Here is a 68,206-nt window from a genome sequence, read left to right as displayed (position 1 = left end):
TTTTTATGGCTGAGTAATAGTCCATCGTATATATGTGCCACATCTTCTTTATCCACTCATCTGTTGATGGACACTTAGTTTGTTTCCATGTCTTGGCTATTGTAAATAGTGCTGCTATGAATATTGGGGTGCACGTATCTTTTTGAATTGAGATGGAGCAGAACCCTAAGGTCCTTCCCCCCAGGTCCTCCACCTGCCTTTTGTCTGTGGAAAAACTTTAACCAAAGTAAGTGGAATCAGAGAAGTGAGAAAATGCAGAAGTAAAGGAAAACTGTCAGACAAGACCAAATAATAATAGTTTAGTCATTAAGCAAAGTCAAGGACCTTTAGTTCCTCCTCAAGGGCTATAGATAATATTCTGAGCCGTATCCTGTGAGCTGTCTTGTAGGTACTGAAACCACCACCAGGTGGAAGAAGTTAACTACATGATGACCAGACTGTAGCCACAACATAAGCTGCCACAATTCCAAGAACTCACCTCAAAGAAATGGGAACAAACTGCTCCGGAACTGAAGAATAACTGTAACTGTACCTCAAACAACCGAGACAGTGCTGATCAGACCACTGCATGACCAATCTCAAGATGACCGTCAGAGCGGACTATGCTGTTTCTGCCTGTAGCCCCCTCCCTCTGCCTATAAAAGCTCTTGCCCACTGATTGTCAGTGGTTGGGAGCTGGCCTTTGGACATGAGTCCACCCTCCCCCACGATTGCCGGCCTCTGAAGTAAAGCAAACGTCCCTTTCCACCAACCTTGCCTCTTTATTGGCTTTAGCGTGGTGAGCAGCCAGACCCCAACTTTTGGTAACAGAATTAGAGTTTTAGTCTTTTCCAGATATATGGCCAGGAGTGGGATTGCCGGGTCATGTGGTAGCTCTATTTTTAGTTGTTTAAGGAACCTCCATACTGTTTTGCATAGTGGCTGCACCAATTTACATTCCCACCAACAGTGTAGGAGGGTTCCCTTTTCTCCACACCCTCTCCAGCATTTATGATTTGTAGAATTTTTGATGATGGCCATTCTGACCAGTGTGAGGTGATACCTCATTGTAGTTTTGATTTGCATTTCTCTAATGATTAGTGATGTTGAGCATCTTGTCATATGCCTGTTGGCCATCTGTAAGTCTTCTTTGGAGCAATGTCTATTTAGGTCTTCTGCCTATTTATTGATCGGGTTTTTTGTTTTTTGACACTGAGTTACATGAGTTGTTTGTATATTTTGGAAATTAACCCCTTGTCGGTCTCATTGTTTGCAAATATTTTCTCCCAGTCTGTAGGTTGTCTTTTCATCTTGTTGCTGGTTTCCTTTGCTGTGCAAAAGCTTTTAAGTTTGACTAGGTTCCATTTGTTTAGTTGTGCTTTTATTTCTTTTTTCTTGGGAGACTGATCTAAGAAACTATTGCTACAATTTATGTCAGAGGATGTTTTGCCTATGTTCTCTTCTAGGAGTTTTATGGTGTCATGTCTTATGTTTATGTCTTTAAACCATTTTGAGTTTATTTTTGTATATGGTATGAGGGAATGTTCTAATTTCATTGATTTACATGAGGCTGTCCAGTAAGTAACTTTTTACTATTCGGCCTACCTTCACATTGGTATCCTGATCTTAACCCGTATCTGGGTTCCTCAGTCAAGAGACTTTAAACACCAGAAAATAAACCTCCAGCCCTCTGCTAGTATATGTGGCAAAGGGGCAACTGTCATTGGCATGGAGGGCAAGAAGTGTAGAGATCTAACTGCTTCTTAAACAGATTTTCAGCCAGTCTTCTCTGGTTTTAACCCCATGTTTATTTTTACCTATAGAATTGTCTGGGTCTACCAATTCCCAAGTCTTTAGGGTTCTGCATATGAACTGGATTATTCCTGGCTTTCTACACTAGTTTAGGACTCCTGTCCCTCCAGGCTGCTACATCAGCCATATTCTTCTACCTGCTTTCCAGCATCCAACATGTGTTGCTGTTTCCCACCCCTCTTGATTCTCTTTGTCCTGGTAGATTTATATCCTCCTAAAGTGTCCCTTTATTTCTACCTTACTGTGGTTTCAGAAGGGGTGAAAGAAAAGTATGTGGCCAACCTGCTATTCTTGGTGCAAAGCCTCAATCTAGGTCTTACCATTAACAAAACTAATGTCTTAATGTTTATCTGTCAGATTGAGTCTGTGATCTGAAGTTGTTTAGTTACCTTTCTGAGCCTTCTTTATTTTATTTTTCTTTCTCATTATAACATCCCCAGCATCTAGCCTTCCGTGTATTAGACATATTTCATCAATTTTCACTTCTTTAGCACTTCTTGTGAAAATTATTTTCTCCATTACTAAAGTAAAATGCATACATACATACACAGAAATGTAAAAGAACATTAAGACATAAAACCAAGCAATAGGACATTTGATATACAGAAATGATAACATTCACTGAAAACCTTTAATTATTTAGATGTCCAGCTATATAATTATCTAGCCTTTAATTTGAAAAGGAGCCTGTCTAGAGCAAATTATAGTTGTCAAACCACATTTTAATGATTTCATCAAGTCAGACTATGACACAATGTTTTTCAGAATGTGATAATTACCAGTATTCAAGAACTGTGGAAATTTTTTCCTTTGTACTTTTTGCAGAAGTATTTTTATCTTTCTGCTAGTCTGAGGGCATTTGAAAAGCAAAACATGAAAAATTTAATAGTCAAAATGTTTCAATTATTCAGGGTACATAGTGCCTGGAGTTTGTTGAGAAACATTGTGGTTTTGTTTTGTTTTGTTTTGTTTACCAGTAAGAGGAGGCTAAAAACCCTGACTGTCCCTCATCAAGCTGGTGACTTGGGGGAAATGTCAAATTGATTAGGGAACTTTCTCTGAATACTTTTATCATCATATGGTATGGGAAAAATTAGAAGGGCTAACTTTTAAAATCCAAACATTCTTTTATTCCAACCATCCTCAAAGCAGGTAAATCCACTCCAGGGTGGATTAGTCAGCTTTACTGCAGTAGCAAATGACCCCACAAATCCCAGTGGTTTGCAAATATTTCTGTCTTGACCACATCACGTGTCAGGTGATGGGACAGGTGCTGCAACTCGCTACTTGTGGCTTCTCATCCCCAGATGCAAACCAACAGAGCAGCACCACTTGGGACATCTGTTCAGTGGCAGAGGGAAAGAGAGCTGTCTGAAAAATACGGTGCCTATTCAAATTTTTGTTCAGATTCGACCCATGTCTCATCTCCTCACAAAGCAGGTCACACGGCCACACCCCACATTGATGGGGAGGGGAAGTTACTCGTCAAACAGGAAGTCCCTGCAGGTTGCAAAGTAAAGGGTGGATGTATGATCTTCCTATAAGGAAGGGGAGGCATGAGTCATCGAAAATGATAATCTAATCTCTACAGGTAGAAAAGGAGGGGGGCTAAAATCATTGAAGAAAGAAAATGGGATTAGATCAAAACTGAGCAGTGATTAGAATGGGAAAGTTTACAAATTTAAAATCTTTTTTGTTCTGGAGTTAAACACAATGGTACTTTAAGGAATTTAAGGCTGGATTGCCCACCTTAAACTATGATTTGTGTGTTATCTCTGCAATATAATTTTACTGGGGGCAAGTACTCTTTTTTTAATTAATTAATTTTACTTTATTTATTTTTGGCTGTTTTGGGTCTTCGTTGCTGTGCAGGGGTTTTCTCTAGTTGCAGAGAGAGGTGAGCGAGGGCTACTGTTCGTTGTGGTGAGCAGGCTTCTCATTGCGGTGGCTTCTCTTGTTGCAGAGCACAGGCTCTAGGCTCACGGCTGCAGTAGTTGTGGCACGTGGGCTCTGTAGCTGTGGCACGCGGGCTCTAGAGCGCAGGCTCAGTAGTTGTGGTGCACCGGCTTAGTTGCTCCGCGGCATGTGGGATCTTCCCAGACCAGGGCTCGAACCCCTGTCCCCGGCATTGGCAGGCAGATTCTTAACTACTGCGCCACCAGGGAAGCCCCAGAAAAGTACTTCTTTTAGCAATATACTCTTGGTCTCCTTTCTAATATTGTTTGCTTCAAGAAGTACAAACTAAATTCCATATTAATTCAGGGAGAATTAGAAATGACTGAGGTGAGAAGGCAGTAGATAAAAATAATCTTGATGAAAAAGAAAAATGCAGTGTATCTGCAGCTTCCTTTGGAGAACAGTAACTTACCTAGTGCCTACCCAAACAGAAACTGTGGATTCTCTGGGTTCTGACTTAAAAAGGCTGAATAATTCAGTTGCCAAAGCAGTGGTGTTTCAGAAACCTCAGGAATTACAGGATGCTAGGGAGAAAAATAAACTTCTCCTTCCTCCTGAGTCTCTTAAATTCAACGCTTCCAAGAGATGCAGTTTTTAGTATAAGGCTTGGTCCTAAGTGGAATGAGTAAACTAACAGTTTAGAGGACAATGAAGTTTTCAAACAAGAATCTCTTAGGAGGATTTCTCCTCACACACTCTGATAATGTGGTCAGGTGTCTCTTTCTCTGACTGAGGCAGAAACCAAGGCTCATAGCACTTCAATGACGGTGCTTTCTTAAGTTCACCAGCTCATTAGTGCCTGGTCAAACATCCAAACACCTGAGGCAGAAGGACACAATGATGCTGAACTAGTCACCAAGCATCTAATGAAAATAATGACTCGTCCCCGGAGATCTGGTTGTGACAAGTCAGGGGTGTGCAAGATGTGCTAGACAACTGGGCACCATGAAGAGGAAAAAGAGAAGTGGAAAGAGGACGCTGGGCTTCCTCTCTTAGGGAACACTAACCAGCCCTGGCGTTAAATGTTTAATGATCAGAGGCCTAGTGGGAGTTCAAGTGCAAAGAATTATTAAAATGAGTTATGGGGGCTTCCCTGGTGGCACAGTGGTTGAGAGTCCGCCTGCCGATGCAGGGGACATGGGTTCGTGCCCCGGTCCGGGAAGATCCCACATGCCGCGGAGTGGCTGAGCCCGTGAGCCATGGCCGCTGAGCCTGCGCGTCCGGAGCCTGTGCTCCGCAACGCAAGAGGCCACAACAGTGAGAGGCCCGAGTACCGCAAAAAAGGAAAAAAAAAAAAAAAGAGTTATGGGAGGAATTTATTTAATGAAAATAGGCATAAATAAGAGATATTTGCATTTTTTCACTGAGAAAGACAAACTCCATCTGGTCTGCAGAAATGTTTGCTGTTGTTATACTTTGGGTTTATGGCCAGTAATGAGTATACTGGTAAAGTCTATTGACACATGCCTGCTTTTTTCATCAGCCTTGAAATCGGGGTGCTAGAGAACAGTGGCAAGCAGTTCACTTTTCTTGGTTAAACTCAGAAATGTTAGTTTGTTTTAGAGAAAAAGTTTGTGTAGGTGCTATATTTGTATCTTATAATATTACTATACCCATCTTTCCTTTTTCTTCATAAGTGTAGGGAGACCCAGTGATTTATTCTTCAACAAACACTGAACATCTCTTATGATGTTCTAGGTGCTGGGGACTCAGTCGGAAAAAAAGAATTTACATTATAACACGGTCGACAGACACTGTTAAAAATCAAATTTATAATATCATGGAAGGTAGTGATAAACACTTTGAAGAATAATAAAGTAAGATGAGAGAGGGGTGCAGATCCCATTTTAGGAGAAGAAAGATATGTCTTTGACAGCTTATACTGGTTCATGAGAGCTGACTAGCAAATTTTTAGGAATTTTCCTAGCCAGATGTTAAACACAGCCATTGTTAACATTTAAATTTTATACACTTCCAGGTAAATACATTATAATTAAAAGAACGTAATAAATACTCAAAACTCACCATTTTCTATTTATTTTACTACTTGTTACTACTATCTATGCTCTTTAAGTTATTTACGCCTATTCCATCTGTGCATTGGAAACATTACATAATGATGTGCAACTCCGCATCTCCTCTCAACTCTTTGTTCAGTGACATCATGTTGGTAGCTTGGAAACGGCCACGGTGAGCGTAATTACACCACAGAAATTGGCAAATACTACAAACCAGGGCTTTTTACCCCGGAAAGCTAGTTGTTAAACATTTACCAGCACTTTACAGAAGAGAGTTTCTAATGAGGTGATAATTGAGCAGAAAGCTGAATGAAATGGGGATATTTGTCATTGGGGAATCTGGGGGAAAGCAGTGCAGGCAAAGGCTCCAGGTCAGCTCTTGTTTGACACATTTTCAAGATCAGCACAGAGAACGGCATGGCTGATTGAAGTGAGTGAGAAAAGTAGCAGGAGATCAAGGCAGGGGGATAGATTACGTAGAACTTGGAAGCCCCTGGTAAAAGATACAGTTTTAATTCTAAGTACATTATGAAGCTATGGGAGGATTGAAAACAGGAGAGGGATGTCATCTGATTACTATTACAAAGAAAACTCACTCTACTGTATGGAGGAGAACAGACTGTTTTAGCAGGTGGTGCTTCTAAATTTCAACTGAGTAATAGCTAAGAATCATTCCTTGCTCGTTAGAAATACATCAGAATCATTGATATTTGCAACCATCCTAACATTTAATCACAGGTAACACTGAGTGTGTGGTAGTGCCCATGAGCGTTCCTCCCTATCCAACTTTCTCCTCCTTTCTGGGCACGTAGATAGTCTACACTTCCCAGTACTCTGGCACTTCGGTGGGTACATATGATGAGTTCTAGCTAATAAAGTATGAGTAGGAGTGATACGTACCACTCCCAGGCAGAAGCATTTCAGAGGCACGAGTGATTCCCACACTATTCCGTGGTGACTGTGGAGGCCACATCTTGGGATGGAGGAGCCATCATTCTGATCCCTGAGTGACTATGTGGGGTATAGCATCCCCTGACTCACCCCGAACATGAGCATGACCAAGAAACAAAAAGCTTTGTTTCACTAAGTCCTGAGATTTAGGGATTAATTTATTACTTCTGTTTAGCCTAGGCTATCCTGACTAATGTAGCTTGTCAAGCTAGTAAAATTTTCATGATAACAGCTAACGTTTATTGAGTGCTTACTTCATGCCAGACACTAGGCTAAGCATTTTATGTGTAGTTCCTCATGTAAGCCCTACATCACCCCTATGAGCTGGACACTATGATTGCTTCCATTTTAGAAATAAGGAGACTGAGGCCAAGAGAGGTTAAGTGACTTGCCCAGGGCCCCCAGAGAACAAAGGGTAGAGCCAAGATCCAGTCCTGACTCCAGAGCCTCCCCTTTTCCTTCATGAGGGAGGAATAAACGGCCTCCTGACTTCAGTCATTTCTTCATGCATTTACTGGGCACTTACAGTGCTAGGCTCTGGGTAGGCAAAGAGAAACAAAACACCATTCCTGTCCTCAAGGAGACTAGTGAGGGAGACACTATGAAGAGAAAATTATAATGTGATGAATTTACAAGCAACACGAGAGACAGAGGAACATGTTAACAGACACCACAGAAACACAATCGGCAAAATCCAGACTGTTGAGAAACCCTATGGGACAGAGAACTGGTAGAATTGCTGACAAGGTGTCTGGGGAAGTTGGGAAGGTTTCCAAGGAAAAATGGGACATCCGTGTGTGAAACAGTTCTCAGGCAGCAGGAGAGCATGCACAAACAAATTAAATTATTTTAAGCATCACCTAATGTTATCAATGCCAGAAATGGTTAATATTTGTTTTTCATCAAGACCCAGCCGCTCTCAAATGGAAACAGGTTCCCAGAGTTCATGGAACTTCCTTCTATAGAAATGTGTAGAAATGGACTGAGTGGAGCTGGAGGTTGAACACTGGATTAGAAAATCAGGAGAGCAGGCACAAGAATCCTGGCTTTGCCCGTGACCAGCTGTGTATCTCGAAGAGGGGCTTGGAAATTTTCTGTCTCTGTTCCCTCATCTATAAAACGAGGTCCAAATTGTTCCCCGAGAACTCTTTCTGCTCCAACATTCTACTATTCTACATGGGCTTCTTCAGACATGAAATGTTAATTTGGGGATCATGTGTGAGAATCACCTGATTCAGGTCACTGTAGCATCATTGTCAGAACCGAAAAGACCTCCAGTTCAGGCATCTTCGTTACAGGAGACCCTGGAAAAGTCTCCTGCACATAGAGACTGCGTGACACAACCTCAGAGGACTTTTTCTGCTTCCCATGGGAAGCAGAAGGGAGTAACAGAGTAAGGCCATTGTGCCTTGTTTTTAGCACAGTACCTGAGCTCTTGGCGACCTTCATAAGTTAAGGGAGGAGGATTTACTTACAACTTCTCAACTTCCTTGTGAAAAGTTCTTCTAGGCTTGAAAAATCCTACCTGCTGGGCTTCCCTGGTGGCTCAGTGGCTAAGAATCCGCCTACCAATGCAGGGGACAAGGGTTCGAGCCCTGGTCCAGGAAGATCCCACATGCCGCGGAGCAACTAAGCCCATGTGCCACAACTACTGAGCCTGCGCTCCAGAGCCCACGTGCCACAACTACTGCAGCCATGAGCCTGGAGCCCGTGCTCTGCAACAAGAGAAGCCACCGCAATGAGACGCCTGCGCACCACAATGAAGAGTAGCCCCCGCTCGCCGCAACTAGAGAAAGCCCGCGTGCAGCAATGAAGCCGATGCAGCCAAAAACAAATTCTACCTGCTTTCTTTCCTTGAATATTGAGCACTGAGAAACCTGCCCCTTGGTGTCCCAAAAGGAAGTTAAATAGTTCTGACAGGATGTCTCCATGGGCCCATAATCTCTGTGCTGAGGAATGTAATGAAAAGTGTCAGAAGATCCTCTTGCCTCCCCATTCCCCACACCTTTGGAACTGCAGCAGAGACTCAGCTGCAACCACCCCCATGGTGGAGGGCGTGATTAGAGCTCTGAGGCCGAGGACCCCCCTCCCTCCCTCCCCACCCCACCCTGCTGTGGCAGAAGGCTGGAAGCTGCACAGCCCCACCTGGGAGAGCTCTGGTATTTGGGAGGGAAGCAAGTGCAAGTGAGACCTGTGTGGAAAGGGAATGTCGCCTGCCATTCCAGTAAACAACAAATGTTGCCCACCATCAAGCCGTTAGCCGTTGTCTCCCCCCAATCCCCCCGAAAGTGCACCCTGAGGGGCATGCAGAATGGAGAAAACCTGGAAACCCTCTGTGCTTTGAATACTGGCCCTAGATAGTTAAGATGTGTATCTAAGGGATAATTTCAGTGAGCTCAGACTTTTGCATCTTCCCACACAAGCGTTAAAATCATTACCTTGAGATGTCTGTTTTTTGTGATTAGCAGTAATCTTTTGACGTTCAACTACATGTTTTTTTTCCAGCAAACTCCTCCATATCCTGGTTCCCCGCCATCGTCTAGTCGGAGCAGTTCCTCAGAGCTCTCTCAGTCTGTCTCTGGGCTACAGTCCTCAGTAAGGTCCCTGAATAAAACTTAACTCACAACTTTAGGTTGTGCGTTTTTCTTCAGTCGACACCTGTCTGGTCTCAGACTCTTTGTGTCCACAATTTCTGTCCTAGGATGTTGAAAAGAAGGTTGGTCTGGTGCAGAGAAAGGAGACAGCCCAAGTGTGGCAGACCTACAACAAGCCGAGAGATGGGGAGACTGAAGCTGCCTATCCTTCTTCTCTTCTACTTCCCTGTGCTCTGGTTTCTTGTAGCTTTCATTTGGGGGAAGCACCACATTTAGAGGGTCTCTATCTGGAAAGCATTTTCCAGGCTGCCTCCCCCCAACATTAACTGCATCCTTCCATCCTGTCTCCTCACAAGCTTCAAGTGCTGAGGGAAGCTTCCGCCACCAGGACAGCCCACTAACATGCACCCTCATGGAATCTCCTTGCTTTCCTTCCAGCATTCTTATCAGTTTGTAATTACATATTAACTCATGTGATTATATGATCATATTGTATGATATGCCTCTCATTAGACTTAGCTCTCATAGATCCTGGATACATATTGGTTTCTTTTTAAAACTGAAAGAGAATAAATAAATGAATATGAAAAAGAAACAGAATACAAAGAAAATGCACAATTCATAGGTGCAGCCCAGTGAATGATTACAAAGTGAACACACCTGAGCAACTACTGCCCAGGTCAAGAAAAAGGATGGGCCCAGCATCCCAGAAGGCACCCTCTTCCTGCCCAAAGTAACCATTCTCCTGATGCCCATAGATTAGTTTTGCCTCCTTTAAAAGTTTTAACTCTTAAGACTTCAGAAATAATTTTAAATTTACCCTTTAGCATGTACGGTTCTATGAGGCTTGATAAATGTGTATTGTGTTTATCATAACCTCAGCCAAGACACAGAACAGTTCCATCATTCCCCAAATTCCCTTGTGCCCTTTGTAGGCAACCCTTGTCCCCACCCACAGTTCTTAGAAACCATTGATCTGCTTTCTTTCCCTATATTTTTACCTATTCTAGAATTTCATATATATGGAATGAGCCAATATGTCACTCATTCAATATAATGTTTGTGAGGCTCATCTATCATGTGTACAATAGTTCATTTTCACAGCTGTATGAATACACCACAATTTTTCTACATCATTGTATGAATATAATATAATGTATTTATCCACTGTATTGTTGATGTACATTTGGGTTGTTTCCAGTTTGGGGCTATTACAAATAATGCTGCTAGAGACATTCTTACGCATACCTTTTCATGCTCACTGCATGCATCTCCTTTATGGCTTAGTGGTCCTAAGGTCATGAAGATGAACTCCTTAGTTTCTAGAAGTTTCATTGCACCTTTCACACTTATCTACAATTAGCCTGGAATGCATATTTATATGAGGTGTGATGTGAGGTAGGGGCTCAAGTTTCTTTTTTCTTCTTCTTACATAGATATCCAGTTGACCTAGCACCATTAATTGAAAGTAAGTCCTTACCACTCGCTCTGCGGCGCCACCTCTGAAATAAATGAACTGTCCATACACGTGTAAATTTGTTTCTGGACTCTCCATTCTGTTTTATCATCTATTTGTCATAATCCTCCCACTTTTTCTTCTTTTTCAAGATTTTTCTCGGTTATTCTTGACTCTCAGAATTTCTACATAACTTTCAGGCTCCTTTCTGGGCTTACCCGTGCTTGGATCCCAGCTCCTGACCCGGTGCCTGGCGCACAGTAGGAACTGAATGAATAGCTGTTGTATGAATGGGGGTGACCTCGGGATCTTTCAGCACGCCCACTTCCACCTCACGCTTCTATCCTGCTGCCCCCAGAGGCGCAACTGTACACTGCAAGGAGGCTGCTCCCCGGCGGAGCACGTCATTTTCCTCCCGACACGGGTGGATCCCGAGCCGGTTCTCTCCGCCCCGCCCCCGCCCCGCCCCTCCCCGCCCCGCCGGAAGGACGATCTCGCCACCTCTTGAACTTGGTGGTGGCAGCGCAGGGATGGCGGCGGGGACAGGTGCTCCGGGAGGCGGCGGCCCCGGCATGGACGCCCGGCTGGACCAGGAGACGGCCCGGTGGCTGCGATGGGACAAGGTGAAGGGTGCCGGGGGGCTGGGAGCGCCCGGAGGAGGTGCAGGACCCCCTGCCCGCTCCCCGGGCGCCGCGCTGCCTTTCCTGCGGCGAGTGCCGGTGCAGGCGCTTCCTTCCTTCCCTCCCTTCCGCCCCGCGGGGCCGCGCTGGTCCCGCCGGAAGACCGAAGAGGAGGACGCGGCGGCGGCAAGGCCTCGTCGGTGTGGCTGGTTTGTGGCACATTTGAAGTTTGTCCAGGAAAGGTTGTCCCGGGACAAAATCAGCCATCCGGCGGGCGGGGACTGCAAGTTAGGGAGCGGGGCAGCGAGCGGGGTTGGTCTGAATGCGGCGGGGCTCAGGGGTATTGCCTAATTGAGGCGAGCGCGCGTTCCTGCCACTCAGACCGCGGGCTCGTCCGCTGCAGTCCGCAGTGCATCCGCCACCCACCCCTATTTGTTCCCGCCTGTTCCTCAAACTCCCGGGTACTTGGCAGAGCAGCATTCCCAGGCGCTGAGTTGCAAACGTGGATCCTTTCGGTTGGACCCGCTTGGCTTCAGGCGTTTTTCTCAGGTCTCAGACTTTGCTGAGAAGAAGAAGGGGGAACCCCTTGGACACAGCACCCTAGCTTTTCACTCTCTTAGGTGTTGGAGCAAACAGAGAAGCAGGGACCGAGCTCCGGACATCACTCCCTGTCTCCTTTCTAACCTGAGTCTCTCGTTTCCTACTTGTTACGTCGTGCACGCTGTTTGTATTCCCGGAAAGTTCGTCTCAGCTCTCTTCTGCTGAACTTGTTTCTCATGTCGTTACTTATGTTTCAGGTCTGAACTTAAATGTGGCTTATGTAGAGAGGGCTTCCCTGGCTTCCAAGGGTAAATTATTTCTCTCTAATACTCTCCCTAAACAGACTGTTCTTTTTCCTCATAGCTCTTAGCGATTGGCCAAAAGCAAAAACATTTGCTTGTGGGTTTATTTGTTACTGGGCCCCAGCAAATCATATAGCCGGTGCTGCGCACTCATTCACGAACTTCCATGGTCCATAGTCCTGCACAGTGCATTCCTGTGCACTGAAATAGTAGAGACCTGAAATATTTGAGTCAGTGAGGAAGATTACAAGCCCTTTCTGCAGGGACCAGGCCTTCCTCTTCACCCTCGGGCCCCCCACTTCACATGAAATGCCAGCACATCCTGTTTCTGATGCTACTGGCAACTCCTTGGGTGGTTTTTCTTTGTAATTCTTGTGAATTCTTTAGCGGAGGGAAAGGTCTCCATTTCTGATAACTCACTACCTGGCAGTGAGTAGAAATCTTTTGAAGCCATAGTTGGTAATGAATTAGTTTCATAAAACTTTCCCTTTGAAGAAATAAAAACCCAGTTTCCACAAAATGTTGTATCTTTGTATACAGAGAGAGTACCTCACTGGATAGAGGTGAGGGGCTGTTGTCCTTTTCATCTTTTTGCTACCACTCCTCTTGTTCTTTCCTCTCTCAATTTTTCCTTTGGCTTGAAACAGGCACCCAGAGGGAACTTCCTGCCAGCTAAAAGCATTGCAGCCCTGTAGTCTGATTGCCCCAAGGGTGGCGGGGCACCAGCAGGTACCCTCTGAGCATTTCCACTGTGCCTCCATCCTGTTCCTCTGGGTGCTGACAAATGTGTCACTGCCACGTATGACTCTGATCTCTGCTGACCTTTTTATTCTTATCTTTCTGCCTCCTTTGGTTTCTCTCAAGCTATTAGGTCTTTTATAGATATCAAAGGCCAGTTAGGATTTTCCAAATCTACACTGTGAATGAAAGAATCACTGGATATTGGGTGTGACCTTGAAGTCTGTTTTCTCATTCACTCAGCAAAGTATTTATTGAACCTCTTTTACGTTGCAGATCTGAGCCCTAACTTGCAGGCACCTAACAATCTGATAGGTCAGACTGTGCTCTGTGGTCAGTGGCTATTGCTTTTAACCAAAAAGGTGGGCTTTTACTTGTTTCCTTTAGAATCTGGAACAATCTGAAAATGTGGGCTTAATTCCAAAAGGTAGCATTTTATTGCAGTAGCATTTCAAAGTTTAATTATGTGGCCCTGTTTTGCCTGCATGGTCATCCACTGAGGTGATTACTGTAAGATAGAATATAAAGTACTTACTCTCTGTTACCCTGAATCCTTAATTTAAAAGTTTGATATGGAATTAATGTAATTGTCATTTTTCTGCATGCTTAACATTTTATGCAACTATTGCACCAAAAAAGGGCAATTTAAAATGAACTTAAATGATTCATGTGTCTGTTTGAAGCAGTTAATGTAATATGAAAGGTACTAAGTTAATGCCTACACATACAGTTTAAGCAGGACACTTAATCTCTGAGGCTTCCCCATCTATAAAATGGGGTTTTTGTTATTTGCCTGCCTCTTAGAGTCATTGCAAGATTCAAATTTGACCAGGTATGTGAAAGTATTGTACAACTTATAAAACACTACCAAAGTAAGGTGTTGATTTAAATTATATACGCCATCACTCTGGGAAAATTTGAAGACATTAGGGAAGAAAATGAACATTTGATTATTACTAGGTGCCAGATAGAAAAAGGTGTTTTACATGAATTTAATGTAAACCACTTCAAAACCACCTTGTAAGGAAGGTTATAGACTGTTCCCATTTTAGAGATGAGGAAACTGAGAATTCAAGAAGCTAAATAATCTGCCCAACAGTATAGAGTTGGTGAGTGGTGGTGTTGCTGGGATTCCATTCTGAGTGTTAGATCCCAAAACCTGTATGTTCATTCCATTTCTCCAAAAGTGCTTACCTTTGTAGGAAAGAAAATAATACTTACATTATAAAGGAAAAACGATTTCCTTTTACTCACAATACTTCTGACACCAAATGTGTGAGTTTTTCACACCGTGCTAGTTTCCATTTCTCTGTGGACACCAACTGGGTGTCCAACAATTTAACTCAGTACAGAGTTAGCACAGACCCTCCAGCTTCAGTGCTTAGTCCCACAATATTGCCCCCACTTCAGATACCTGCAAAAGTCCCAGGTTGTCACCTCTCCTTCTGACCAACCAGTGATAAACCAGGGGTCTCGTGACCCCCTTCTTGGGTTTGGTAATTGGAGGACAGCTCACAGAACTCAGGAAGGCACTTTACTTACTATTACCAATTTTATTATGAAGGACACAACTCAAGAACAGCCAGTTGGAAGAGATCCATAGGGCAAGGTATGGTGGGAAGGAGTGCAGAGCTTCAGTGCCCCTACATAGGCATGATTGATTAAATGATCAGTGATTGAACTTAATCTCCAGCACCTCCCCTTCTTGGAAGTCAGGAGGTGGGGCTGAAAGTTCCAACCATCTAATCACTTGGTTGGTTCCCAAGAGTCACATCAGTAGAATAAACTCAGGTATGGATGAAACGGGTTTGTTATGAATAACAAAAGATGTTCCTTTCATCCTAATCATTCAGGAAATTTCAAGGGTTTTATGACCTCTTTGCCAGAAACTAGGAACAAAAACTAAATAAAAACATTATATCACAATACATGCATTATAATTTTTAAAGGACCAACTTCATATTTCAGATTTTAAAAGCATCAGAAAATTGAAAAGCCTCTACGTGTATATGTATGCATGTATATACGCTTTTCAAATACATACATATACATATATTATAATATATATGTATTTTTTTCTCCTATAGGTTAGAGTTATCGTGAGGTTTTTCTTATATTTCTGATTTTTCGTTACGTTATTCACCTGGTATGTACATTTCTGTTTTGCAGAATCCCTTAACTTTGGAGTCAGTGAAACAACTAATTGCAGAAGGTAATAAAGAAGAACTGCAAAAATGTTTTGGGGCTCGAATGGAGTTTGGGACAGCTGGCCTCCGAGGTGCTATGGGAGCAGGAATTTCTTGTATGAATGACTTGACCATCATCCAGACTACACAGGTGCCACATTTTTATATTTCTTAGTTATTCTTAACAGATTCCCAGTGCTAAAAGATAAACTGAAGCGTATTAAAAAGTTTAAGAGTTTATTTGAGCAAAAATCTATTTGAATCAGGCAATTCCAAACTGGTTAGGAACTGCTGGGGAGAAAAAATTTTTCCTTTACGCTTACAGATTCTTTGGCTGGTATTAATTAAAGTGGCATAAGACAGCTTAACAGGAGAAAACAAATTTAATTACATACATATGGGAGCCTCATAAAGACAATGAGACACAAGGGCAGATTTAGCAGTTGAGGCTTCAAAGTGGAGAATGACAATAGAAGGACTTTTCAAATATATATGTATATTTATATATACAGACATATATGCATATATGTGAGTGTATATATATGGGATTTTTTTGTTTTTTTGTTTTCTTTTGCGGTACACGGGCCTCTCACTGTTGTGGCCTCTCCCGTTGTGGAGCACAGGCTCCGGACGCGCAGGCTCAGCGGCCATGGCCCACGGGCCTAGCCGCTCCGCGGCATGTGGGATCTTCCCAGACCGGGGCACGAACCCGTGTCCCCTGCATCAGCAGGAGGACTCTTAACCACTGCGCCACCAGGGAAGCCCTATATATGTTTTTATAGCTATATTTTTCACAGGGCAGTAAAAGAGCAGATGTTTGCTAGTTAATGTTTACCTGCCATACAGATAGCTCTTTCAGATTAAAAGTTATCTCTGATAATAGTTACCTTTCGGACTTCCCTGGTGGCGCAGTGGTTAAGAATCCGCCTGCCAATGCAGGGGACATGGGTTCAATCCCTGGCCCGGGAAGATCCCACATGCCGCAGAGCAACCAAGCCCGTGCACCACAACTACTGAGCCTGTACTCTAGAGCCTGTGAGCCACAACTATGGAGCCTTCATGCCACAACTACTGAAGCCCGCATGCCCTAGAGCCTGCACGCCTCAACTACTGAGCCCTTGTGCTGCAACTACTGAAGCTTGTGCGCTCTAGGGCCCGTGTGCCACAACTACTGAGCCTGCATGCTGCAACTACTGAAGCCCATGTGCCTAGAGCCTGTGCTCTGCAACAAGAGGAGCCACCACAATGAGAAGCCCGCGCACCGCAGCAAAGAGTAGCCCCTGCTTGCCACAACTAGAGAAAGCCCATGTGCAGCAACGAAGACCCAACGCAGCCAAAAATAAAAATTAACTTTAAAAAAAAAAAGTTCCCTTTCTGGGTCAGGCTCCATATCTAAATTCTTCTAGGTAGTTAAGGAAGAGGTGAAAGTTTTTCTTCAATCTGTTGGGTCTTGACTGGCCTCATTTCAAAATGATCCACATGCCAGAGTGACATGTTTTGGGGTCACATATTCTGCTCCCCCTCAGAGCGCTCCACTAACAAGAACTAGGGGAAAGACTTATAGAGAAGAGGCAGAAGCAAAGCAAGGAAATTAATAGATTGGCTACAGCTCAAGTGGGTGCCGCATTTGGGAAAGCCTTACTGGCTGTTTGTGATTGGCTGTCCTTAAGTTGCGATTTCTTAACCTTGAGGTTTTTACAGGGTTAGGTTTTGGCTTGCTTAGTAGGCTCCTAAGGCATTAAAGCCATCTCAGTCCAATGGCCTCCTTGTTTAATTAATTTGACTCCAGGCTCCTTTTGTATTTGACAGACCTAATTTGTTTTAATTACGGATGAGTCTTGTGGGTTTGCCTAGGCACAGGGATATCACACGTTTACTCCATAAAGTTAGGCTTGCACAGTCAGCTGAAGCGGTACCTTTTCAAACTCATACAGCAGTTCATTCATCCGTTCATGTATTCGTTCAGCAGAGCTTTATTGGGTGCCAGGCATCAGGGATATAATAATGACTGAAAGAGACATGGAGCTTTCATTCCAGTGCCAGTCCACCAACTAAGCTGACCGACTCCTGTGTTCTTGTAATGTCTGTTATGGTTGTACAGAAGCAAGCATTGAAAAGCTTTTCTAACTGCCAGAATAACCACGAGTTATTCGTTCTATTTAGTTTTAATTTCCAGCATAGGTGGAAATTATTGCCGAGTTCGCTTGCCTTCATTTGTGAATTTGACACGGAGAGTCCAGACCCAACTTTTAGGAATAAAGATGAAGCCTTTGATAAAACAGCTGATGCCGAGTGTCGAGAGTTCTGTTTATGAGGGAAATGAAGTGGAACAGATTGTTCTGTTTCTTCAACTGCTTAGACTTGTTAAAATTGAAGGTCACTTTAATTCCAGGAAAGAAGACGTTGGGAAAATTGACTACTGGTGATTACGTGTACTTTACGTGTACCTCCCAACATAAAGGCAGAGTTGGGCATGTTCTGGCAAAACCCTAAGAAGGAACTCTTGCATAAGGGTACAGAGTTGCCATGGGAACACACTACTGTTAAGCAGTAGGGCTCCCTAGATCTTTTTGGAGGAAAGGCTTAGAATAAAGTGAGCCTGGGAATCCTGTTCTGGTTTATGGATAACATGGGATCATGTTGATGGATAAGGTTGCCCTCTGCTCTGGTCACTAGGGCATACAACAAATCACGCAAAACATAGTAGTCTTAAACAACAACATTTATTTTGCTCACAGATCTGTAATGTGGGTGGAGCTCAGTGGGGACAGCTCATCTCTGCTGCATTTGGCATCACGTGGGCCAGCTTGGAGCCTGGAGTCATCTGAAAACTCCGTGCTTGCTGGTCTCTGGTGGTGCGAACTCTCGTCCTGTTGGTGCCCCCAAACTCACCTGGTTGTATTTAAGAAGTAGATGCCTGTGAGTCAAGAACAACCCACTAGGAAACAGGATAGAGACTAGAGGGAAATTTTTGTATTGTTTGCCTCATTTACAGAGGTTATAGTTTCCATTTAGGTTACTTAACTAAGCCATTACACATCGGTGATAGAGAACCCATTGTCTTCTGAATTAGCCACTCTGTCTTTGGATCGTTCTCATTAGAGACTGGTTTCTTTATTTTGAACCAAATCCATCTTTCTGTAGCTTTTACATATTGGTCATAGTTTGACCTTTTGAAGGTATATAAAGTTTGTTTCTTATGCTCTATGATAATATTTCCATCCCTCAGTGAGTCTCTTCTCAGGAAAAAACATGCCCCCTTCCCTTAGCCATGCTCTCAGGTCCTCAGCCTCAGCAGGCCCCAGAGTTTTTTAGAGCAGTTTGGAGATGGTAGGGATTTTAGACTAAGGCTGAATGTTTTTTTGCCCCCCTTGAACACTGGGGCCACACACAGGGGTCAACCTGGGCCAGGGAGAGAGCACTGTCACTGTTGTAAGCCTTAGAGTGTGAGCATCTGCGTACCCTCAGGGGACCCCACAAAACCAGTACACGTGTTCTTATTACCTCATATCCCTCAGCCTCAGAAGATATGCCCAATGCAATATTTTTGCACAAGAAAAACTGAAGGCTTTCTAAACTGGCATCACTCTGGCAACAAAGCTGTGAAGTATTGCCCTACCAAAAATAAGAGTTACAATTACTTTTTATAAGACTTCCTTCAATCAAAGTGAAATAAGTAGTATGAACCATCATTATAACCCAATCAACTAGAGTTCTTTTTGTTCTGTAATAAAACCTATTTTGTCGAGTAATCTAAACCTCTTGAATTCAAAGTTCACTGTTTTCTGATCTTCTATATTTCAGACTGATGTGATGTTATTGCACCCATTAAGATGCAGGAATTGTGTGTTCCACCATTTCTAGGCAGGTGGGAATAGCCCAAACTCTGCACAATTTTAATTTGTATAATGGTGGACTGATAGAGCCTCCTTAAGACCTACCTGCTTGAAAACAATATCACAAGCAGAACAAGTTTAGATCAGTTAACTGTAGAAATCTTAACTGTCGAATTTCTTTTACCTACTGATGTACAGGGCAGGTGGAAATGTCTGAAACACTTCCCTGTCCTCAGACATTTTAGGCTAGTGTAAAATGAATACAGGCTTTGAAGAAAAATGACAGTAAAAATGATGCTCATAACAGCAAACACACAGTGCTTCCTTGGTGTCGGATTCTCAGCACTTGGCGTGTTTTAACTCATTTAGCCCTCATACAGCCCTTTGAAGTAGGTACTATTGTTATTCCCATTTTACAGAAGAGGAAACTGAGGCACTGAGAGATTAAGGAACTTGTCATTTGCTTGTAGGTGGGGGTAGAGTACAAGCCCACAGAGTCTGTGTGCTTTTAACCCAGCACTGAACCACCTCTAACCAGGCCCAGGTACAAATCTAGGCTCTGCTATTCGTGTGTCTGAAACTGGGCAAGTCACCGAGCCTCTCTGAGTTCTAGCTTTTCCATCTGTAAAATGAGGCTTCTTGGCCAAGTTGACCTGGGATTAGTGATAATAAATACTAAATGTCCAACACATTACCTGATACATACAGATAGAAAATAAATACAGCTGTTATTTTCCTATTGTTCAGTATATATATAATATATATATAGTGTGTGTGTTAAAACATATAGTGTACTCTTTGAATCCATGGGGTATTTTTTAGGGATTTTGTAGATACCTGGAAAAACAATTCAGTGACCTTAAGCAAAGAGGTGTTGTGATCAGCTATGATGCTCGAGCCCATCCAGCAAGTGGAGGCAGCAGCAGAAGGTATGTAAAGATATTTCAGAAACTCTTTTTTTGTAGTATATTTTGTAGTTTTAGGTGTAATCACCATTTCAATATGTTGACTTTAAATATGTTTGTCAGCTACATTGCTTAACTATAAAACTGATGGGTAGATTCTTTTGCAACTTTTAAGAATTCTGGTTTTATGTTTGGGTTAAGAAGATAAAATTATTTAGACAATGTAGAACTTACTGCCTATCTAAGGTAATTTTTTTAACTGGCAATATTATTTCTCACTTTCTTCCTTTTATGTAAATTTTTTTCTTCCACTATTTATAAGCCTCATGAGCTCCTTCCCATGCTTAAATGCCCATTGCAGGCTGCATTCTTGTAACATTCCCAAACCAATGAGACTGTCTTATGTAGCTGTAGGCAGATGATGGTGGGAATGGTGGTGGTGGTGGAGGAGGTGGTGGTGATGGTTGTGGTGGTGGTGGTGGTAGAGGAGGTGGTGGTAGAGGAGGTGGTGGTGGTGGTGATAGTGGTGGTGGAGGAGGTGGTGGTCGTGGTGGTGGTGGTGGAAGAGCTGGTGGTGATAGTGGTGGTGGAGGAGCTGGTGGTGATGGTGATGGTGGTGCTGGTGGTGGAGGAGGTGGTGATGGTGATAGAACCATTTGAGTGCTGAATGTGAGTTAGGCACCTAGGTATTCACTCATTTAGCCCCCAGCAAACCTGTAAAGTATGTACTTTTATCTCTTTGCTCTAATATCATAAAGTGAGAGAAGGCAACACAATTTAAGCATAAAGAGGCTGACACCAGGGGTTAGCAAACTGTTACTCTAAAGGGCAAATAGTAAATATCTTGTACACTGTGGGCTGCACAGTCTCTGTCACAACCACTCAACTCTACCATGTAGCATAAAAACAGCCATGAACAATTCATGACTGAATGGGCATGGCAGTGTTCCAGCAGAACTTTATTTACAAAATGGGCGGGAGTTTGCCAATCACTGCTCTTAATCACATTATATGACCCTCTTTTTTACTTGAACACTTCCGCTATTATGTTGAATTTTTTTAATATTTCCAGAATATAAGTATTAGTAGTTTCTTAGATTGGAAGAACATACCAATGTTTAATATTAATGAAAGGTCTCATAACTTTACAGTACTGGATGAATTCATAGAGTCCTAGTCTTTGCTTCTCAGTAGCTTCTAGTCTAAGAGAGAAACATTAATGGGAACAAATGTGTGGCTGTGAGGAAGGGAGCATGGCCAGGGCGAAATACCAGATGACGTCAGCTCCTAGGTTGAACTCAGGGTGATATAAAATATTGGGTCTTCAGCTGCAGGCTCAAAAATGTGATTTTTGTCAATAAAGCAAGAGAGAAGCTGTATCTTTCAAGGACTGATGCTTATGAACTATATTCACAAGAGAGTAATGTAGAATAAACCTCAGAATATCAGTTTGTCAATTTCAGTTAGTGAATTTACAGTGAGAATTACATCATAAGCATGCTTTACCAGCAGGTCAGACCCTCCGGTCAAAGCATGCACAGTGCATATATGTGGCTAACTGCCAGTTTAGCTTCTCAGATTTCTTCTCCTTAGGCTGACTACCATGCTTCAGGTTGACACATCTTTCATATATGTTAACATTGTCAATTAAGGTGCAGCTGTTTCTTGCTCTGGCCTTGGGGCCATATCAGTCCCTTAAAGTGACCGATGTTACTGATTCTATTTGTTTATGGTTCAAGTCTCAGAGTTTGATAGAATGGGATGGAGTGGAGCTCAGGGTCGCTGTCTGTCACCTACAGCAAGCAAGATATTTAGAGGTTGTAACAATTACTAACCAGTATATAGTAAAACACTCATGATGAGGAAATGGACATTTTCTTTTTTTTTTTAATTTACTTATTTATTTTTGGCTGCAGTGGGTCTTCGTTGCTGTGCACAGACTTTCTCTAGTTGTGGCGAGCGGGGGCTACTCTTTGTTGCGGTGCGCAGGCTTCTCATTGGCGGTGGCTTCTCTTGTTGTGGAGCACGGGCTCTAGGCACGTGGGCTTCCGTAGTTGTGGCTCATGGACTCAAGAGCACAGGCTCAGTAGTTGTGGCTCGTGGTCTCTAGAGCACAGGCTCAGTAGTTGTGGTGCACGGGCTTAGTTGCTCCGTGGCATGTGGGATCTTCCTGGACCAGGGCTCGAACCCTTGTCCCCTGCATTGGCAGGCGGATTCTTAGCCACTGCGCCACCAGGGAAGCCCGACATTTTCTTAAAGAGTCGGAAACTATTGCAGTCTCAGAATTTTACCTAAGGAAATGTTGATTAGTTCTTTAATCTTACAGTTTTAAATATCTGGTGGGAAACATAAGCAATAACTGTTAAGTATATGCAAAGAACACACTGAATCTTTTTTCGTGCACATTTGTAACTTAATTCATATATATCACGTATATATCCTAGGTATGTTGAGTGTCTCCTTTGCCAGATTTAAGAAAGTGCCTTTAAAGTCAGCCTGAACACATGCTACACATTTCATGAGGGTAAAAGTGACTCAATACCTTCTAGTGAATACAGTGTGGATTTAATTCAGATTTTTAGTTAAGTTGTTTTTGCCAAATTTTGTTATTTTTATGACTTTCCCGTGTGTAGAGGGTTTTTTTTAATTGTCAAAATCATTTTCGTATTACTATTGATCCTAGGAATTTTGACGCTTGAGTTGTTAAAGATCTCTTTTTGCCCCAGCCAGCTCCCGAAATAGTGTTCCATGAAGTTAGTGCTCAAGAACTATTTGGGAGAATGATCAAATATTTTGTTTGTTTAATCCTGTAACAGTGTGGTGTTGTTCATTGGAAGTAAATTGCTCAATTATTGTGATGAAGTACTTTACTCCATGCATGAAGAAAGACCCAGTGCCATGTTCTATGTCCTGCCCTAAGTCAGGTGCTGTGGAAGTTGAGAAATATGTCAAGTGTCAGAGATTTAAGTCTTCTTCTAAGGGCTGAATGGAGCCAAGATGTATATATGTCATATACATGTCAGACGCATATATGTGTTACACATATATCACATACACACACATGCCAGTGTGCCGTATGTTTTGTAGAGGACAACATCGAATCAAATACGAGTCTTCATGGCATATACTGGATAGTGACAGCTTTAGACTCAGGTTTCTCTTGCCAAGTGACTTGGTACTGGGCCAGATAACTCTTTGTTGTGGGCACTGCCCTGTGCATTGTGGGATGATTTACAGCATCCCTGGCCTCCGTCCACTAGCTGCCACTAGCGCTCTACCCTGATGACAACCAAAAATGTGTCCAGACGATTCAAATGTCCCGTGGGGGCAGCATCGGCCTCCGCTGAGACCCCCTGAGAGGGAAGAGAGCTGAGAGGCTCGGGTGCAGGCCTGGGTCAGCCGCTGAGTGGCTCGTGGACATGGGACAAGTCATATGTCCTTTCTTGGCTTTAGTCCCATTTCTGTAAAACAAAGGGATGAAGTGAGATGACTCCTAATGTTCCTCCAGCCTTAATGGTCTCTGCCAGCAGAAGTAAAATAAACGTTTTCTTCGACCTGGCTGCCGTTCTCAGCCTAAAGAAATGGTTGGACCTTCATTTCCTTCTTTATTGTCACCCACGGTCCTGATGGCTCCACTTTCCTTTTCTCCCCCATCACTCTGCATTTCCAGATTCGCCCGACTTGCTGCCACTACGTTTATCAGCCAGGGGATTCCTGTGTACCTCTTCTCTGATATAACCCCAACCCCCTTTGTGGTAAGTAACTCTTTCCTCTTGTAATTTCCTGTCATGGAATCAGAGATGGGACATGGCCGAGTTTTACAGTCTTCAGTGCTCTTGGGATTCAGGTGTTTGAAAGATAGAAGGGCTCCTTGCCTTTTATCAGGAATTCTCCCTCCTCTCCAGGAATGTTCCTCCCACATCCTAGTAATATTCTCTGGTATTCAACTTTTGATTCATCCAAATTGATTTTTTTTAGTGCAATTTTTCTTTTACTTGTATTCAAAGGATATTTTAGCTAGTTAGCAAAACGTCTTTTGTTTGTTTGTCTGTCTGTTTGCTTTTTAATTTGGTTTGTATTCTTTTTTCCCAGCTATCACAATTAGGAAACTTCTTGGGTGTAAATCTGAATTCAACTCAAACCATGTCTTATCATGAAAATTTTTGACAAGTTGGTGCACCAACTTTTTATATAAATGTTTCATTCTAAATCTTATTCATGGCCAGTATAAGAAGCATACTTGGCATGTTTTAGTAAGATTTTTATCAAATTCTTATTGTAGCAGAATCTAAAGAAAAGGACAATAGGGACTGTGACAGCTGTTGCTTTTAAGTAGATAGAACTGTTAAGAGTGGAGCCAGATGCTAAGCATAAATGTTTTTAGATACTAAACCAAAAACATGGTTTGAATGCAGTTAGTTCCATCAAGTAGAAATGAGAGTGTGTAAATAAAAAAGTAAGCTCCACTAGCTTTGTGTTTACTGTCTCTAGTGCACTGACAGGTAGGTGCAGCACCTCCTAGATTGTAAATATCCCAGTAGGCACTCAATGTCACATCCAGATGTGGTTCAAGTTTTATTGTTTGATGGAAAAATTGCAATGTGTTCAAGCATCATTGGTCTTCTGTACTATATAAGTGTTGATAGCTATTACTTTTATATCCGACATGAATTAAATGAGTGTCTCATGGTCATTTGCCCACATAGTGGAGTGATTCTCCCTTTTTCTTTGCTCCAGGAAACCTGGGGAATGTGAGATAACTCCTAGGGGGGACAAGTGACCACAGTGATTCTTGGTGGGAGGGTGGAAGCGGACAGGCAGGTAGAATCTCAGGATGCCTGTGTAGAGAAAATCTCATGTGCAGCCACGGGGCGCATAAGCCTACCCTCTCCCCATTTGGGGAAGTAGTCTTGTAAAGATGGGAGCTAAGTAGAGATGCAAGAGAGGGATAATCAGACCTGGAGTGGGAGATAAATGACAAGCTGTGAGAGCTCTCTCCATTTCTCCCACATTTTCCTCAACCTTTTCCTTAAAAGCAAATCAGGGGAAGAAGAGCAGAGGAAGCAGTTGGAGGGAATAAACTGAATCCATAAGCTGCTGTCCCAAGCAGAAGGCTTACAAGAATGTGCAGTGGAGAATCAGACCATCATATTGTTTGGAGAGTTTTCTAGCTCTACCAAGGAGAAGACAGAATAAGAAGACACCTAGGAAAATACTCACCTTTCTTATTTGAATTTTGAGCAGTGAGTTAGTTCTAAAGGTAGTCAGAGTGTACTGCTTGGATGTGGCACAAAAATATTGTATGACACAATAATGATGTTTATTAAAAGGGAACATGGTACAATATATGTTAGACCTTTTAAGTATATCTGATTTTTTATTTAAAACTGTTCTCCTTTCCTACTGTATTACAGCCCTACACAGTGTCCCATTTGAAACTTTGTGCTGGAATCATGATAACTGCCTCTCACAATCCAAAGCAGGATAATGGTTACAAGGTATTTTTATTTTTCTCTCCACACTTATGTCCTTCTATATGAATCCTATGCCTTTATGGTTTGGGAGCACGAGGAATGGATGAACTGTAAACCGTCTGGATATGTTCCTGCATTCTCCAGGTGTACTGGGATAACGGGGCTCAGATCATCTCTCCTCATGATAAAGGGATTTCCCAGGCTATTGAAGAAAATCTAGAGCCATGGCCTCAAGCTTGGGACGATTCTGTAATCAATGGCAGTCCACTCTTTCATGACCCAAGTGCTTCCATCAATAAGGACTACTTTGAAGACCTTAAAAAATACTGTTTTCACAGGTAAATGGATTTAGCCAAATTCTGTTTTCATTAAATTTTCTCCTCAGTTGGTACATATTACTGTAGCTGCATCTGACTTCACAGGCTATAGATGAGGGGCTGGCAGCTTTTCTTAGAAAGACAGATAGCGAATATTTTGTGCTTTGTGAGCCACTGTGTTACAACTACCCAACTCTGCTGTTGCAGGAAAGCAGCCATAGATCATACAGAAATGAACGCATGCAAACATAGCTGTGTTCCAAAAAATGTTATTTACAAAAGTAGGTGGCTGGCCCACAGGCCACGGCTGCTAACCTCTGTTGTAGATTCATGTATATGTATATGCGTGTGTGCATATATTTGTGTGTGTGTGCACAGGCGTGTTCATAAGATACATCGCAGGCATCAGAATTATATGTGCATTTACGAAGTTGACAACGGTTAACAGATTGCTCTCCAGAGATGTTACACCAGCTGAGATTCCCACCAACAGTATATGATAATAGTATATAATCCACACATTCTTACCTATACTAAGTATTAAATTTCTCCTCTTTCCCAATTTGCTGCATGAAAGTAATACCTAACTTTATTTGCATTCTTTAATTATGAATATTTTTAATATTTAACCTATATTTTTCTATGTATTTGTTCCTCTTTTGCATTTGTAAAACCTCTTCGCTTGTACAGAAAACTAGACTTCACTTATTTCAAATATTGTTTTCCCTTCTGTTGTTACCTTTGGACTTTTTCATTGAAACTTGCAATTTCTGATTCCTGGGTTTTGTGTCACTATAGATAGATTTCTATCTTGGTTAAAAATACCAAGATTATTGGTAAAAAATACCAAGACTATTTTTTTAAAAAAAGCACAACTCCTGTTTTGCTTTGGCTTTCATGTTTACATTTTGCAATGTTTAAATCTTTTGAGTTGTTGGTGATTTTTAATTTTGTATGAAGCATAAAGTAGGAAAGCAGATTAGGTTCTTTCTAAAAAGTTGCAATTGTAACAACATATTAAACTAAAGAATCTCTTTTTCTTTGACTGATTGGAAATATCACCTTTAATCTAACAATTTCTAACATGATATATGAGTGCTTATTATGTATCAGATAACTGCTACAGTCCCTTCACTTGTACTAATTAATTTAACCTCATTTTAATCATCACGGTAATGCTGAGGGTAGGTTCTGGTGTATTGCCATCTTATAGATGAGAAAACTGTGACACAGAGAGGTTAAGAAAATAACCAATAGTCACACAGCTTATAAGTGGCAGAGCTCCAAGATTTAAATTTAGAGTCTGTCTCTAAATCATGTTAACCCCTAAGCCTTACTGCTTCTCATATATATTTCCCGTTTCAAATTGGATCAACTTCTGGACTCTATTCTGTTCCTTTATTCTGCCTTTATATATGTAGGCCTAAACTGTTCTAATCGTGATAGCTTTATAATTCACTTTAATATCTAAGAGAGTTTTTCCAGATTTGTTCTCACTGATCTTGCATATTTATTTTTCTAGATGCATTTTATTTTCAAGGGTATGTTTGTTTTAAACTACTACTGTCTTAAGGAAGACCTTGTTCATTTATTCATTGCCAAAAGATGTGGACAGTAACCTAAGAATCTAGCAATCAGATCATTGGAATTTGTTAACATCTTGTGCTTACCTTTCTATAACTTCTGCTGTTAATTTTTTTTCTTTTTTTTTAAGGTATGTTAATATTTTATTCATCTTCAGATTGGTTATAAATCATGCATCCTTGTCCAACACCTCCTATGGCTATGGTGTTGCTGCCCTTTCCCCTACAGATTAAGGCTTTTGTCCTTTAGGGGTGATGGGGGAGAAACATCTAGGTGGAGTTTTGTGTCCCTCCCAAGGTGGTGGATGTTCACTTCCACGCAGCCTGGATCACAAGAGATGCTTTCTTGAAGATTCTCCCCAAGCTTGGGGTCCGGAGAGAAATCTGCTGTGAATTTTGATGAACATTTTTATTCTGCAGTCCCTAGATCAGGGTACTCTGCCAAACAGGATTGTTACTTGACAAAGAAACTGTTTTATTTTTTATGCATCCATGTATGGGATGTTCCATCACATTGTGTTAAAAGGGACACTTTGAAACGTGTGAAGCTAGTAAAGAGTATTTACTGGCACTGCCATGGGTGGGTACTGCCACTGGGCCAGCTGTGAAAGCCGTAGCATGAAATAAAATCCAAAAGTAAGCAGATTTGTGGAAAATAACTACAGAGTAAAATTTAAAACTTGAATGTGTTGGGGGAGGGTGTATGTTTGAAAGAAAGTGAATAAGTTTTCTTTTTTTAATGGAATTAGAAAGATACTCAGTTGTCTTATACATTCTTATTACTTTGATACCTTACATTCTTAGGAATCTGGTTCCTTGATATTTTGCAGTCCTTCCAGTTTTGAGAGCCATATTTGCATATTTTATCATTCTCCATGTGTCTGATTCAAGGGCTGTGAACAGGGAGACCAAGGTGAAGTTTGTGCATACCTCCGTCCATGGCGTGGGTCACAGCTTCGTGCAGTCGGCTTTCAAGGCTTTTGACTTTGTTCCTCCCGAGGCTGTTCCCGAACAGAAGGATCCCGATCCTGAGTTCCCAACAGTGAGATACCCAAATCCTGAAGAGGGTAAAGGTGTCTTGGTAACCTGATTTTTTTTTTTAATTATAAAATTTACCTTGAATATAATTCAAAACTATTACTCTTGAGAAAAAATGTTTTTATGCATTTTCATTGTGCTGAACAAAAAAGTAATTTTATCATCGGAAATATTTATATTTATTAGTCATCCATTTCTTAAATTTTTTTTTTTTTAATTTTATTTTTGGCTGCAGTGGGTTTTCATTGCTGCGCAAGGGGGAGGGCTTTCTCTAGTTGCGGCGAGCGGGGGCTCCTCTTCATTGCGGTGCACGGGCTTCTCGTTGCGGTGGCTTCTCGTGTTGCGGAGCACAGGCTCTAGGCACATGGGCTCAGTAGTTGTGGCTCATGGGCTCTAGAGCACAGGCTCAGTAGTTGTGGCACACGGGCTTAGTTGCTCCACGGCATGTGGGATCTTCCCAGATCAGGGCTCGAACCCGTGTCCCCTGCATTGGCAGGTGGATTCTTAACCACTGCGCCACCAGGGAAGCCCAGTCATCCATTTCTTAAAGGAACTTTCAAATCAGATGTCTTAGCATCAGGATGTGAGAGCTGAAATTGGTCACAAACTTAAAACAATACTTTACATTCAATTTAACCAATTTAATTTTAAGTTAATTTACTGTTCTTCTTAATGCCAAAAAGAAACAGTAATAAAATGGAAATTTATCACATGATTTTTATTCCTCATTTGATATTTTTCTGATACGAAGAAGTACCATTTAAATTATGGTTCCTTTTAGTCTTTTTAAAGGTTCGGGTAACAATGATATCCTGAGAGTCGGTTTATTTTGGTTTGTCTGTTAGGTTGACCACAGTCCCAGGCCTGGAAATACCAGTCCAGCCACATACACTATCAGATGTGGGGCGAATCCCATGGGCACATGTGGGTCATGTGTTGATGCTCTCATTATCTGACCTTTGACTCAAAAAGTAATATGTGACCAGCCAAGACCAGCTCCAGAAATAAAATTCAGCCTCTGTTTGGGAAAAGACCTCTTTTAGTTCTTAAAGAACTGAACATTTTTAAAGACTGAAATGTGCTCAATTCTTTTTTCTTTTTTTTTTAAGCATTTTTTAAAATTTTATTTAATTTATCTATTTGGCTGCATTGGGTCTTCGTTGCTGCACGTGGGCTTTCTCTAGTTGTGGTGAGCAGGGGCTACTCTTGGTTGCGGTACGTGGGCTTCTCATTGCGGTGGCTTCTCTTGTTGCAGAGCACAGGCTCTAGGCATGTGGGCTTCAGTAGTTGTGGCACAAGGGCTCAGTAGTTGTGGCACGCAGGCTCAGGAGTTGTGGCTCGCGGCTCTAGAGCACAGGCTCAGTAGTTGTGGCGCACAGGCTTAGTTGCTCCGCGGCATGTGGGATCTTCCCGGACCAGGGCTTGAACCCGTGTCCCTTGCATTGGCAGGCGGATTCTTAACCACTGCACCACCAGAGAAGTCCTGTGCTCAATTCTTGATTGGAATGATCTTTTCTCTTATTCTTTTTCAGACATTGTCTTTTGCTTTGGCTGACAAAAGCACGGCCAAAATTGTTTTAGCAAACGACCCAGATGCTGACAGACTTGCTGTGGCAGAAAAGCAAGACAGGTACGATTAATTGTGATTACCTACATAATGGAAAATATAAAAGGTGACATCTTTGGCAGTAAAATGTTTCTGGAGAGACCAGACCTATTTGGAAATATTTCCCATTTATTTTGCAAACGATCATCTTACTTAACCTCAGTCAGGTCCTTTAACATGGAGCAAGTACTGATCCGGGGGCCACACGGTCAGCAAGCACATTACAGAGTAAACCAGCTCAGCATGTATTTGGAATTGAAATTACTATTTGTTATCTTCCCCCATTTTATCATTGCTTTTATTATAATTAATGACTCAGTGCCTAATGAGGGCAAAGTACTTTGTCGCTGGCTTTACAGTTCAGCGTTTGGTAAAAGGTTTGATGAGGAGCTGGACCTTCAAAGCAATGTTGAATTCAGGTTGAACAGACCAGGGAAGATGCCTGTGGGGCGCTGACGACGCTTAAGACAAGTGCGACTGTAGAGTTTGTATAGAGCAGTGGTAGGTAAGGGGGGAAAGTGAAAGCAGTTTGGGGTGTCAAACAGCCTATGTGATGGTTGGGAGACGATGGGGTACTGTCAAAGGGTTAGGATTTTCGATTATAACAAAACAGATTCAATTCTATATCAGGTTTTAGAAATTTAAGCTAAGGTGCTACATGCTGAAATGTGAGGTGTACTTGTAGCCACCTACAGACAGGAACATAAGCTGCAAGCCTGTTCTCTGGTGTCCTGACTGTGTGAATACTGCACTGGATCTTAAGGAATGCTAAGCAGTCTCTCTCTCAGAATCAGCAGAGCTGAGCAGAAAATTGAGATATGCAAACTATTATACTTGGGGGGGCATCTTTTTTTTTTTTAATATATTTATTTATTTATTTTTGGCTGCATTGGGTCTTCGTTGCTGTGCACGGGCCTTTCTCTAGTTGCTGAGAGCGGGGGCTACTCTTTGTTGCAGTGCGTGGTCTTCTCATTGCAGTGGCTTCTCTTGTTGTAGAGCACAGGCTCAGTAGTTGTGGTGCACAGGCTTAGTTGCTCCGCGGCATGTGGAATCTTCCCAGACCAGGGCTTGAACCCATGTTCCCTGCATTGGCAAGTGGATTCTTAACCACTGCAACACCAGTGAAGTCCTTAGGGGGCACCTTGCCAGCATGTTTCTGTTATGTTTAAAACCAAAGCCTTTGCCGAAGACTGAGATAAAAGCATTTGTGTGTCATCGCTGATGTACTTATTTTGTACGCTCTTCAAAGACAGGATGTTTGTCTAGGCGAACAGGCTGAGACACGGTAGCTGCTCGTATGTTTGTGGAGTGGCAGTCACGCTTCTGGCCTATTATTTAAACAAGAATAATAAGAACAGTCCTGCAGAGGCTACTTTGAACCTTGTTTGGCTTAATTGTTCTGTCCTTAATTGTTACTTACAATTAAGTGATCTCTCTTGAGATCACTGCTGTACATAGGTTGTTTTTTCTTACAGTGGTGAATGGAAAGTGTTTTCAGGCAACGAGTTGGGGGCCCTCTTGGGCTGGTGGCTCTTTACTTCTTGGAAAGAAAAGAACCAAGATCACAGCGCCCTCAAAGACACATATATGTTGTCCAGCACCGTCTCCTCCAAAATCCTGCAGGCCATTGCCTTAAAGGAGGGCTTTCACTTCGAGGTAAGGTGTTTGTGAGACTTGCTCTTTTCCCTTTCTTTTGCTCTGTAGAAGGTCTAAGGCATTTCTTTCTCTCTTGGATTATCCTTTCAGGAAACATTAACTGGCTTTAAGTGGATGGGAAACCGAGCCAAGCAGCTAATAGACCAGGGGAAAAATGTCTTATTTGCTTTTGAAGAAGCAATTGGTAAGAGTTGATCATGATGATCCTGGGATCAGTTAATTTATAGAATGCAAATAAATGGGCAAAGATGTGGATTTGGATTTGGGTTCAAAAGATTAACTGTGAAACAGGAACACACAGTTTGTTTTTCTTCTGTGATGCTCGGCAAATGCTGAACTGTCCTACCCCAAAGTTGGCATCACAGATTTTTTTAGCTGAAAAGAATATCTCACAAATAACCAAGCCATTCATGTCAGGAAGTGAATCCTTTGCCCAGATAATTGTGAACAGTGATGTTCTGTACGCGGCTGTAGTAGCTTCAGAATCCTCCTATTTGGGGAGTTACGATATTTCCTCACTATGGTATTGATATCCAGGCCAGACATAGTTCACTCCCCCTCATAGAGTGCTCTGCAGAGATCTGTCCAGAAGAAAGGAGAAGGCATGGTTGTGGGACTTTCATCAGAGTGACTGTCACCTGAAAGAACCAGCCAGGATGATGGAAAAACGCTTGTCTTAAATGATCACTATCAATGAGCAAAAAAGGAGAGCTAGCAATAGAAACGTGAAATGCAAATGTTTGGGCTGGGGATGTTTTAGCTCTTTGTTTAATAAAAGTTATTGGACATCATACTTATTAGATAATACATACTCTTCTAGTTCATACATTCCCTGCAACATAGACACAGGCTCATCATTGAACTGATTCATTGAATGAAGTGTAAGAGCTCAGCTTTTGCTCTTATGCTCTCAGAACTGCAATCCTGGCCTGATTATAGCTTTTTATTTAAAAAAAAAAAGATTTTCTTATATTTGTTTATCAAATATTTATTGCATATCGGTTGCACACTGACTCTGAAAGAAATGGATGACACTGACCTTAGCCTACAGCAGTTTATATAGATCTAGTTAGAAACCACACAAAAGAGTATTAGGCTAGGTGTCAAGATGAATCATATAACTCGTAAGAAATACGGGAATTCGGAGAAGACAGAATAAGCATTGACTAGAACAATTGGAAGCAGTTTTGTGTGAGCTAGAGGGATTTGGTCTACACCTGGAAAATGAGTACAATTTGTCTAGGAGGGAGACTCTCCTTACAGGTTATTCAACAAATACTTTTTCTTTTTTTCTTTTCTTTTTTGAAATTAAAGCATAGTTGAATTACAATATTATATTAATTTCATGTGTACAACACAGTGATTCAATGTTTCTATAGATTATACTCCAGTTATAGTTATTATAAAGTATCAGCTACACTGCCTGCGTTGTCCAATACATCCTTGTATCTTGGTTATTTTATATATAGTAGTTTGTACCTCAGCAAATACTTCTTGAAGGCCTGCTATGTGCTAGGCGCTGGCCTAGATTCTTAAATGTAATGGTGATGAATGAGAAGCATTTACATACTGACAACCTCTTATGCAGTAGACCAGGAGCATATAGATGTGTGCACGCACAGTGTGTGAAGGGACCTACTCCTCAGGGTGTGTGTATGACACGTGTTTCTGCAGGATATATGTGCTGCCCTTTCGTTCTGGACAAAGATGGAGTCAGTGCCGCCGTCATAAGTGCAGAGTTGGCCAGCTTTCTCGCAACCAAGAATTTGTCTTTGTCTCAGCAGCTAAAGGCCATCTATGTTGAGTAAGTTTCTATTGGCTGTTAAATTGAAGTAATGTTTTTTTCATTTCAGTTGTGCAACACAATGATTCAATGTATATCTATATTGTGAAATGATCGCAACAAATACAGTTTACATGTTATCCCCACATGTAGTAATATTTTTTAATGTTTTACTCCGTTCTTATGCATGAGATACTAATATTCTTTCTGATGTCCTTACTTTGACTATGAATTCTATTGCCTATAAAAACTAAATAAGGGATCACCTTTTCCTTTTGATATTTAACTACTTAATAGTAATTACCATTCATGATGACATTGATTCTTAACAAATGAGAACATTAGTTGCAGAAATGGCTAAGGGAAGAATGTGATTTTTAAGTGTCCAATGTCAAAAAAGACACATGTGTTCACAAAACATGTTTAGTCTTTAAAGCAATTATTCACCAGTGTCTTTGTAGTGCAAAAGCAGCCAGACACAATACATAAGGTAATGGGCATGGCATGGCTACGTTCCAATAGAGAAACTTTTACTTAGAAGTACAGGCTGAGGGCCACAGAGCAGTTCAGCGATCCCTGGGGTAGATTATTGGACCTCTTTTATAAAATTGGACCTCTTTTTTTTTTTTTTTTTGGCGGGGGGTACGTGGACCTCTCACTGTTGTGGCCTCTCCCGTTGCAGAGCACAGGCTCCAGACGCACAGGCTCAGTGGCCATGGCTCACGGGCCCAGCCGCTCCACGGCATGTGGGATCCTCCCAGACCGGGGCACGAACCCGTGTCCCCTGCATTGGCAGGCGGGCTCTCAACCACTGCGCCACCAGGGAAGCCCTGAACCTCTTTTTTAATGCTGAATTATTCCTTTGAAATTAGTCACGGTTATTTGTTTTAGAATATACTGGTTGATACATGTTCAGTGTACACTGTGCAGAATTACTTGTTCCTCATTTTGCATGTAATTGTGTTTGTATTGATAGGTATGGCTACCATATCACCAAAGCTTCATATTTTATCTGCCACGATCAAGGCACTATTAAAAAATTATTTGAAAACCTTAGAAACTACGATGGGAAGAATACTTATCCAAAAACTTGTGGCAAATTTGAAATTTCTGGTATTAGGGACCTTACAACTGGCTATGATGATAGCCAACCTGATAAAAAAGCTGTAAGTAATGTCTTTTATCAATTAAACTCGTCTCTATTTACTTTTTGACTATACTTTGAATAGCTCAACTTAATCATATAATTAATTGAAGCTGATTTTAGGCATTATTATAAATAAGCTATCAAAATATACAGATAGTTACAAATCATGAGCTGAAACTGAAGGGGTTCTCGCTAGTCATCTAAGCCAATACTGTCATTTAATACAGCAGGAAATCGATACAGTCGTCCCTCATCATCTGAGGGTTTCACATCCGCACATACCGAGGGTCGATTGTACTACACTATTTAATGGACTTGAGCATCCATGAATTTTGGTATCTGTGGGGGGCTCATGGAACCAAACCTCCACGGGTACCGAGGGACGACTATACTCAGAAGTATAAGACCTGCCTGTGGTCACACAGCTAATTGGTGATGCTAGGGATAGAATCTGGGTCTTCTGATTCCAAACGCAGCTTTTCCTCTCTTTCAGCAGTTGAACTTGAAAAAGCATCAGAATCACCTGGTGGCCAGGTTAAAACACTGAGTCCTGCAGCCCACCCGTTATTTACCTTTCTAATAAGTTCCCTGCTGATGCTAATGCTACTGGTCCAACTTTGAGGACCACTGCTTGCTTCCTCCTTAGTTTTACCCTGTTCTCTGAATATATAGGAGTTGTTAGCTGTAAAGCATGAGTTTGCATTCTTCCTACCATGTAGATTCCCCCAATGGAGTCAAAAGAAGGCTCAAATGTGGCAGAAGAGTATTGCTAACTATGGCAGGGGGGTAGAGGAAGGACAGTAAGAATATCCTTATGAGATACTGGACATTTGCCTTTTTTTTTTTTTTAATTTTTGAATTTTATTTATTTTTTTATACAGCAGGTTCTTATTAGTTATACCTTTTATACATATTAGTGTATATATTTCAATCCCAGTCTCCTAATTCATCACATGGACATTTGCTTTGATATTCACCTTGTTATATTTTTTAATTTACATCTGCACACAATATGTTTTTAAAGGCAAATAGTATTAAAAGGGTTATGATTAAACATGGCAGTTCCAACTCCTGCCATCTCATTTCCATGTGCCAAGACAACCACCTTCCCTCTTAGTTGTTTCTCCTGGTATTTACCACCAGATTTCTAAACAGTGTGCTCATGTGGTGATACTATGACTTACCAGTGTTAGACTTTATTAATTTTCTATTATGGAGATAGGGATTTAGTTCTTACACTTCCAGCATTCACGACTCTTCTCCCTGTCCTTACAGTACATTTATACCACAGCTCTTGGTGGCATCAGATTCCATGCTTGTATTATTATGACTGGTAACTATTGTTTTTTGCTTAGTTAAGTAGTGTACTATGATTAGGTTCCCCTTAATTTGTATAAAGAATTACTTTTCCTTTAATTGATAGCTGCTTTGTTCTTTCATTTGCATGGATTTCTATGTAACCCTCACCAGTTCTTCCCACATCCTTCAAATACCTCTCAGTAGGGTTTTTGACCTGGACTGTTGGTTCCATCTTGTTTCCAATGGCCTCCCTCCTGGTCCCTTCCTCTGGGGAGAGCCTTCTGCTCTCTGGGTTGAATGCCCAGCTGTCATCCTGGGAATGCCCTTTCACCACTCTCTGGGGGTGGGTCCCTTGCTCCTGGACCCCATGATTTCCTCTTTTTATATTTATCTTCCTAAATCACATCCTCTAGTAGCTTCCTAAGAAGAAATGAATGACAGGTAAATTTTTGGAGGTGTTTAGGTCTGAAAACGTCTTACTCTACCCTCATGCTTTATTGACTCACAGTTTGGAAAGTATTGCTCTGTATTTGTAAAGCCGTTGAGCATCCATCATTCATTCACTCAGGAAATAGTTGGGACCTGCTGTGTGCTGCACTCAGGGATGAGAACACCATACTCATTCAGTCCTTTCTGTGCCATTTGTTTTTTTCTCCATGGGAAGACATTAGGAACTTTCCGCTAAACTTGGGGTTCTAAAATTTCAGTGATATGCTTTTAGTATGGGTCTCTTTTCATTCATTTTTCTGGATACTTGGTTGGTCTTTGTTGATCTACGGAGTCATTTCTTTCAGTTCTGAGAAATTCTCTTGATTTTTGTCAAAGAAGGACGCTGGATGGTTGTTTTTCAAGTAACCTCTTCCCTTGCATTTTCTGTTCTCACCTTCTTGACAAGTCCTTCTTGACAGGTTCTTAGATGCTGACTCTCCTGGAGTGATGTTCTACTTTCCGTGTTTCTTTTTTCCCACTGTCCATCTATATCCTTCTTTCCTACTTTTGGGGAGATTACCTCAACATTAACTTTCAATGCTTCTTTGAACATTTCAGCTCTTTTTCTCTAATTTATTGAAAGTAACATCTTTTTCTTGTTTCATGTGTATTATATCTTACCTCTCTTAAGGATATTAATTATAGCTTTTTTAAAATGTAGATCTTGTTTCCTCTGTATTGTCTTTATTTCCCTCAGGGTCTCCTGGGGACGCCTCACTCTCACCCTAGTCTCCTGCCTGAGGGTAATAAACTGGGATGCTGAGGCCCCAGAAGTGGTGGAAAGGTGCTGCGGACCTGGGAGGAGGGGTTTGAGCATTCAATGTGCAGACTCTGACTTACTCTAAGTTTTCTCCATGCCCTGCCCTCCATGGTGCCCAGCGTCCCCGGCTTCTGAGCCCTTCTGGTTCAATTACACCAGAGATTTAAACCGTCTCCTGATGAGGTGGTTGGTTGACCACGTGGGCAGAAGGTGGGGATTTGGGAGGATCTAATAGCTTCTTTGTCTCACGCCTGCCCTTTGCTGTACCAGGTGCCCTAGGTAGTGAGCTTTACCAGGGCCCTGCAGAACATGCTGACTCGGTTCTTATCTGCCTGCTACAGGGGCTCCGAGGACATTCTTCTGTGTTCCATCAGGTCACCTCTGCCCCTCCACCTGGTTTCTGACTGCCACGATTAGTTGGCAACCCCCTCAACTGCTGCTGCCTCTTTGCCCTTGTGTGTTTTTTTATTTTAATGCTTCAGTCATTTTAGTGGAGTTTGGAGAGCAATCAGCTAAGAATACATCTATCAGAAGCCCTTGAAAGTGAAATAAGCCTAGTGTTTTCTGGGGTTTTGGTAATGCATTATTAATCGGTTTAAAGCAATTTCTTGTGAAAATGATGTGTTTCAATTTTAGTAAAACTTTAGTAGCTTTAATAGAACCATGGAGGTAAAAAGTAATATACAAAGTTAATTTTCACAAATTGCCTTATTATTATTATTTCATTTATACAGAGTACATTTTCTGATTTCCTCAAAAATGTTCTTTTCTTCTTTGTTTTGCATTTACTTTCTTGCTTATTCAGGGGAAAATGTTAATTAGGTAAGAACAGCTGATGTTACTACTTAAATTTATAACGTGTAAATTAATTCCTAGGTTCTCCCTACTAGTAAAAGCAGTCAAATGATCACCTTTACCTTTGCTAATGGAGGTGTGGCTACCATTCGGACCAGTGGGACAGAGCCCAAAATCAAGTACTATTCGGAACTGTGCGCCCCCCCTGGAAATAGGTATGCTATGGATGGCAGCTGCTGTGCTTTTTATTCCCTAAACTTCCTAAATTCTATTCAGACGCTAAGTAAAATATTTTATCTTTCCAATATGTAGTTTAATTAGGAATGTTGTTTCAGAACCTGCAGCACTATTGTGACATTAACAGCCCCTTGAAGCGTCTAGGGACAAGAGTGCTTACTTCCTGCTTGGTTATTTCCTTCTACCCCAAATTTCCCTGTATGGGAAAATTTCATTCCTAATTTCAGTAATAATAATTAAATTTCCTTTTTCTAGTACTTTATATTTGAGGCTGACACCAATGACTTTTTCTCTTTTTCTCCGTGTCTCTGATAAAATAAATTGAAATGCATTACACGTCCATTCAACAAATATCTTTGAGCACCTATTGTGTGTAAGTCACGCTGGGTCTTGGGGCAGATGAAGAGCCACAGCAGAAAGAGTCCTTACCACCAAAGAGCCGATGGTCTGGTAGCTTCAGGGTCATGCTTTGTGACCTTGGTAAAGGGTTTGAGTTGGTCACTTCCCAACACCTGTAACATTTTGAACTTTATCAGCCATGGTACATGTAGCTAGCACGTGTAAATGTCATATTACACACCTATTTAACAGTCATTTAGCTATCATTTCTCTATTTCGAATACAGTTCAAAATCAGGAAATTTGGGACTTCCCTGGTGGCACAGTGGTTAAGAATCCTCCTGCCAATGCAGGGGACAGGAGTTCGAGCCCTGGTCAGGGAGGATCCCACATGCTGCGGAGCAACTAAGCCCGTGCGCCACAACTACTGAGCCTGCACTCTAGAGCCCGCAAGCCACAACTACTAGCCCACGTGCCACAACTACTGAAGCCCGCGTGCCTAGAGCCCATGCTCCACAACAAGAGAAGCCACCTCAATGAGAAGCCCGCGTACCGCAACAAAGAGTAGCCCCCATTTGCCACAACTAGAGAAAGCCTGTGGGCAGCAACGAAGACCCAGCGCAGCCAAAAAATAAAAATAATTTTTTAAAAATCAGGAAATTTTTTTAAAAAGTGAATTAAGTCAGTGCTGTCCAACAGGAATAAAATGTGAGCCACATATGCAATTTGAAATTTTCTCCTAGACACAATTTTAAATAGTGAAAAGAAACAGATAATATATTTATTTAACTAAGTATTTTAAGTATTAACGTTGCAACATGTAATCACTATAAAACTTATTAATGAGATATTAAAAAATTTTTTTTTCACACTAAGTCTTCAAAATCCATACAATATTTTACACTTACCACACATCTCAAATTCAGATGCTATATTTTTTTGGAAATACTTAAAATGTTTTGTTTGTTTTTTTAATATTTATTTATTTGGCTGTGCCGAGTCTTAGTTGCGGCTTGCAAGATCTTCATTGCGGCATGTGGGTTCTAGTTCCCCAACCGGGGATCAAACCCAGGCCCCTTGCATTGGGAGCACGGAGTCTTAGCCACTGGACCACCAGGGAGGTCCTCTTAATCTATATTTAGAGTTCCTAAAATTTACAGTTGAAAAAGTAGATTTTGACACCCAAGTTGTTGGAAACATACTTAAGTTTTCCAATAACTGAATCAAGTGCTAGTTTTCAAATTTGAATTTCAATTAATTAACTTAAATGAAAAATTCAGTTCCTCTGTTGAACTAACCGCATTTCAGTTGCACTGTAGCCACGTGTGGCTAGTGGCTACTGTAGTAGACGACACAGGCCTAGGTAGTAATGGCACATACGCTCCAAAGCTTTGTCCATAGCGTTTTTCTGGCTTGTGAACCAAATTTACAACCAAATTTACATTATGAAATAAGAGCAGAGGAAATTTTCTGAGCATCTTAAATCAGTGAGCTAACAGCAGATTAAATGTAGCAGATTAGAGGGGCAGGGAAGATTTGTTACAGTTGGACTTGCCTTAGGCATGAAGAAGTGAGGGCTGATAGCAACGCAAGAAATATTAAAACAAAACAAAACTATAAAACATGGATACAAGAACTCAGAATAGTCACCTGTTGGGGACTTTATCATAAAGGAAATAGCAAGCCACACCCAAATCAGCCCTGAATCTTCTTCTGAATAATTCTCATTCTCAGTGTTTTCGTATTTCTGTATCTCATTCTTTTGAAAACAAATGGACATAAATCCAATTTAAAGATCTATTTTCTCTCTATATGTTTTTCCTTTTCATTATCCTGTGAAAATATGTGTAATTTTTTTTTTTTTTTTGCAATACGCGGGCCTCTCACTGTTGTGGCCTCTCCTGTTGCAGAGCACAGGCTCCGGACACACAGGCTCAGCGGCCATGGCTCACGGGCTCAGCCGCTCCGTGGCATGTGGGATCTTCCCGGACCGGGGCACGAACCCGTGTCCCCTGCATCGGCAGGTGGACTCTCAACCACTGTGCCACCAGGGAAACCCAATATGTGTAATATTTTAGAAAACTTTCTTTTATAATAACAATACAACTTACTGTTTAAGGATCTGTGGTATTTACATTTTTCACATGCCTTATGGAGTGGACTTAAATTTAAATATTAGTTTCTAAATTGCTGAAAATACTTTGAAAATTTGTCCTTTTATTATAGTCATTGAAATGTTACTCCCATTTATTAAATGAAACATTAGGCACTAGGTCAGCCCATAGATATGCTGTCAGGGCTCAAGCAAGGCATGAGCACAGCTAACACACAACAGCAATAAAGCCATGGCTAAGGTTTCCTTACTTTCTGTTAATGTTAAATATTATTAATATATTTTATATCGTGAATTTCATTCATTCATGGAATTCTGTAATCCACTAACCCTTTTGAATAGAAAATCTTTTTCAAATATAAGTCCTGCTTTTAAAAAATATTTTTGTTGGGGTTGATGTCTGTAGTTGTTGTTTTTTGGTTGTTTTTTGTTTTGGGGGTTTGTTTTGGCTGTGTCGCACGGCTTGTGGGATCTTAATTCCCTAACCAGGGATCAAACTTGCACCCTCGGCCGTGAAAGCACAGAGTCCTAACCACTGGACTGCCAGGGAATTCCCTTGATGTCTTTAGTTTTGTTCAACTTTTTGTGAAAATTTTCAAACCTATAGAAATGTAGAAATAATGTAGTGAATGCCCACATACTCCTCACGTAGACTAGGGGTTGACAAACTTTTTCTGTAAAGAGCCAAATAGTAACGATTTTAGGGATTACAGACCATACAGCCCTTGTTATAACCACTCAGCTCTGCTGTTGTAGCCGGAAAGCTGCCACAGACTTAAAAGAATAGGTGTGGCTGTGTTCCAACAAAACTTTATTTACACAAACAGGCTGCAAGCCATAGTTTGCCTACCCTAACCTAGTTTCAGCAATTGCTAACATTTTGCAATATTTGCTCTCACTCACCATACATATCAATATTATATATTTGGGTTGGTTTATTTGTTTTCTCAGCCATTTGAAAATAAGTCACAGACTTCAATACTTAACTACTAAGAACAAGGACACTCTCTTACTATCTCAAGATTTAGGTAATAGTCTCAAGCAGGGTTCTAACAGAGAAACAAAACCAGCAGGGGATATATAGTAAATTCATTGATGAGTTTTGTTTTATGTATATTGTTTTAAGAAAACCAATAAGGGCTTCCCTGGTGGCATAGTGGTTAAGAATCCGCCTGCCAATGCAGGGGACATGGGTTCGAGCCCTGGTCCGGGAAGATCCCACATGCTGCAGAGCAACTAAGCCCATGTGCCACAACTACTGAGCCTGCACTCTAGAGCCTGTGTGCCACAACTACTGAAGCCCGCACGCCTAGAGCCCGTGCTCCGCAACAAGAGAAGCCACCGCAATGAAAGGCCTGTGTTTCGCAATGAAGAGTAGCCCCCTCTCGCCACAACTAGAGAAAGCCCGCGTGCAGCAACAAAGACCCAACTCAGCCAAAAAGAAAGAAAGAAAGAAAGAAATTTATATTAAAAAAAAACAACAGTAATTATTAGTCAGCGTGCCTTCCTGAGAACTCTTATTTTCTTCAAAGCATATTTATGGAGAAGGAAAAGACTTGTGTAATTCATATATATTTATGAAGCATAATTACTATATATGTTACCAATGGGGGGGTAAAAGTAATTATAATGCTAGCTACATTTATTGAGGTTTTTGGGCCAGGTTCTGTGCTAATTGCTTTCTATAATTTATCTCAATCTATACGACAACTCTCTTGAGAAAATAGTCTTTATCTCAATTTTACAGATGAGGAATCTGGGCCTTTGAAAGGTTGACTCACTTGCCCAAGGGCACACAGCTAGTAAGTAGTACAGCCAGAATTAATGTCTGTAATAAAATGGATTGTTTTAGTTGTACTGGTTAACTATTACAATGCAAAAATGATATTAACTAATTACAAAGATTGCCCTTTCTGTTAAAGTTAAGTTTGCATATATTAAAGGTGGTCAAGTATGAAGTATTAAAAGTTTGAATTGAAGGATTTTTGTTTTTCTATTGAGCTTTTTGGTTTTAAGTACTTATAGTAACTCACCTCATGCTAGTAACCTGATATGTAAGGCTGCCACATAAATTAGACACCTGTCTAATTACAAGTCTGTTTTATCTGTTATCAACCTTCCAGTTGTTTGCACATAAATGAGTGTTTTCCACATTCTTGAAAACTTGGTTTCCTTAAAGGGATCTAGTTCCCAGGATTTTTGTTTATACTTTAGTTGTGACCCTTTGGTTCCCAAAGTAGAATAAAAAGCAGCCGCCTAGCACAGGGAGATCAGCTCGGTGCTTTGTGTCCACCTAGAGGGGTGGGGTAGGGAGGGTGGGAGGGAGACGCCAGAGGGAGGAGATATGGGGATATATGTATGTGTATAGCTGATTCACTTGTTATACAGCAGAAACTAATACACCATTGTAAAGCAATTATACTCCAATAAAGATGTTAAAAAAATAATAATAAACAGGGGGTCTCGGGGTCTGAGTTCCGGGTGAGTGACCAGCAGGCCCACTAGGAGGCTCCCCATCTCTTCCATCCTGGGAAGGCCTGACACAGGAGGCTGTAGCCGAGCTCCCGATAGTTTGAAGACAAACAGGATCAAGAACATTCATATCCTGGGAGACCAAAGACTTGCCAGCCATGTCATTTGTAAAAGTTTAGCAGGATTTAATGACAGCTGAAGTCATGAAAGTTTTCTCTGCACTGTTAGGTACAGACAGAACTTTTAGGGATGCTAGGCTACAAATTGTGTTTCTTAAAAATTCTTATGAGAAGTGCAAAGGGCTGCTTTTGTTTTTAGTAGAGACCTCAGGAAGGCCTTTGCGGAAAATATGAATATTGCCACATGAGGTTTTTGTCTACATCACAGATGTGTTCCCATGCTTAAGTAACTGGAGTTCTGTTTTGTCTGATTTAGCCCTCCGCTTAAGGGTAAATATCAATGTTAATTGATCTATGTGAGGAATCTTTAAAATATGCTTTGGAATAATCCACTGACCTGGAATTTTTTTTTCCCCTTTATTTTGCAGTGATCCCGACCAGCTGAAGAAAGAACTAAATGAACTAGTCAGTGCTATTGAAGAACATTTTTTCCAGCCACAAAAGTATAACCTGCAGCCAAAAGGAGAGTAAACTATCCCAGCCTTGGGCATAATTACATTTCCCTACAATTAAGCTGAACTTGATTTCTTAAGCAATGTTTTTGTGGGCTAAATAATTTAAACTATTGCTACAAGTATTCATATTTTTTTAATAGACCTACACTCCTCCTTGTTTTATGTTTGAACTTTAAGGGTAATAAAGAAAGATGGTCAAATCTAACAAACCAACATTCCAGTTAAAAGGTTGAGCATCACCTGAATTTTAAAAATGAAGATTTTGGGGCTTCCCTGGTGGCGCAGTGGTTGAGAGTCCGCCTGCCGATGCAGGGGACATGGGTTCGTGCCCTGGTCCGGGAGGATCCCACATGCCACGGAGCGGCTGGGCCCGTGAACCATGGCCGCTGAGCCTGCGCGTCCGGAGCCTGTGCTCCGCAATGGGAGAGGCCACAACAGCGAGAGGCCTGCGTACCGCAAAAAAAATAAAACCATAAAAAATGAAGATTTTAAAAATAACTAACCTTCAAAAATATACTGTAATTAATATGCTTTCATTAGAATAAATACCAAATATGTTTCTTCTCTAAAATTCATTTTATGTGTAAGTAAAACAGCCAGAAAGCCTATACGTGTTACTAAATTCTGGGCTGTCCTATGTAAGATAGCCACTTCTACATATATGTATATTTACATTTCTGTCAGTTGCTTATAAAGTAAAATAGATGAACAGATCAAATGTTGTATTTAGGGAAAATACAATTCACAGGAACCTATAAAGTAGAGCAAAAGATACTTTAAAAAGGTAGTTTTTTGATCTAAAACTTTAATTCTAATAATGCACCATTATACATTGTGTATGTGCTAGGAAAAAACAGCTTAACCATCTTTGTTCACTGTGTTAACATTCACTTTATCTCTTTAAATCTTGAATGAAACAATTGGTTATTTGAAACTTGCAAAGTAGATTATTGTAGTTTTTTGCTTTAACACAATTGAGTGTGGTTTTGGTCCTAAAGCAGCAAGGACTCTATAAACAGTGACTACCTGACCTTGATTTTTTTTGCCTTGTTCTTAATGTGATCACAATCTGAAACTAGGCTTTTCCAGGTTCATTATTTAATCTGCGCCTCCTCATAATTGATGGCCTTAAAGCCTTCCAAAATGACTCCCATTGAGTACCCATGACTGAGGACCAAACTGTTCTTTATATACTTTATATATTTGTGTGATTTTTTAAAGCAAATGATTGCCTATACTCTTATTAACTTAAATGGTTATTAACAGTTTCAGAACAATGAAAAATTACAGTACCATTGGCAATCATGTTTCTCATGTAAAGGAAAGAATATTTGTATATCCTAGTGATACATAGTTTGTCCCCTACCAGATCTCTTAAATGTACAATATTCAATATATTCTATCAGCTGCTTCGTTGTAAAAGCTGTATTTATTTTTGTTTTCTAGCCTTAAAGTGTACTCTGGGAAAGAGAAACTTTAGATTTGTGTCCTCTCTACATTTTTGTGAGCACATAAATTGTACCCCATCACAGAGTTTGTTTCTGGAATGCGAATGTAATTAAGATCCAGTCCTGCTTGATGGAGCTCAGGGTCTAATTGGACGGCTGATAAGTAACTACAGTACTTAACACGTTCTATAATTGAGTTATCTGCAAAGTACTCAGAGTTGAGGATTGTGAGAGAGGGATTCATAAAGTACTCAGAGTTGAGGATTGTGAGAGAGGGATTCATTCTGCCCAGAGGAAGCTTCACCTTCAGGGGCAGGTAGCAGCTGGAGATGGAGGAGGAAGTCTTCCAGGCACAGAGCACAGCATTAGCAAAAGCCTGGAGGCACTGGGGTATGTTTGTGCAGTCCTGGACGGAGGTGGGGAGATGGTGAAAACAGAACGCAGATGTAAACTTCAGGACCTGCCCCACTTCCCTCATGTATGTGAGTGGGTGATTCAGTTGGACCTAGAGGAGATCCTCCAGTAAGTACTTCTTGACTTTTTCTTGTTATTGCGGGATGCAGGGTAGCAACGTGTGGTGCATAAAGCTTGCACCACGAGGACCCTGCATTCTAGTCTTGGTCCATGGGGAGCCAGCTCTGTGACCTTAGTCAGGTCACTTAGCCTGTCAAAGTCTCCATTTTGTTGTTTTTTAGGACTTTGGGTTTTTTTAGGGCAGTGCTAGGTTCACAGCAAAATTGAAGGAAGGTACAAAGATATCCCGTACCCACCCTGCCCCCACCCCATGCACAGCCTCCCCATTATCGACACCCCACCAGAGTGGTGCATTTGTTACTATTGATGGACCTATAGTTAACACATCATTATCATCCAAACTGTGGAAACAAGGAAAAGGTCAGTGAATTGCCAGGGGTCAAGGGGGAAGGAGAGATGAATAGGCAGAGCACAGAGGATTTTTATGGCAGTAAAAAAAATTTTCTGTGTGATACTGTAATAGTGAATACATGTCATTATACATTTGTCCTAATCCATAGAATATACACCAAGAGTGAATACTAATGTAAACTGTGGACTTTGGGTGATAATTTTTTCATTTTTAAAATAGACTTTACTAAATGGCCTCTGAGGTCATATCATGCTGCAGGTCTTTAAATTATATAAAAATCCATTAAGGGCACCATCAGCAATCATAAATCATTGGCAGTTCTCTTTGGCAGAATGCTTAACTAGCCCTCTTACAAGACCTAACATCTGAGATGGGGGAAAAACTCTTTTTACCGAAGAGACAGCCATGTGTTCCTATCCTGCCTTACCTTGCAGCCTGAAGGGAGGGGTGCTGAAATTGGGGACGAGGAAGACAGAACCACGTGATGTGCAGACGCCAGGAAATGTTCTGCAGGGGCGGAAGGCAGTGGTGAGGACGGAGCGCCGTGTAGCAGCCCCCTCTGCCTTCTCATAGCTAAACTGCTTGGGGAAGACCGTCCAGTTTGAGTGTAGAGGTGGCAGCCCATTTTCTCTTGGTGCCTAGAAAGAACAAATTCCAAATTAAGTCTGAGACTGACTTGCAGGAGGAAATGCAAGACAACTGTTTTATTTATTTTTCCTCATGGTGTGTCTATGAAATAAATACCTTTATTCTTTCCTCTAAGAAACATTGGCAGTAGCTGTCATTAATTTAGCTCATCGGTTTAACTCAATCATCATGCTATTAAGGGACGGTATTGTTATTTCTTGACATTAGAAACATGGTTTTAAATTTTTTTAATTTGTTTATTTTTGGCCTCGTTGGGTCTTCATTGCTGCACGCGGACTTTCTCTTAGCTGTGGGGAGCGGGGGCTACTCTTCGTTGCGGGCTTCTCATTGCGGAGGCTTCTCTTGTGGAGCGTGGACTCTAGGCACGCGGGCTTCAGTAGTTGTGGCACGTGGGCTCAGTAGTTGTGGCTTGCGGGCTCTAGAGCACCGGCTCAGTAGTTGTGGCATACGGGCGCATTTGCTCCTTGGCATGTGGGATCTTCTCGGACCAGGGATCAAACCCATGTCCCCTGCATTGGCAGGCGGATTCTTAACCACTGCACCACCAGGGAAGTCCCTGGAAACATGGTTTTAAAAATAAATGCTTTAAGTGACGGAAAAAGTGAATATGCCCTCCTTTTAAGGGATTTTGAAAGAATAGCATCTAAATCATATTTATAATTTCTACTTCCTAAAAGACTACATCCTGAGACTTATTTGTGCATTTGTTCATATGTCCACTGACTGAGTCATGCTTGAATTTTGCTATGAGTCAGGCACTTTTCTGGATACGGATAATAAACAGGATTTGTGATCTCAAACTTCGCCTAGCAGAGGAAATCACATGTACACATAAGATTGCTGCATTGCAATAGTAAAGCATTTGAAATATGGGCAAACCACTCTGGAATGTCCCCTTTTGGACTTGTCTTTTTCGAGAACACCAAGTTCAAACTCCTACCATTTTTGTTCAAAACAGTTTGACTCTGGGAGGATGTTTGAATGCCATTTTCCTGCATCATCCCTCTGTCCTGTTCTTGCTACCAACATACTTTGTGTAGAGTAACCCAACTATTGAAAGCAAGATGTCACACTTGGGCAGACGGGAAGCAAAGTTTAAAATAACGCCACTTTGATAGACTTCTCCATGTAAGCACAGTGTGGTAACTTCGACTCACTGGAGGAGAAAGACAGCTGCCTGGAGAGATGAGGTCCTCGGACATAAGCGCAGGGTGAGCAGGGAGAGCACTGTTGGGGAATCTGGTTTCTGTTGCCTTGGCTTCCTTGTGTAGGTCCCTGAATTTAAAATTTTCGGAACAGCTAGTGGCGACTTCCCGTTCGCGTCCAGTGGAAGCCACTTTGGTGTTTGGTGCAAACCTAGTCCAGAATGGAGCTGGGCACACAGACCAAAGAGCCGGCTCCAGGTCAAATAAGCGTTTGAAACCATTTCAAAATAGCATTGTGCAACTTCCAAAGGGAAGTTAGGGTTGCAATTTACAGAGATGATGAGGCCTAATTGTGTTCTTAAAATACATTGTTCTGAACTATTTCACCTTAACTATTTTTTTTTACAAATCTCTAGGTGGCAACAGTGAAATGTAGCTCCATATCTGATAAAGGTTCCTAAATCAAAAGTAAATTTTATGCCCATCATCGGATGAATGGATAAAGAAGATGTGGCACATATATACAATGGAATATTACTCAGCCATAAAAAGATCTTCCTTATATTTTCTTTCTGAGCCTTAAGTCGTTTCATTCCCCAAGGTGGAATCATCGATTCTCTACCCTCTGAAAGTGTCTTTATGCTCAAGGCTGTAATTGTCCTAAGTGTAGGACTACAGACTTCTCTCCCAAGTTCCGACACTATATTACCACCTGACTCCTTGGACTTTCCTACTCAGATGTCCTCAAATTGCGTTCAGCGTAACCCAGCCCCAAATCAGTTTTTTTATTCAGTTAGTTCCCCAGCTGCCTTTCCTCCAATTTATTCTACACCACCGCTTAAAAACACCTGCTCAGAACCTTCAGTGATTTCGATATTTGACTTGCACCTTTTCCTTTTTAAACTTATGGAAAATTTCAAACTTATACAAAGAATTGTACAATGGGCCTCGAAGTACCCATCACCCAGATATAGCAAATCCCCTATTCATGTCCAATCCCGTTACATCGAAATCTTCCACAATCCCCATCCTTCTACAGGACACTTCTGAAGCAAATCCCAGACCTGTCATTGTATCTGTAAATATTTCAGTATGTATCTGTAAAAGATAAGGACATATTCTCTCTCTCTCTCTCTCTGTCTCTCACACACACACACACACACAACCACACTACTGTTGTCACACATTTTTAAATGTTTACAATTCCTTAACATCATCAATTATCTAGTCAGTGTGCAAATCTCCCCATTTGTCTCCTACATGTTGTTTACTCTTTGCTTGAATCAGGATTCAAATAGTATCCACTTACTGCATTTGGTTGATAGGTCTCTTAAAATCTCTTTTAATCTATAAAGTCTTCATCTCTTTTCTTCTTCCTTTTTTAATTTATTCCAAACAACCAAATCATTTGCCCTGTAGCGTTTCCCACATTTTGAATCTTGTTGATTGCCTCCTCATGATGTATTTAACATGTTTTTCTGTGCCTTACGTTTCCTGTAAAGTGACATGGAAGATGGAGAAGCATGATCTCATTCGGGTTTGATTTTTTGGCGATACTTGATAGGAGTGGGGGAGGGGCGGCACTCCCAGAGCGTCTAGTTGTTTTCCAAGTGCCATGTGCTGGTTATCACCAGTCAGTTTGCCCACTCTTGCTTTGCCCTGTACAATAAAAGGGGAATCAGGTAAAGGCAACGGGGTTCCATTAAAAAGAGACATGAATGGATGTATCCATTGTTGCGCAGGCCTCCCCCAGAAGGGAGGCAAGAGGACCTGATGAGCTATTTCAGACAGAACACATAGCTCATGTGTCAGCCTTGATGAAAGCGTACTTCTTGCTCTCAGAGAGCGCTCTTGGGCTCCAGTAGTTCAAAGAAAGGGATTTGTCACACCTTTAGGTTCTCAGTGATTCCTTTTTTTTTTTTAACATCTTTATTGGAGTATAATTGCTTTACAATGTTGTGCTAGTTTCTGCTTTATAACGAAGTGAATCAGCTATACGTGTACATATATCCCCATATCCCCTCCCTCTTGCATCTCCCTCCCACCCTCCTTATCCCACCCCTCTAGGTGGTCACAAAGCACCGAGCTGATCCCCCTGTGCTATGTGGCTGCTTCCCACTTGCTATCTATTTTACATTTGGTAGTGTATATATGTCGAAGGGACAAAGTCAGTGATTCCTTTTAATTATGTGCCTGTTCTGGAACAAAATTGCATTTTTGTGTTGAGTTATGAAGACCAACAAACAAAGGGAGAAATATTAGCAAAGTACAAGAATCCACGGAGAGAGCTGTTGAAGGATTTGCTTGAGTGAACCAGCTGCGTGGTGGATGGAACCACAAGGCAGAGGAAATAAGACCATCTTCCTTTAGAAGGCGTGTGCAACCCCAGAATGGGAACCAAGATCTTTGTTTGTTTTGTGTTAAAGAATATAATTATTTTTTAATTTTTTTGGCCATGCCATGTGACTTGTGAGATCTTAGTTCCCCGACCAGGGATCAAACCTGGGGCCTCGGCAGGAAAGTGCAGAGTCCTAACCTCTGGACCGTCAGGGAATTCCCCCACTAAAATCTTTGCTGATAAGATCTCAAGAGATTTAAATAAGGTTGAGTTTGTGCTGCTGCTTGAGAAAGATGGGCTCATTTGAGATCTACATCCTCTGTTTGTTCAGAGAGTATACATTTGGCTGGACAAGAAACTTAAATTGCGTGATGCCATGACATTTGCCCTGGCATATGCATTTCTGTGGCAAGCAACAAAAGCCAATTTCACAAAGTGAGACAAAGAAAAAGATTCTGAAAGAAGCCTGGGAAGTCACCCAGAGTTCAGTCAATGTTGTTCTCTGTCATTTATTCTCTGTCATCAATATCATCTCGATCATCAATAACAAAAAGAAGATTTGAGGGTTCTGCTGCTTTGACAATCACCGGTTAGCAGCACAAGCCAGAAGCTGGCTGATGAGTGGAAACCTAAACTAATAGAGAACATGTAGTCACAGTTGAATGGACTGACCTTGTGGATGAAACAGACCCCGAGTTTGTGGCCAAGGTGTATGTTTTATTTGGGAGAACCTTGACTATCGCAATGATGAAAGAAACATTGAGTAGGCCATTTTCTGAATTTAGAAAACTCAAAACGATGAAGAAGTTGAAATAGTCTGTATTTGCTCACAAATGGTTGCACATTATATACTTGGTTCTACATCTGTTTTTCATCCCCTAGTTAGAAGGACATTTAAGTCGTTTCCAATTCTTTGCTAATATAACATAGCTATAAACAACACTGTGTGTGTGTATATGTATATATAATTTTCCCTCTCATGCTAGTATAAGATAATATTTTAACAACTAAAATATCTCCTTGTTGAAAGAACATCATGAGATTATCTAGATGAGAACACTTCATAAATTGTCATTTGTGAGTATTACTATCCTTGGATAAATGAACAAATTAGATTTATAAACTATGTTTTCATGTCACCCATTCAGTGTTTGCAGCTCTGTGTTAGAAAACCAGTATCATTTTGCTGCCTTCATTTCCCACATGGTACTAGTGATTTTAAAAAAGAAAAAAAAAAATCTATATCATTTCTAGGTTGTACCCACTACAACCCATTTGGGTTACAGTTATAGGCTCTATAGCCAAGCTATCTGAGTTTCAATTCCAACTTTATTACTTTTTAACTATGTGATGCTGGACAAGTTTCTTAAAATCTCTAAACCTCAATTTCCTTATTTGTAATGTGGTTGAAATCCAATCACTTGTTGCAAAATAATCGCTAACGACATTTCAATTGTCTTAGACCATAGAGGACACCAATCGGTGATTAGAGAGAAATTTAACATCATCAGCAGAAAAGTATTACCTATTGGAGAAAATGCACATGGGGGATTAGGCCCCATGGATGACATGCAGATATATCCATTATTGTTCCCGCCTATAAGGAGATAAAAGTTTGGGGAAATGAGACTCACATAGGACCTATGGGAACTATTGAAGAAAATATAGATTAATTATTTTGTAACCTTGGAATGTAATCTTTCTAACTACGACTCAAGTTACAAAGAAAGGATTGAAAATTTGCCTACATTTAGTAAAATCTTCTGTCACAAACTGGGCAAAAATATTTGCAACTTGTATCACAAAGGGCTTATCTTCCTAATAAAGAGCCCCTAGATATCAATAACAAAAAAAGATCAAAAACACAATAGAAATAGAACAAATGATATGGAAAGATAGTTCACAGAAAAGGAAACACAAATGGTTCTTAAGTATGTTTTTTTAAAGTGCTCAAGATAATTTTTTTACCCCTCTTTCTGTGCTATTTTAGTTGTACATTAAATTTCTTTTTTTTTTTGTGGTTATATTTATAGTAATCTTAGCATGTGTATTTTCTTTTTTCTTTAATTTATTCATTTATTTTTGGCTACATTGGGTCTTCGTTGCTGTGGGTGGGCTTTCTCTAGTTGCGACAAGCAGGGGATACTCTTCGTTGCGGTGCGCGGGCTTCTCATTATTGCGGTGGCTTCTCTTGCTGTGGAACACCAGCTCTAGGTGCACGGGCTTCAGTAGTTGTGGAACGCAGCCTCAGTAGTTGTGGCACACGGGCTTAGTTCCTCTGCAGTGTGTGGGATCTACCCAAACCAGGGATCGAACCCGTGTCTCCTGCATTGGCGGGTGATTTTCAACCACTGCACCACCAGGGAAGTCCTGCAGGTGTATTTTTTAATCAGGTCTAAAGTTAATATCTCTAGCCTCCACCCAAACAATACAGAAAACTTAATTTTTGCTTAGACAGTACATTCAAATGGTGGAAATTTCAAAATGTACCAAAGGTATATAAAGAGTGAAATGTCTCTAGTCTACCACTATTCACTGCCACTCAGTTCGTATGCATCATCTTTGCCAATTTCAAGTGCATTCTTCCAGAGAACTTGTATATAAAACAATTATGTAATGGATTCATATCTTTTGATTTATTTTATCCAAATGGTAGGACACTGTACACACTGTTCTGCACTCTGCTTTTTCACTTACCAATTGTGAAAGACTGTTTTAATGTTTGCAGTTATTCACTGTCTTCTTAGATGGAGCGTATGAGAAATTCATGTTCATTGTTATAACCCACTGACGTGTTGTAGTTGTTAATGAAGAGAAAGCTGACTCATAGAAATACATTTACTCTATATCACACTCAGAAATATAATTCAATGGCTGAATGTACAGTCCAATGTACGGATGTAATGCAATCTATTTAATTAGTTCCCCTATTAATGGATATTGAGGTTGTTTCTAATTAATACTGTTTCAAACAATGCAGCAGTGAATAACCTTGTCACAGATCATTTCACATGAGCGTGTGTCTGCAAGATAATCTACCTAATTTTTAAAACCCTTCATTCCCTGGCGGTCCAGTGGTTAAGACTCTGTGTTTCCACTGCAGGGGGCATGGGTTCAATCCCTGGTCGGGGAACTAAGATCCTGCATGCCACTCAGCACAGCCAAAAAATTAAAATAAAACCCTTAAGAATTATTTTAAATAATTTTTCCCATTTTATTGAAATATAATTGACATACAGTACTGTATAGGTTTAAGGTGTCAGCATGATGGTTTGATTTACATACATCATGAAATGATTACAAGTTTAGTGAACATCCATCATCTCATCAAAATCGTTATTTGTGAAAGTTAATGCTTATGTAGATTCACCCAGCGCTTTGCTATTTTGATTCAACCATCCTAACCCTTCTCGCTGAAGTGCGTATTTTGGAGGTTGTTTTAGTCTTGGCATGAAAATCTCATTAGTCACCCTCAATCATTGGTAATGGTTCTACCAGGTAAAGGGCTCTAATTTGATGTTTATTTCCCCTGGCACTTTGAAGTCACTGTTGAATTATATTCTGGTCTTTTTTGTTTCTGACCGAAAGTGTGCTATTACTCTAGCTGTCATCCCTTTGTAGATAGTTTTTTTTTTCTTCTTCTTTCTGATTGCTTTTTTAAGTCATGTTTTTATTAAGGTGTAAAATACATACAATAAAGTGCACAAAATCTTAAACGTACAGCTCAGTGACTTTTTAGATTTTAAATATCCACGAAACCATGGATGTAAAAATATAAAACATGTCCGTTATCTCAAAGGGTATCAAAGGATACCCTCATGCCCTTTTCAGTTGGAACCCTTCCCTCAACCCCCAGAGATAACCACTATTTAACAGCTAATACCATGGATTCATTTTTCCCGTTCCTGAGCTTCTTGTAAGTACAGTTGTATCTTTTGCTCAATACTTGAATGCTTTTAAGACTTTTTTTCTTGCTCTTTGATATTTTTCTATTTCATTATCATATTAGGTTACTATATTCATTGTTTTCTACTTCTTTATCTCTGCGTTGCCTTCTCATCTGGAACTGTCTTCCAGTTCACTGATGTCTCATTAGCTTTTCCTAATCTGCTATTCAATCCTTCTTTGGAATTTCAGTGTTGTGGCTTTTAAAAAAAAAGTCTAAAAAAAAAAAAAAAAAAAAAAAGTCTAAAAGTTCTATTTGATCCTTTTTCAAATCATCCTTCTCTTTATTATTAATGTCCCATTCCATCTTCTTGGTTCCCGTTTTTGGTTTTTGTTTATGAATAATTTTTAATATGCTTGCTTTAGTCTCTCACCTTGCTCTATAAAGTTCTTAAGATGCTGTTTCTTTGGTTTGTTGTATGTATTGACTGTCCCACACAATGGATTGTTTCCTAGTGTTTGTGAATTTGCTTGTTTTATTTTCAGCAGAGGTTTTGTTTTTTTTTTTCCTCTGTTTTTGTTTCTTTTAATTTGAGAGAGTTCCTTGTGCCCTACGTTGTAAAAATGTTATTACAAGGCAGTTTTATATTTACTTCTGCAAGGTCCCAGGGGTTTCACTGTTCTGTTGCTGTCATTGGGTTTTTTAAACTATTTTTTTGTTTGTTTTGTAATCTTTCTTTAAACTGTTCATTGCTTTGCATGCCTATAATTACAGTTATTAATTATAATATACTATTTATACATGGTTGTAAAGAATGCATTTCAAAAAGATTTGTATAAATTTATATCTAGTAACATAGTGCTACCCAAAACAACTATACAAATTAATTTTAAAATTCATATGGAAGAGTAAAGGTATTACTGAGTACAAGCTGGTACTGCTCACCACACAACAGGCAACAAGAGATGAGTTGTTGGGGCAAGGAATGGCTACTTTATTCGGAAAGACAGCAGACCAAGGAAATGGTGGACTAAGTGTCCCAAAGAACCATCTTACCCAAGTTAGAATTCAGGCTTCTTTTACTAAAAGGCTGTGGTTGATTGTTGCACAGCTTTTCAGTGTTGGGATCCTTTGTTCTTGCAGCTGTCCACATGGATAGGTCAGGTCAGGATGTTCCTGTAAACCTCCAACAAGACAAAAGTTATTCTCTGTTCTGCAACTTCTTATCTCTATATGAATGGAAAAGTGTTATACTTTTAAAGGTCAGAGCCTTGAGAATGGGCTATTCTGTATATTTCAGGCTATAGACAACATTCTTAACCTGTTGCAAAAGCAGTAGAGTACAAAGGTTAAAGTAAAAGAAACAGACCTTATATGAAGTCAGATCTTTTTCTTCCCTATTACAAAGAGCCACAGTAAACAAAATAATACCGAAGAAGTAATGTTGGGAGACAACTCTCTATTGGTCTCTTGCATTTCTGCACGTCTCCCGAGCAGACACACTGACATTTTTTTCTGGACTATCTTTTCAAAGATGTTTATACAGCAAACAGCTTTGGAAGACAGAGATGGCGTCTCCCTCCAGGGCAGGGGGAAGATTTGTTTGATGTCCAGGATATTTAAGAAGTGTCTCCCTCTGGGGAAAAGGACAGGCAGGTTTGCTAGCATCTGTCTTTAAAGTTTGGGATTTCCTAAGCTCAGGTTCCTCATGGTGACATGTGCAGCCTTCATCTCAGCTCTTCCATGTCACACGTGGAACTTGGCGACAAGGGCAACTGAGGTGAACGTAAAGCTTATGCTGCCAGCTGTGCTGTGAGTCCTTTGCCTCTGACTCGCCAGCCTCTCATGTCTTCTACTTGTATCCATGAATCAGTGACAGGCTAACTTCTTAGCTTGCAAATAGATAAATTCTCAGACTCTTCACAGTTTATAACAATAAGAAGAGGGAAATTATGCTCTTATTAGGATTTATTAGGATTCATTATAAAGATACTGTAAATAAATTTGGCAGAGAGATGAACAAATAAACCAGTGGAAGGAAATAACAAATAAGCAAATGTATATAGAAGAGATTGGTATATGGCCAACATGGCATCATACGTCTGTAAGGAAAGAACTACTGAGTAAAAAATTCTGAAACAATTAGCTGTCTAGATGGAAAAACTAAAATTAGATCCCTACCTCAAACCATATCCAAAACCATACAGAAAAGTAAACTGCAGTTGGATTCAAGATCTAAATGTGAACAGCACTTTGGAATTTTTAGAAGAAATTCACAGCATTGTAAATCAACTATACTTCAATTTTAAAAATACTGGGCTTCCCTGGTGGCGCAAGTGGTTGAGAGTCCACCTGCCAATGCAGGGGACACGGGTTTGTGCCCCGGTCCGGGAAGATCCCGCATGCCACAGAGCGGCTGGGCCCATGAGCCATCGCCGCTGAGCCTGCATTTCCAGAGCCTGTGCTCCACAACGGGAGAGGCCACAACAGTGAGAGGCCCGCATACCACAAAAAAAAAAAACAACTTTTAAAAACTTTCTGTTGCAGACTTAATAAAGAATTTTAGAAGAAATTAATTGTAGGAGGTTTTCTCTATGATATCATGGTAGAGAAGTATTTCTTAAAAGAGACACCAAAAGCCCAAACCATAAAGCAAAAGAGTTGACCACATTTGTATAATAAAAGCCATTATAAATAGAATTAAAAGACAATCCACAATCTGGGAGAAGATATTTGTAACTCTTTTAACAAAGTTGGTAATGAGTTTTTTTGTTTTGTTTTTTGTTTTGCCTGTGTCGGGTCTTAGTTGTAGCATGCAGGCAGGATCTTCAATCTTCACTGCAGCATGTGGGATCTTTAGTTGCAGCATACAGATTCTTAGCTGCAGCATGTGGGATCTAGCTCCCTGACCAGGGATCTAACCTGGGTCTCCTGCATTGGGAGTGTGGAGTCTTAGCCACTGGACCACTAGGGAAGTTCTGGTGATGAATTTTTATGTTACTTTTATTAGCTTTGAATCCTACACCAACTTGTAAGCATAAATCCACACTTCATACACTCATGTGACACAGGTTTGGAGTTCTGATTTCTGATCACGAACTCACTCTCCCCACCTCTGACCCCCAGCCCATCCCCTATCCGCATCCAGTGTCTCAAACAAACTACAAGCTTCCCAGATCCTGGACCAGCAAGTACATTTTTTTCTAGTTCCCTTCTCACAGAGGCACAGTCCTTTTCAGGTGTCTTGGACACTAAGGAATTAAGATAGGACACCATAAATAAGAACAAGAGACTTGAAAAAAGAATCCAATAGAAATTGTAGGGGAGAAAAAATTAAAAAAGACAAGTGAGTCAGTTCCAACTCCCTGCCTCCTGTCAGCCTGGGGCCATATTTCCAGGTGCCCACGCCTGGTGTGTGTGTGTGTGTGTGTGTGTGTGTGTGTGTGAGAGAGAGAGAGAGAGAGAGAGATGTTAAACCCCAGTCCTTGAGACACACACTTGGTCTCATACCTTCCTGAGGCCATGGGGGTTCCAGCAGCTGCTCTCTGCTCTTCTCAATTTACCGAGGAAAATTTTTTTTAACACTTAGGAAATTTTCTTTTCTTTGGAGTTCAACTGTCAATTTTAAAACATTTTGTTCTGTTTTACCTAGCACTAATGTCCATGTGAATTGTAAGCCTCCTTCACACCTGCACAGTCTACATGCTTCCAGAAGTGTCCCAGTACTGACTGCTTTCCTGCACACCCCACTAGTTCCCAGAAGAATCTCATTTTGGAAGAACAGGGCTTGAAGGAATTTTGAAAGACTTCCAAGTTGTTAAATTTTAACTTGAAAAATGTTACTGGCTTTGAAGAAGCTTTCCTGTCCTTGCTGGAAAAGCCTTGACCATTTAAGAGAAAAATGTCTCAGACTTTTTCTTTTCAGCAATCATTACACTGCTTCTGAAGCAGCATAAATGCTGAATTCCTGGAGTCTTAGTTTCCAAAAAGATGGGAGTTATTTGAAATAACCTATTAGGTTAGTTTACTGTTCTCCCTTCAAAGAGATGGAATAGGGGAGAAAGCTGTTAAGATCCAGAGAAGAAGGAAAAGGAGACAAATTGCAACACTGAAATATAGCAATAACGGCATCTCTACTACATGCCAGATTTTACCTTTACTAACTCATTAATTCTATTGACAACATTGTAAGGTAATTACGGTTACTTTTATCCCCATCTCATGGTTGGAGACACTGAGAACCAACAGAAATCAGGTAAGTAATTTGCCTAAGTTTACAAAGCCTAGGCAGTGATCCATGGCCACCTGAGGCTGGTCAGTGTGACAGGAATGGGGTCTTTCTTCAAAAGAACATTCAAACCTAAGGAGCTTCTGTGGTTATGGAACGTCAAAGGGAAATTTTTAACACAGATTTGTGGAGTCTTGTCACTGGTTATAGGAAGAAATGACTTGTGATAATTGGTAGGTGACGTTGATATCCAAGTGTGATCTTGTAGCATGCCACATGTAACTGGATTTTTGAAGCCCAGGATGGGTAACCTGACACTTAGAAAATACAACTCGAAAGAATCTCTCTGGGTACTAAGAATAGTTGTAGATGTTATCCTGACACACAGTGTGTTAATCTTGGAGAACTCATGGAATATGGGAAAATTGCCAGGAAACATAGATTTGGAAAGTATATTACCCACCTGTATTAGTTAGCTTTTGCTGCATAAGAAAACACTCCAAAAATGAGTGACTTAAGGCAACAGCCATTTAACAAGCCCATCCTGCCTCTTTCCTCAGTCTCTTCTTGCCCTTGCGTTTGGGAGCCATTTTGCAAACCAACATTGCCGAATCAATGCCCTTCAATTCCGCTGTCTTCTCAGCTCTATTAAAATTGTTGCTCTCAAAGACGAGGACCTTCTAACTGCCCAATTTCCCCACATTCTCCTTGACTTCCCGGGAGCTCCTAACCTGAGATCAAAGTTTCTCCAACGATTCTGTGCATAGAATGCAAAGAGTCAGTGAACTTGAATGGAAAATAAAAACACTTTTTAAGTTACTTCTAGCAGTTCTAACCAAAATTTAGAAATTCCTTCAATTATGAATACAGGCAACAAACCACAGAAGTATCATCAGGCCCTGCAACTTTGTCATCAATAGAAATCATGTATGTTCATGTCACATTTCAGCTGACACAGGAATCTCAGACTACCATATATCCTCATCACTATAAAATCATGGTAGTTATTAGACCCTGTTAGACCCGTGGCCAGATTTTGTTATTTAATATGTTGATAATGAAGCACATATTGACCCCTTATCTGATACGTGGTTTGCAAGTGTTTGCCCCATTCCATAGGTTGCCTTTTCGATTTGTTGATGGTTTCCTTTGTTGTGCAGGAAATTTTTAGTTTGATGTAGTAATTCTTACATTTTTAAATGATTGAAAAACATTTTTTTAAGAATAATAGTTCCTGATATGCAAAAATTCATGAAATTCCAATGGTAGTATCCATATTCACTAGGACACAACAATATTCATTTGCTTACTGGTTATGGCTACTTTTGCACTATAATGACAAAGCTGAAAGTTGGAACAGAGATAGAATGGCCTGCAAAGGCTAAAAGCCTTACTAAATAGGCCTTTAAGAAAAGTTTGTTGACCCTGAGTTAGAAAAGCTTAAAGTCTTGAAGACAGGGACGATGTCTCACATTTCTTTACATCACTTCAGTGTCTCATCCAAGTCCATACAAAGAATCACTAATCAACAAATCTCTCTGCTGGTTGACTCTTCTAAGCCTTTTGTGGTACATACCTGCCAATCTGGGAATCTTGGTAAATTCTAACTCCATCTTAATTTTTTCTCTAAGCTTCAAATTTAAGGACTCAATTTCCTTTCCTTTGAATAATAGGAGAACTTCATCTTACATTTTATACTTAGCAACAGGAAAATGAGAAGAGGGCCTAATGTCTCTAGCTCGGCTTTACTATTAAAGGAAATTACTAAAGTAGTGAAGCAAGCTCCCACTATAATGTTGTTGCACAATAGGAAGTACTAGGCAATAGAAAAAGTGATCAAAATGAAACTACCCTGCAGCGCATTTCTTCAGTATGCACTGATAAGGGGAACCTGCATTCAGTTCACTGGACATTCCCCCAAGCTAAAGCGGGGGAGGTCAGAGGAGCCCAGCAGAAGCTCCCATAGAACACCTTGCAACAGGAAGGTTATTCTGCAAGCCAGGGAAATAACCAGATTCTCTTTATGTCTTCTTAAAACAACAACAACTCTGTACACTACCACCCTCAAAAATGGTTATTTTAAAAGCCAGGAATATGTTATACAGGAAAAGAATTAGGCTTGGAGGCAGAATATCTAGGTTAAAATTCCAGTTTCTCCCCCACAAGTTTTCTGCCTTAAGAGAATTCAAATGCTCTAAGCCTAAATCTCTTCATGTATGTAATGAGGGAAAGGAGGAAAATAACACTTACCTTTGAGGGTCTCCAAGAAGGTTAAGTAACGTGAGATGTCAATTACATAGCACTACACACTGCACACTTGCAGATACCATGGCAGGGGATGATGAACGAGAGCGTCTGGTACAGCGTGGAGCTGGAGGCTGTACCAAGCAAGTGGATATGTCCTTTGCCTGGCCTTTCGTTCATTCGTTCACTCATACATTCATTCATGTCTGCTAGATCCCAGAAATGATTGAAGGGGGCTTAAACGCATGCAAGGCAACAAAAAATTTAACAATAAATAAATAAGAAAACAGGACTAAAGGAAGAGAATGTAGGTGAAGTTGAGTGAAGCTAGGAGCAAGGTAGAAAACCAGTGCTCCCAAGACTTTGGATTTTACAAGCCAGTAAAATTTCCCCCCAAACTGGGAACTGACAAAACATGCCATCATGTTCTTTTGCCAGGTAAAGACACTAAAAAACAAAACTAAAACAAGTGAACAGAAGCTTCTACGCATTGATACTCACCATCATTTCATAAAAGAAAGACTTTCTTTTGTTAATAGCTACAAAGCAGGAAGAATGTGATCTCAGAATACAGGATAGCCCAGTTTAGTCTTATGAAATTATACATTGTTATTCATATTTTGTCTTGGATGGATGAAAATTGGCACAAGCTGGCAAGGGCTTAGAACGAGTACTTGTGACTTTATACAAAATGACCTGGATACTTGCCAAACAATGAACCCCTTGAGCCCATTAGTCAGTCCAGGGATGGAAATACAACTAGTTGCTCAAGGCAAGAACAGTTATTCCTGGTGGAGCACCGTGAGAAACTACTTCCTGGATTCTCCTTGAAAGGACATTGTGTAAGGTATTAAACAATATCTCAGACTGAAAAGAGCCTTTTTATAAAATGTATGCCCCCAATATTGGCAAATGGGGTCACGTCAAAGTACAATTCGATAAAAGAAATTTTTCTGGTTACAGTCTAGGCAAACTGCTCTTCACTTGGGTTGATGGGATACAGGAACTGATTTTAGAGGATACAGATGCTAGAGGGCCAGTTGGACTGTATAGCTTTCAGGAAGTTTTCCAAAATGATCTTCTCCTTAACGAAATTTTTGACAAACATTGAGCGTGGATGAGTTCACAGTTGTTCCAAGATTTTGCAATCCTTGTACAGTATATTGGAAAATCTGATCCTCTGTTTATGGATAAACAAGGAGTCACATGCTTTAACAATAGCTCACTTTGAGGGAAGGACTGACGCATCTCCTAGGACAGTTGAGAAACTTGATGAGGGTGCAAGGGGTAAACAGAGGGAAACCTAAAATGTTTCTAACCTAGGGGAAGTATTACATAGACATTCAGTGGATTCACAAATGTCATGTGTTACAAGTTATTTTCATTCGTTCTGCACATATTTATTCAATGCCCACTACATGCTGGCCTCTATGCACTGGAGATACAGCTGTGAATAAAACAGGAAAAATCTTCTGCCCTCATAGAGGGGGAGCAGGGTGGAAACAGATGACAAATAAGACATGCAAGTGACTAATACAGTATCTTAGAGGGTGATAAATGCTCTGGAGCAATATAAAACTGGAAAGGGGGATGAGAAGTCTAAGTGTGTGTGTGTGTTTGTGTGTGTGTGTGTGTTTCCATTTTCAAAAGGTTGGTCAGAGAAGGCCTCAGAGAGAAGGTAGTATTTAAACAAAGACTAAAGAAGGTGCAGTAAGTAGGGGTGGGGGGGGGGCAATGTGAATATCTAAGGGAAGAGCATGACCAGCAGAGGGAATAGTGAGTGCAAAGGCCCTGTGGCAGGAGTGTCCCTGACAGGTTTGAGTAGCAGCAAGGCCAATATGGCTAGAGCAGAGTGACCCAAGACTGGTAGCAGACCATAAAGTCAGATGAAGTGGTGTGGGGATGAGGAAAGGGGAAGGTCCCATAAACTCCATAAACCATTATAAGGACTTTGGTTTTTACTGTGGGAAATCTGGGAAGCCATGGGAGGATTCTAAGCAGAGCAGTGACATGGCCCAACTAATATTTTCACAGATTCACTTGGCTGCTGTACTGAGAATAGACTGTAGGGTGGCAAGGGCAGCAGCAGGGAGACCAGTTAGCCGCCTACTGCGTTTTCTAAATGAGATTACACATTAAGTACCAGCAAGGTCATAATGGCATTTGGGATCAAATAAAGTGGGGGTCTTGCAGTGTTGGAAGTTTAGTCATCTTACCAGTCTGGGTAAAATCCCTGAGATCCGTAACTCTGACAATTTACAAAGAGATCCTCAGAGAGTTCAGACAAATGTAGGTCTAACAAAAGGTGGCGTGCTATCTAACAATTGCTCGGCTTTGTGCTTGATGCTCCAGCCCACCAAACCAGCTCAGGTGGGAAGGGGGCAGCCCATGGAAAGGCTGGATCATGTCAGAGAGCTGTGTGGGACGGCTGCTTGTGACGAGCAATGATTTAACAAGGAGGAGAGGGAGCTGAAAAGGGAAGTGGAACCAGTGCCCAGAGTTCTATCTGCTTTGTCTATAAAAGGAGAGGAGGCTCTCGCAGCAGTCACGCTGGGGCTTGAGGACGTAGCTCACCCGTTCTCACACCGCATGGATTTATGCAGTCTCATCCATTGCAAGCACAAGTGCAAGTTCTCCCGGGCAGTAACATTTCTGTTTATTTTAATAGGTGAAATTTCAAAATCTACGTCGGTTATCTACTTGTTTTATTTACTCCAGTATATTTTATCATTCTCAAGCTTTTCGGAAAGCAATTTCAAGGCCCCTGTATTGTAGGCAAGTCAATGTAATGTACTCTTTGAGCTTGACTTCATTTTCTTGTTGTGAAGAATGTTTCTTACAGCTCATATAGATACTTGGGCATGGTTTATGTACTCTTTAGATGCTAATAGTCATGCCTTGGGTCGGCAAGATTGGCAAGTGACCCAGCATTTGTGCTGCGATGCTGCCTCTTCCTAGCCCCAGGCAGGCATGCCGCTTCTCCATCTCGCAGCCTTTCCCACTGAGCTCAGAGTTGCCTTAGAAACCTTCTCCACCGAGGGCTCCAGGAAGCCACCACCAAACAACCAGTGAACCACCTTACTCTCCTAGGGTTCTATCCAATACAATCTTAATTTCTTGCCTCTACGTCAATTTTGGAAATAGACCCACTAGTTTAAAACTCTTACCTTATTTTGTACATTTGGAAGTTAGGTGAAAACATATCATAGCAATAATCAGAGTTTGGATTTCCAACTAATATGAACATTTAAATAAGTAACTGATAGTTGTAATAATAATGAGTAATTTTATTAAAGGTCTCTTTTCTACATTAACCATTAGACTTTTCATTCTAGATTTATATATGGTCCCGTTATTTATTTATTTATTTTACGGTACGCAGGCCTCTCACTGTTGTGGCCTCTCCCGTTGCGGAGCACAGTCCCTGGACGCACAGGCTCAGCGGCCATGGCTCATGGGCCCAGCTGCTCCGCGGCATGTGGGATCTTCCCGGACCGGGGCACGAACCCGTGTCCCCTGCATCGGCAGGCGGACTCTCAACCACTGCGCCACCAGGGAAGCCCCCCTGCCCTTATCTTTTTAAAAGTAAAGTGGCCTCTGTTTTCTTTCAGCCTCTGGGCCTCCCAACTTGATTTAATAGTGCCAGTGGTTCACAATTTTTTAGAGCTCCACAACCATCTTAAAGCTGATATCAGTGCTCCTGGTTTTTGGGAATGAACAACTAATTACGGGGCAAGTAGCTAAATTAAGAAAGAATCTATAGAGGCAGCCCCCCCCAGAATGATCCATGGCAGGATTTCAGGAGAATCAGGGGCTGGAAGCAGAGTCACAATAGTGTCTGGCCCCATTCCCTACCTGGTTTTGTTAATGGTGACAAAGAACTCCCATCTTGGGCCCCAGAGAGCTCTCTGTTGCCATCACCAAGGCCCTGCTGCCCCAGCCTCTGCCTTGGCAGTGTCCCAGCCCTGCTGGGAGTCACACATTTGTGTGACAAGGGAAAGGAGCCACTTCCCTCCTAGAGCAATGGCGCTTGCAGGTTAAGAGCTGGGTTGTCACTCTTACCTTTCTGCTCTGCACATGGATGTCCCCTTCCTGTTCAACAGTCTTTATCCTGCCATCCCAGGAACACCATTAGTCCCAAAGTCCGCTTTGTTATTTCTTCCAGAGCTGCTAGAAATGAGTGCCAATGAGGTTGATGGCAGGCTCTCCTCTACTCTCTGAGACAATGCTTTGCAGCAAAAAAGTTTGACAATGTTTATCACATATTATAAAGGGAGTTCTGTTTCCAGGAAGCTAAAAGTATTATAAAATCCCTTGTTATTATCCCTAGGGCACTAACTGACCCTGGGAACTGGAAAAGTGATGCAGAAATCACTGCTTCTCACAAGGTCGTGACGCTTCCCTAACTCAGGTTACAGGGTCAGGGAAATGGTCATTTGCCACTAAGTTGTCAACCTCTGAGCCACAACTTGCTAGATTACAGCAGTGGAGTGGAGGGAAGGAATATTATGAGAGACATGGGGCCCGGGTCTGCCTCTGTACCCCACCCCTTCCACTTCCTACCTTTGTGGCCTGATTAGCACACCATCTGGCTGCCTACCTCTACCTAAGCTTTCCTGCACTCTGGGACTGGGGGTGTGGATGGAGTGAGTGTGAAGGGGATTAATGAGGAAACGCAAAGGGAGTAAAAGGCAGGTTGGAAGGGAGTTCTGGCCAGGATGTGTGCAGCGTCCAGCCTTGACCTGACCAGTGTTGTTAGGTAATAGTTTCAACTATCATCTGGCCGGTCGTGTATGAAAGGCAGTTTGGGGATGTCAGCGAAATGGGTGAGTGTGCCTGTCTTGACATCTAGCACTCTGGAGGTAAGTGTACTGAGCAGGCTGCTGCAGAAAGGGGATGAGAACTGTACGAGTGAGTTGGAGACAAAAATGGGAAATGATTATGGTGTGATCCAAGAGGTAACAATACGGTTTAACTGGTTGACCTGGTCTTCTAACCTAATGAAGAACAATTTCCATAACCCAGCAAACATTCTAATCATTATTTACGTCTGCATATATTCCTTACCTCCTTTTATTAAAATGAGGTTTTATTCACAATAAGTGATTAACCAAATTACATGCTTAGTTTTATTTTATTTATTTATGTTTATTTATTTATTTATTTTTGGCTGTGTTGGGTCTTTGTTGCTGCACGTAGGCTTTCTCTAGTTTTGGCAAGCAGGGGCTACTCTTCATTGTGGCGAGCGGGGGCTGCTCTTCATTGCAGTGTGCAGGCTTTTCGTTGCAGTGGCTTCTCTTGTTGCAGAGCACGGGCTCTAGGCACGTGGGCTTCACTAATTGTGGCACACGGGCTTCAGTAGTTGTGGCGCACGGGCTTAGTTGCTCCGCGGCATGTGGGATCTTCCTGGACCAGGGTTCGAACCTGTGTTCCCTTCATTAGCAGGCAGATTCTTAACCACTGTGCCACCAGGGAAGTCCTCTTACCTCTTTTTTTAAAAAGATTTGAGGCTAAGTACACAAATAACTGTGCTATAACAAAGAATGAATTGAGTGCTACAAGAGAGCTACACAGTGACCAGAGAGGAAGTGTGTTATAACAGTCTTTGGATCTAGATCCCAGAACCTACTAGTTCTGTGGTCCAAAGAGGCATTAACCTCTTAGTTTCCTCATTAGTCAAGTGGATTTAATCATCTCTGCCCTAAAGAATTTTTGTGAGGATTAGAGACAATATATATAAAGTGGCTTCCACAATGCCCCAAATAGACTAGCCCCTCAACGAATAATAGCTACCAGTATTATAAGTTTTAAATAAAGCTGTGGATAAAACTTTTGTATCCCACTTAAATATAACTCCCTGGGATGTGAGCATCCAGGGAAATGGGATCAGGGACCATAAGGTAGTCCTAATCAAAAAGGCTCCAATTGCCTGGGACTTCCTGCTGGTCCAGTGGTTGAGACTTCCCCTGCCAGGCGTGTGGGTTCAATCCTAGGTCAGGGAGCTGGGATCCCACGTGCCTCCTGGCCAAGAAACAATATTGTGACAAATTCAATAGAGACTTTGAGATTGGCCCGCATAAAAAAAAAAAAAATCTTAGAAAAGGCTCCAAGAGCCTCCTCAGCTTCTAGCAACTCACTGTTCCTGGAGGAAGAAGGGAGGAAGGAGGGAGGGGAGAACCTTGGACCTGTATTTGCATCCTGAGCCACGGTAACAATAGCTGCTGCCATTAGTGGAGATCCATATATGTGCCCCTGTACTAAGCACTTTATGTACACTTTGCCATTGTATCCTCACAATGGCCTCATAAAGTGTGTATTGGTCCCATTTTACAGGTAAAAGAATGGAGACCAGAGGTCCAGGAGCTTGTCTAAGCCCACCCAGTGGTAGAGTTGGGACTTGGGTTCACGTCCAACCCTATAGCTCAGATTCAGCTACTTCCCTAAAGTTAGCCTGCAGCTAACACTAAGCAAAAAATCCTGAGCGATGCCGTCCCCTTCTGCCGCTGCCTAGCTCCCTGTCCACCTACCCCACGTCCAGCTCCCCCTTCTTCCTGCTTTCCCCTCTCTGCTAAGTCCCCCACTTTCCTCAGATCCTTCTACCTACCCCCCGGAGTGAAACTCTCCCATTTTACCTGGTGGGACAGGGATTTGGGAGGTTTGTCTGTTTCCTGTACACTGCCATCTAATCCTAGGAGCCCGCTTTCTCAGACGTCTTACATCTCCCTGGTGTCTCTCCTAGGCCGCTGGGAATTTCTCCAAACCTGACTCGAGGGTTGGGAACACCGAGGTGTGTGTGTGTCTGTGTGTGTGTGCGTGTGTGTGTGAGAGAGAGAGAGAGAGAGAGAGAGAAACGTGCGTGCGCTAGACCAGGAGGAAGGGGAAAAGCGCCCAATGTAGCCTCTGCGTCACTCCGCAGTTCGGGAACGGGTTTACTGGTGTTTAATAGGCGAGGGCACTTCAGCCTCCGGCTATTCCCTGAGTCCCCGATTTTCGACCCTTGCCTGCAAGCGCCGCATAGGATGCCAGTGCCGAATTCACTCCCTGCCTAGGACGGGAAGAAGGGGTGATGCGGGGGGGAGTCAAGTGGCTTGATCGCCTTGCTGTGTTCTGTGCAGTTTTCACCCGGTCCATTTCTGAGAGAGAAGGCGAGAGTGCAGATGAGGCGAGGCTACTGCAGGGGAGCGAAGAGCTGGCTGGCAGTGCCACCTGCTGAGAGCCTCGCAGGCGGAGAGCGCGGCGGGCAGTGCCACCTGCTATAAATAGGCCGCCGAAGACAGGGTGTGCGACCGTACATCCCTCCTCGAGGGCCTTAATCACGCGCGGGGCTCCGCGTCCCCGGAGCCCTAGGCGTTCGGCGGCCAAGACCCTGCTCTGGGGCTGGGTGGGGGCGGCGCCCGACAAACCCTCTCCCGGGCCGCGGCTGGAGGCCGAGGGGGCGGGTTGAGGATGGACAGCTGGGGAGGGAGAGATAGCGAAGGGAGGGAGGCCGCGACGGACCCGCACTGCAGCAGCTGTTGACCGTGTGTGACTTTCCCGTCCCGGCCATGCCGCTCGCGAGTCAAACAGCGCAGTGGAGAGGGAGGAAGCATCGCTTCTCCCTCTCAGGTCCATGGGGACCGAGTTGGGAGATTCCCGGGTTCTGCCCTCCCCTCGCCTCCCCTACGCTCGCCCTGCCGCGGAGGAGGAAACGCGAGTCGCGCGCAGACACCTCCTCCTCCACCCCCTCCTCCTCCTCCGCCGCCGCCGCCG

The 68,206-nt window shown here is 41.6% G+C and overlaps 1 protein-coding gene across 3 annotated transcripts; it reads left to right on the top strand.

Annotated features, from left to right (window-relative positions):
- The first annotated feature begins 11,258 nt into the window (after positions 1-11,258).
- On the top strand, positions 11,259-43,785 carry PGM2 (phosphoglucomutase 2). Of its 3 annotated transcripts, none has more exons than XM_024731648.1 (14): positions 11,259-11,389; positions 15,136-15,303; positions 19,811-19,917; positions 23,564-23,648; positions 25,308-25,391; positions 25,512-25,705; positions 28,159-28,348; positions 29,838-29,935; positions 31,387-31,567; positions 31,658-31,751; positions 33,242-33,371; positions 34,327-34,516; positions 37,922-38,055; positions 43,548-43,785. In XM_024731648.1, exons 1-14 carry the CDS (start codon positions 11,297-11,299, stop codon positions 43,648-43,650), a joined length of 1,851 nt encoding a protein of 616 aa, XP_024587416.1. In that variant the 5' UTR covers positions 11,259-11,296; the 3' UTR covers positions 43,651-43,785. The 3 variants fall into 3 exon arrangements, with proteins under 3 accessions (XP_024587416.1, XP_024587417.1, XP_024587418.1); XM_024731649.1 differs by lacking the exon at positions 11,259-11,389 and adding an exon at positions 11,449-11,595; XM_024731650.1 differs by lacking the exon at positions 11,259-11,389 and adding an exon at positions 13,251-13,328.
- Positions 43,786-68,206: the final 24,421 nt, after the last annotated feature.

The sequence above is a fragment of the Neophocaena asiaeorientalis genome, unplaced genomic scaffold (assembly GCF_003031525.2).
Source record: "Neophocaena asiaeorientalis asiaeorientalis breed wild unplaced genomic scaffold, Neophocaena_asiaeorientalis_V1.1 scaffold39, whole genome shotgun sequence".
NCBI classification, from domain to species: Eukaryota; Metazoa; Chordata; class Mammalia; order Artiodactyla; family Phocoenidae; genus Neophocaena; species Neophocaena asiaeorientalis.
The sequence above is the reverse complement of the archived record's forward strand: the minus strand, read 5'-3'. Positions and strand labels throughout refer to the sequence as shown.

Bases quoted from the DNA above. Each gene is read 5' to 3' on its own strand.
- PGM2 (XM_024731648.1), top strand. From the start codon at position 11,297: ATGGCGGCGGGGACAGGTGCTCCGGGAGGCGGCGGCCCCGGCATGGAC. The intron at 23,649-25,307 runs GTAAGTAACTCT...ACTGTATTACAG, and splicing joins TAACCCCAACCCCCTTTGTG to CCCTACACAGTGTCCCATTT. The intron at 25,706-28,158 runs GTAAATGGATTT...GTCTGATTCAAG, and splicing joins AAAAAATACTGTTTTCACAG to GGCTGTGAACAGGGAGACCA.